Source organism: Cupressus sempervirens, chromosome 6, assembly GCF_028749045.1.
Source record: "Cupressus sempervirens isolate cs-2001-9-10 chromosome 6, ASM2874904v1, whole genome shotgun sequence".
NCBI classification, from domain to species: domain Eukaryota; kingdom Viridiplantae; phylum Streptophyta; class Pinopsida; order Cupressales; family Cupressaceae; genus Cupressus; species Cupressus sempervirens.
The window spans coordinates 36,057,300-36,129,388 of NC_143123.1; the positions used below are offsets into that span (position 1 = coordinate 36,057,300).

General features: G+C 32.5%; 1 protein-coding gene and 1 long non-coding RNA gene across 3 annotated transcripts; one reads left to right on the plus strand and one right to left on the minus strand.

The window, feature by feature from the left end:
* Positions 1-16,460: 16,460 nt before the first annotated feature.
* LOC149550965 (uncharacterized) lies at positions 16,461-17,249 on the minus strand. Its single transcript, XR_016353272.1, has 2 exons — positions 16,824-17,249; positions 16,461-16,707 (listed from the first exon to the last, which is right to left on the minus strand). It is a non-coding gene; the product is annotated as an uncharacterized LOC149550965 (long non-coding RNA).
* Positions 17,250-20,238: 2,989 nt separating this feature from the next.
* Positions 20,239-50,015, plus strand: LOC149550966 (ethylene-responsive transcription factor 6-like). 2 transcript variants are annotated; one of them, XM_089786522.1, is made up of 3 exons: positions 20,239-20,559; positions 20,674-20,765; positions 49,672-50,015. In XM_089786522.1, the coding sequence occupies exons 1-3, from the start codon at positions 20,350-20,352 to the stop codon at positions 49,718-49,720; spliced, it is 351 nt and encodes a 116-aa protein (XP_089642648.1). In that variant the 5' UTR covers positions 20,239-20,349; the 3' UTR covers positions 49,721-50,015. The 2 variants fall into 2 exon arrangements, with proteins under 2 accessions (XP_089642648.1, XP_089642647.1); XM_089786521.1 differs by having other exon boundaries at positions 20,239-20,558; positions 20,661-20,765; positions 49,672-50,014.
* Positions 50,016-72,089: the final 22,074 nt, after the last annotated feature.

A 72,089-nucleotide genomic window follows, 5' to 3' on the forward strand; every position in this document is an offset into this window, starting at 1 on the left:
TATCTGATGGCTTCACCTGGTTGTTATCTCAATATCCTTGACATTCAACTCATAGTTGGCATTCATCATTTAACTCAAAGTATCCAATTGCATGTTAGAAATCTTAGTTAGCTCTGATGATTTCTCTTCTAGTCTATTGATCAAAACTCTTTTGTCATCTTCAATCATGGCTTTATCTTCCATAGCTTTCTTTTTCTATTCAGTCACCACACATAGTAGTATGGCTTGTGATTCTTGCTTTAACTTGAGATTTCTAATTTCTTCATCTTGGGCTCTATTCTTTTCCATTAGATATACAATACCTACATTAAATTCATTGGAGTCTCCATTAGCAAATAGCTTAGTAGTGTCTATCTCTCTCTATTGTGTGTCATTCTCCTCAATAGAAATTTCTTTCCTTCTCTTTAGATATTTCTTTAAAACTTTACTTGCTTCATTTAGTTGATATAGGATGAGTTCTACTTCAATTCCCTGATTCTCAATAATCATTCCCAACTTGTCGACTTCCATTTTCAAGATCTTTCCTTAAAGCTACAAAGCTTCTCTTTCAAAGAACTTGGCTCTAATACCAATTGTTGGAATTACAATAGGAAAGGTAAAATTTTGAGAGGGGGGTGGGGGGGTGAATCAGTAGTTTAAACTTTGACCCATAAAACATTCACCACACATCCATCTCATAAATTTAATAACTAAACTGAAATATCATGTAAATCATGTAAACAAGTAAACATTGACACATATATGACACTAGATATGATTATCCAAAAACCCTCCAATGAGAAGGTGAAATTGGGGTGGGGATGACACCCATAAATCTTCACTACTATAGTAATAAAGTGTATGCAATGAAAGTTGCAATGTTTGATCATGAAACATGATCTGCCCTGTGATAGGTCTACCCTATTAAAGGCTTACATAGATTGTTTGGTCTTACCCTATTAAAGGATTTCAATACCTTGTTAGATGTGTGCCTTGTTAAAGGACTTTAACTTACAATTAAGTAAGCACCCTATTAAAGAATTTCAATAAAGCCTATTAGGACTACTCTGTTAAGAGATTTAATTGATTCACCTAGTAGAATGACTCAGTATTGATCCTATGGTTAGCATTTTTTTCTTAGTGATAGATCACCTCTAAACTGATGTACTCTTGATCATTCATGATTAGATGTCTCTCTGTTATATATTATTCTCTTCCTCTATTCTTTGTCCAGTCAATCTGCATAGTGTCACCACTTACTAACACTTCCGATGACTCTATCATCATCTAACTAATAGTCATAGCTATTTCACTACTTATTTTATCCTTCTCAACTACCATAAATAGAAATGGCCTCACCTTGCTTCTCAAGTAGGTGCTAGATTGTTCAATAATCTCTTGACTTCTTCCTCATCATCTATCTTGCATATTGTCCTTATCATAGACTTCTAAATTTTTATATCCTCTTCTTGAGCCGGTGCTTTCTTCTCTATAAGTCTATCATAGACTCTCTGATTTACTGTGCCTTCAATATCCTTAAGTTTTATATTATTAGCAATCATATATCTCATAGTAGAGATAACAATCTGATCTTTCTCAATATCATTATATAAATCATAGACTTTGTTCATCTAAAAAAAGTTCCCTTCATTTGCAATGGATGGTTTGATATTTTCAATCTTCAGCTTCCAAGGTTTTCTTTCTTTACCTGTTGACTATTTTGAATTAGTTACTTTTTCTCCCAATTTTGCTTCTTGTTCTTGCTCTTCTTCTTTAGTGGATTCCACAATTGTCAACAATGACTTTTGTCTCTTTCCTTGTCTAGTAGCCTATCACTTGACTCTTTTAGTCTTGGTAGCCACAAATTCTACTAATCTCTCAGATTTTCTCTTCAACTCACTTGGTTGTTCAGTTGATACTATAGCATATGGAATGCTCTGTTCTGAAGATTTTTTTGCAATAGATATACCAAATGGTTGCACATTCATTATTCCTTGTTTCATTGTCTTCCTAACTGCCTTTGATTCACTTTTTGTCATATTGGCCTCAATTAGAGCTTTCTTCATTATTGTCTCAATCCTTTTGTGAGATTCTTTCTCTAAGGATGCTTGATGAGCTAACAAGGTAATCTCTTCATATGTACCAAATCTATACTTAGCTTGGTCCTTCTTAGAGTTCAACAATAGACTAATATATCCAATCTCTACATCATCACCTAACTCATAACCTAAGGGATCCAGGAATGTTTCCTAAGGTTCTACTACTTGAATATGAGTTAAATTTGTAGCAACCATACTATATATATATATATATATATATATATATATATATATATATATATATATATCTTGGTCCTTCTTAGAGTTCAACAATAGACTAATATATCCAATTGCTATATCATCATTTAACTCATAACCTAAGGGATTGAGGAATGTTTTCTAAGGTTCTACTGCTTGAATATGAGTTAAATTTGTATCAACCATACTACACACACACACACACACACACACACATATGTATATGTATCTATAAATATATATGTATATATCTATATACATACATATATATATATGTATATATATATATGTATATATATATATATGTATGTATATATATATATGTATAGATATATATATATATATATATGTATAGATATATATATATATATGTATATATACATACATGCATATATATATACATACATATATATTTATAGATACATATATATATATATATACATACATACATATATATATACATACATATATATACACATATATATACATACATACATATATATACATGTATATATATACATATATATATACATATATATATATATATACATACATATATATATATATACATACATATATATATACATATATATACATACATATATATATAGATATACATATATATATATATATACATATATATACATACATATATATATATATACATATATACATACATATATATATACATATATACATATATATACATATATATACATATATACATATATATACATATCATTTTTAAATATTTCTACAATTGTAGGTGCAATTTTAAATCTTTGTTTCATTCCATTCTGAAATGTTTTCATGATCAAATTTTTGCTATCCAAGATTTTGTCTGCTGGATGTCTACTACATACATCTGTAATCTTTTCCATAGTACACCTCTCACTACTCATAATCTCTATAACTGATAAGTATGGAAATATTTTAAGTACATGAAAGAACATATAATTGATCAATGATTGAAATCTAAACAGACCATTCTTGGCCCTCTTGATCTTCTCTAAGTTTTCAAGGAGTTGTACTCTTATAATCTGCATAGATGAATCCTACTGATAATTCATCAATCATAGAACTTTCACAAATAGAATAGGCAATGATTCTACTTATGAATCTTACATCACCTTGTTTAATTGTTCTAATCATCATGGCCTTCCCATTATAAACCACCTTAGTGTAGATCTCAACCTTGTTCTTAAATAGTTTCTCACCTATAGGTACACTACCTTGTTTGCTAAGACCAGTTACCTCATGAATAAGGTTGGTTGAAATGTCAACTACACTATTCTCCATCCACAATTTTTCATCATGAATGCTACTTAGTAGAATCTGTGTCCATTCTTCAGTATTAAGTTCATGGTAGAAATGATATTTGGAAAGATCTAGTTCTCTCAATGTTCAAATCTAGTCTTTACTGACATATCATAGTTAAAAACAATTTCCATATCTTTTTTCATATACTTTCTCCCAATAGTTTCAAACTTCCTATTAAGATAACTTCCTATGTCTTCCAAATACACTACATTGTTCAAAGTAATGGATAATGCTAAATTGGGGTTTCCTTCTACAGGTTTCATGGAAACAACCTTCAATTTTGGTCTCTCCTCACTCTCAATATTATGAACTACTAACATATCCATGATTTTATCAAATATAAACTTTATTAAAGAAATACTACGGAGAAATGACAAAATACATCTTTCTGAAATGGGGTTTAGTTTGAAATCACCTTGACAAGTCACTTCTGAGTGCTCTATGCTTTTGATGTGACTACAATAAAGTGGTAATCAAGTTTGTACTCCATTTTATTCATTCAATTTGAACTTGCATCAATTGCATACTTTGCAAACATGAAAAAATTGTCAATTAAATTTTGAAATCAAATATTTGCTCAAAATTTTTGTTCGATCTTCAAATGCTACTCAATGTTTACCATAGCTTCCTTCCATCATGACAATGCTCCACGAAATTCTCTGTAACACCATATATTCATCTTCTACTATAGAATTAACTTTCTTTGTTATAACATTAACTCTTACCCCCTTCATAACAAATTTCAATAAGCTCCAAATTGCAAGCGATCTTAGCTATGATCTAAACTTATCTTGATGCACCTTTTCCCAACTTCACTACCCATAGTTGGATCTCTAAATGAAGTTTCAAATTTTGGTGCTATGAACAAGCTTAATTCAACCTAGTTGAATCAAACTCAATTGTTGACTTATGTTTTCCCATCTCTACATCATCTAACTTATCTTCAAAAATATTAAATCCTTTCACAAATACCTAATTAAGTTCTTCTTGAAGTTCACTGACTACAATCATTTGTTCCTCATTGTCTTTCTTAGTTCTGGAGTTCCTTTCATGATTCCTTCTTTCATTTTTGACATTTCTTCCATTGTTCCTTTTTTTTCTAAAGTTTCTTCCATTGTTCCTTCTACCTCCAAAGTTTCTATCCATTCTACAATAGTTTTTTATATGTTTGAAGTTGTTTTATAACTAACATACTGGGGTTCTACTTCTAGGATTCTATTGATCAATAGGTGCATGATAACTTTGGGTTATGTGTCAAAAGTTGTTACACTTATAACACATGATCTGCCTTCTTTCTTCATAGGGTCTTCCTTCTCTCAATTTCCTCTCATTATATGTTCTTCTATCTATAGGGTTAGTATTTCTAGACATTCTACTATTCCTTCTATCATTATCATATTTAGGTTTCCTACAATCAATTGCTCTATGACCGATACCATGATAATTATGACAATAAAAATCTGTAATATGATTAAATGACTTATTTGTATAATCTCTTTCCATATGACCTATTTCATTAGATGAAAAAAACTTACCTCTAAATCCATACCTGGTTTCCTTAGGAGATTCCACTTGCTTAGGTTCATCCAATTTCATGATTTCCTTGTCTTTTCCAACTTCTTTAGGTTAATCAAAAGATTGCTTGGATTCAATCTTATCATTAGATTTATATTTCTCTTTTGGATCTGATCTATTTTTAGATTTATTTGAAGACATGTTAAATAGATAACTAGGACCAATCTTATCATAGGTAGGTCTCTATATTGATATTGAGTCATCAAGCTTTTCTCTACTAGAATAAAGCTTTTCAAGTTGTTTTTTGCACTAAGTTAGTTCACCTTTCACAATAGTGTTGTATTTATGAAGTTCATGGTCTTCTTTCAGTGTTTCAAATTTAGATGTCTTCTTTGCTAGACTTACTCTAAGATTTGAATTTTCAATCTTCAAATCAGATTCAACTTTTCTAGGATCACTCTTAAAACTTAACTTTAGATTGGTAATCTTCAATCCATGATTCAAGGTCTTGTACTCTATATTCAATTTTGAATAATCATCATCACTAGTTTCAAATTCAATAGATTCAGGCTTGGATTTGAGATGTTCAACCTTGTCCTTCAGTTGTCCAATATATATACTTTGCAGTCTTGATATTTATCTTTTAGCTTAGCTCTTTCTTTAGTAAGGAAATCAATTTATTCAAGTGCCTCTTCAAGGTTCTTCATCAACTATTCCATATCCATAGACATTTCTTCCATCATTCTTTTTGTTTCTAAAGTTTCTTCCATTTTTCCTTCTATCTCCAAAGTTTCTATCCATTCTGCAATAGTTTTTTATATGTTTGAAGTTGTTTCATATCTAACATATTGGGGTTCTACTTCTAGGATTCTATTGATCAATAGGTGCATGACAATTTTGGGTTATGTGTCAAAAGTTGTTACACTTATAACACACGATTTTCCTTTTTTCTTCACAAGGTCTTCCTTCTCTCGATGTCCTCTCATTAGATCTTCTTCTATCTATAGGGTTAGTATTTCCAAACATTCTACTATTCCTTCTATCATTATCATATTTAGGTTTCTTACAATCAATCGCTCTATGACCCATACCATGATAATTATGACAATAAAAATCTGTAACATGATTAAATGACTTATTTGTACAATCTCTTTCCATATGAACTATTTCATTACATTAAAAACACTTACCTCCAAATCTATACCTAGTTTCCTTAGGAGATTCCACTTGCTTAGGTTCATCCAATTTCACAGTTTCCTTGTCTTGTCCAACTTCTTTAGGTTTATCAAAAGATTTACTAGATTCAATCTTATAATGAGATTTTCCTTTTTCTTTTGGATTTGATCTATTTTCAAATTTCTTTGTAGACATATTAAATAGATAACTAAGACCAGTCTTATCACAAGTAGGTCTTTGTATTAATATTAAATCATCAAGATTTCCTCTGCTAGAATAGAGATTTTCAAGTTGTTTCTTGCACTAGGTTAGTTCATCTTTCACAACAGTGTTGTATTTATGAAATTCTTCATTGTCTTCTTTCAATGTTTCAAATTCAAATGTCTTCTTTGCTAGACTTGCTCTAAGATTTGAATTTTCAATCTTCAAATTAGATTCAACTTTTTTAGGATCACTCTTGAAACTCAACTTTAGATTGGTAATCTTCAATCCATGTTTCAAGGTCTTGTACTCTATCTTCAGTTTTGAATAATCATCATCACTAGTTTCAGACTCAATAGATTCAAGCTTGGATTTGAGATGTTCAATCTTTTCCTTCAGTTGTCGAATATATATACTTTGGAGTCTTTGTATCTATCTTTTACCTTATCTCTTTCTTTGGTAAGGAGGTCAATTTGTTCAAGTTCCTCTTCAAGGTTCTTCATCAATTTTTCCATATTCATAGGGATCTTACTCAAGATGTTAAGCCTCTTCTGAGTAACTATGCTCTGATACGAATTGTTAGAAATAGGAATTACTAAGTAGGGGTGGGGAGGGGGGTTGAATCAGTAATTTACAAACTTTATTTGCCAACTGAATATTATTATTTATTACTTTGAACCATGCATTAAAAAGTAAACAAGTAATGTTGAATAGAAATAATAACCATGCATAAAGAGAACTCATAACACCATATTTTCTTAACTGGGGAAACCCTAGCCAAGGGAAAACCCTAGTGAGGATGATAATATTCTAATATATGTGTTCCTTGTTAGAGGATGGATCCTATTAGGAGTCAATGAGAAAATTTAGTATAGAGAGTCCCTATCAGGAGATTAATCCTGTTAGGAGTTGCAATATAGTAGATGCAATATGAGCTCACTGCCCAAACATGCACTTCCAATTACAAGAAGAGCTCACTTCCAAAACATGTAATTGGACTTCAGGTATATAGGCATTGTAACTTCTTTCTTGACTAATTCCTAATCTCAACTCAATCTCAGATCACAGAATTATGTTCTCAAGAACTTCACATATATCACTTCATAGAAATTTCACAGATCACTTATTATAATACAATTGCACTCTTCTTTTCGCAAGATGTCCTATGCATAAATACCATGACTTTTCACAATTTTTTGTTGGATAGGCTAAGACTATAATATACTTTTCCAACTTAGAGTAAACATCTAAGATGTTGGCCCTAATTGGTCAAGAAATTATTTGTAAACAAAATAATTCCTTTACCTTTAATTTCATTGTTTTATTTCACTTGTGAAATGTGAATATCTCTTTTTTGCACTATTCATACTTGTGTCTGAGGTTATATACATCATTATCAACATGTATACTATCTCTATCTAAGTTCATTGATCATAATATGAAGTCATACTTAACAAGTTACATACAAAACAATGCACTGTTGTAAACCAATTTCATACTTAGAAAATTTTATGGGTACCAAAAGCTAAGTATCTTTATTTTTGAGGTTTTATACAAGCATGTACATCATGTGCTGCCATAAATGATAACAATTACATATCTTCTTTAGCCAATTGTCAATAATACCAATATTTGTGTAACATCAACGATAGCATACAATTGAAGAATTGTTTCCAACACATTTCATCCATGAATTGCTACTTTTTTAATTGTCAAGGTTTCTCTTTTCAATTAAATTCTATTATGTTCCAAAACATGTCTTATTCCAATATGGGTTTCATATATAGTATTTAGACAAAAATAAAATATTAGAGAGAAGATCTATTGATCATTAAGGATAAGACACAATGATCTAAGATTCAATCTTCATAACAGTTCATATTTATAGCTTTAGCTAAAAAATATACTTTATTGGGCTTTCAATCATGAAAAATTATAATGAGTGACGCCACAATAATGGTTCACACTTTTCATCATAAATAAATTAGATGGGAAGAGAAGATGATATTTTTAAGAGGATTTGAATGAAGGTCCCTAGGGGCTTCAAATGAAGCCTCATGCTTCATTGGAAGCCCCTATACTAAGGGCTTCAAATGAAGCCCTAAGCTTCATTCAAAGCCCAAAACCCAAAAGTTGTTGAAAAGTTCCTTGGGGGTTTCATTTGAAGCCTCCTTGTTGCCAAACATTCTACCATTAGGGGCTTAGAATTAAGAGGGTTTCATTTGAAGCCTCTTTCAAAAACCCGAAAATACAAATTTTTGACAAATTTTAGCCTAATGAGGGCTCAAACAAGGGATAGCCAGGTCTTTTTTTAAAAACTAAATATATCAGATTATTCTACTCTGAATATTATTTTCAATGACTATACTTTTAATATACACTATGTTTATTGTCATTTTTTACTTGTGATTTTACTAAATATAGGTTGTTTGGCCATTTGACATTTCTCTTTTTGAAGCTTCTAGAAAAATAGAAAATAAGAGAAAATAAGTTTTGAAAAATATGTGGTACAAAGGTGTGTGTGTTACATTTCTACAGAAAAACAAGAAAAAATCCATTTTGATTTATACAAAAGAGATTATATTGACCAAATTCAACCTATGTCTAATATATCATTAACGACACTTTACCATTGAATAAAATCTTCAATTTTTAATGAAGTTAAATGAAACTAATTAAAGTTGCAAGGTATTGATTGTAGCATTCTAGCCTTGAAAGAAATTTTTCATTATCATTTAAAAAAAAGTTATGTTAGAAAAAAAACCATCACTCTTTAAAACTATTGATTTTTCATATATACCACTTCTCGAAGGCAAAAACAAAAATGGACTTCAATCACTTCAAAAAAAAAACTGAAAAGTAGTTTCAGAAACTAGAAAGAAAATGCTACTAATTACTAGTTTAGATCATCTTCAAATTATTTGCATTTTTTAGTAATACACATTTGGAAGTGAAGATTTTTTTTTAAATGTCTATTTTAGTGTCAAAGTTGGCCAAAAACTTGGATAAATACAATCAGGAAATATTTCTCTAAAGTAGGTATCTGTAGAAAATAAAAAATTAAATAAAAATAACAAGAATTAAAACCTTGAAACTTAGGTAGAATAAATAAAAATGAGGGAACAAAAATAATGATATAAGAATGATATTCTCTAAGTGTTATATGAAAATATAAATTACAAGTTCAAACTAAATAGAGGAAAAGTGTTGGATATCTTCAAAAACTTAAAAAGGAATTAGGATTGATTCATAAGGTAGTGATCTAAAAGTTTATTCATTGATATTTGTCAATATTTTATATAATTTAATAATGATCTTGGCCAAGCATCAAAAATTTTGTAGGACATACTGAATAAGTGAGTATAGAAAGCACAACACTTCAATAGCACAAAATTCATAGCAAAGATGGAAGTCAAAAATTAATTAACCAAGAAGGTTTTCATTAAGCAACTGTTAGAGTAAAGGATTTATTTTATTTTATTTTATGAAATTACCTCTACTTCCTTCTTTAGATTTCCCTTGATGGACGTCCATTCCCATTTAATAATTAAATATTAATTATTAAATGTCATTTAACTCTTAGGGTTTCCCTTTTAAGCTTTATGATCTCCTTCTATAAGGATTCATCTATTGTAAATTTTAATTAATTCTTTTAGTTTGATAATATATTCCTCCATATGTTTAGAGCCAAACCCTTCGCTCTTCTTTTTCTTTTCTTCTTTTTGGTAGGTTCTTGCATGTAGGTGTTCTTTAGGTTTTTTGGATTTGTATTTCTCAAATCCATCATGGTATCAAAGTCTAGTCTATTGTAGCTTGTTCTTATTTGGAGAAAAATGGTAACAAGGGTTTCATAGAATAGATCTAAGTTGATTTTCACATTTTTTTTTGAAAATAGGGTGTCTATAAATTTCAGAGCACTTTGAGGCAAAACAAACCTCATAGTTGGATTCAGAGGATATTAAAACTAATATTTTCATATAAAATTTGGCAATTTAGGACAATGTTTACTACAGAGATTTTTTTTTTTTGCATACCAAGCTTGTACAACCCTAGCATGCATTTGAATGCGATATTTTGTAAAAAATATAGTTTTCTTTTTAAAATGTGTTATTAAAATTCATGTGGTGTAAAAAATATTGCACCACCCTCCCACCACTGTGCCGCCGCTCAATGATCCACCCATGCTCCATCATTGCTGCCACCTGTGTGTCACCTATGAGCCATCGCCATTGAGTTTTCCACCCCTACTCCACTCATGGGCATCCACAGCCCCTCCTTTGATCATGTGGGGGGTGAGAGACTTTGGTTTAGCCCCATTCCAATTTTATTTGGAAAAAAAAAAAAAAAAATTCTTTCTAGAGGCCTTGTCAATCTCTTCGCTCTAACTTGAGCATATGGTATCATTTTTTGGAAAACAAAATATCATTGGAAATCTGATTTTGAGATGGACATAATGGTCAAGGTATTTTTTGGATTTTGTTTCAGTTTGGTACCTATTTGTTTGCTCAAAGTAGATGATTTTTTAATCTTCTAGGGGGCATAAGTTGGTCATTTTAGCTTCATTTTCTAATCCATAAAAAGTGTTGAAAAGCTCTTCTCAAGAAATTTATAGATTGTTTTTTATTTCACCAGTATAGTTTTCTAGGTATTTTTGATACTCAACTGAATCTTGTTTTCTCTTTTCTTGTATACAAATTACTTTGAGCATTTGGGTTTCAATTATTTGTATTGTGGTGGGTGCTTTGTATTATTATTTATGTTATTTACATCAGTAAACTATAATATTTAAAAAAAACAATCACACACCTTCTAAAATAATGGATGGTACCTCTTCTTAAGTAGAACTTCTAACCCCTCGTAACTATCACACATGGAAGTCCTTGATGACACTACTTCTCTGGTCAAAAGGGATGTGATCTTGTTTAAATGCAGTGCAACAACTTTTACAGAGCCCTTTTGAGGTCATGCAACACCAAAACAAGATGGATGAAGCAATGGGGTTTTTTTTTTATAGGTATCTAATAGTCTATAATTTCATTTTGATGGGTGAAATACCCCTTTAGCTATGTGGATCAAGCTTTATGGCTTGTTCAGTATAGTGAATGAGTTTTAGGCACTTCAAATTGAGGCAAAGCTTACCTCTCTTGTACCAGATTATTTTCCTTCCATTGAGGACTTCTTGATGAGTTTCAAGAAATAGAGATCTTTATTGTAGAATAATGGGAAAGCCAAGACTAACACTGAGTGTATTTACTTGATTCTTTTCTAAGCTTTGTAGAAACTTTCAAAATTTTGCTTCTACCTTCCATTCAACCATGGATAGTTTGGGTACTAAATTTTCCATGTCATGCTTTGAGTTTTTTGTGATCATTTGACTCGAGAGAAAGCTAAGCTCTCTGAGTTTGATTCACTCATGGGCTCATAGGCTTATGCATTTGTAACTCAGACATCTTCTAGAAAGAAGGAGAAGAAACATAAGACACATCCTACAGAGTCTCAGATTGATTCTAGCCCTCACATCCCATCAGGTCCACCTCCTCCTAAGGGGGTCAAATCAAAGCCAGATAGATCAAAGAGTACTTATTGTAATATGCCCAATTATGAGGAATCACATTTCTATGAGAAGAAGTTAGATGGCTATGCCAAACAAGTTTTAGATTTGATTGCTCTCCTTCAGAAGAGAAACATTGATATTCCTTCTAATTCTCATATATCTTCATCATCATCATCATTTTAGTCAGATGGTAAAGGCATAGGAAAGGGTCATGCACTATGTGCAACTACTACTTCATATTCTTCTAGATGGTTATTGGATTTAGGTGCTTCTCCCACTCCACATAGTTTGATGGGGAACAACAACATTATGACTGTATGTGGGAAATCTTATATTAACATTGATGATGGTACATTTCATGATGTACTATGTGTTCCATCTTTTTCCTTGAAATTTCTCTGTATTTGTCATATTACACATAGTAGGATAGGGAAGTTATTTTAGTTTGCAAAAGATTCAATACACATCGAAGATAATGAGACAGGCAATATTGTTATTATAGGCATTGTTGGTCATTCTTCCCTCCTATACTCTCTCTCTCTCTCTCATTTTTGTCCTCCATCTCCACTATTGAAGACTCACTCTCCTTCTTCACGAGAGACTACTGAGGTGATGTCAGGTCACTTGAAATTATGTGTTGTTCCTAATACCAGTGTTGTGACTTCTACATGTCCACCTCCTATTTAGATCCCATCTATTCCACAAGATTATTCTTTAGTTTTGCCTAACATTGTAGCTCCATTCATCGAGCCACCTAGTGTCATTGTTGAGGATATATCAAAGGACATACATCTCCTCTCAAATGGAAGATTCATCACATATGTTATCCCACCTCCATTGGAGATTTCATTAGAGGATTCTTATGCATTTTCCTTTGAGCATCAGCTTGGACTTCCGACTTCACCTTACATTTAGGGGTTTCATCCTCCTCTAGCACCTTTGTTTCTTTTAGATTGGAGCTACATTGGCACATGCATTCTCATTTAATAATTAAATATTAATTATCAAATGTCATTTACCTCTTAGGGTTTCCCTTTTAGGTTTTACAATCTCCTTATGTAAGGATTGATCTACTGTAAATTTTAATTCAATCTTTTAATATATTCTTCCATATTTTGAGAGTCAAACCCTTGCCTCTTCTTTATCTTTACTTCTCTATTACAAGTTCTTGCATGGAGGTGTTCTTCAAGTTTTGTGGATTTGTATTTCTCAAATCCTTCAGCAACAATAAGTGCAACCTCTAAAAGGAAATGAATCCTTCAAAACTGAAGATTTTTCCATATTAAGGACTTATTGTAAATCTTGTTGTTATTTAGTAAATTATTAGGGCCTTGGCCTTTTACCAATCAAAAAAAAAAATTGTTTTTGAATCATCTAAATTATATTTCTTATGACATTAAACACACCATCGAAAATCAAATCTCATGACATACAAATGTTATTTTCTTGGGAGAATTCAACATATTCTAACATTTATTTTGTTAAGTGGGGAAAATAGATGTAACATTTATCATTTTTAATCACTACATAAGAATAGTCTAAAGAATAAGAAAATAATAATAATCAGTAGTAAGATTTGTTTCATGCTTAATAAGGAGGTTTCTTATTACGTGGTAGCTAGATTTTAAATGAGGATATTATGTTATTGTAACTATTGCATCAACTAAACATAAGTTCTCAATTATTTACTTAGTATACAAGTATGTGATTTCTATTATTAATAAATTATCCCTTCTAAATACTTCATTTTAATAAGTTGTGACAATATTGACAACTTTTCCTTTCATTTCCATTAACATCATGATAATTCACAAAATGAAAAATATCTTGAATAAAATTCACACCAATGTTTAGTGCTTAATAACTTTATTTTGCAACTAGATTCATTTTCCATGTCTGACTTAAGTCTCTTGAATGTATCAACGCTTGCCTTTTTATGATTAAAAATAATTCTAAACCTTTTGTGAATAATATTTAATAAAAATAATAAAATATACTCATTTGTCTAAAAACTATTTCCATAGTCATAAATGTTTAAAAGAATCAACTAAAGAGAGTAACCAGTCCTATGTGCCACATCTTAGAAATTTATTAAGCACATCCTTCATAAACATCATTGTTTTAATAAATCTTTGGAAAATTGTAAACTAATTGTTGGATGTATGCATCTTCAAAATATAAATATTGAAGTATACACAATTAGGACACTATAACCAAAAAAAAATTCACATTCCATATTGACAAGATCATTGTAATATTTTAAATTATTCATTAGGAAAACTCATATGTTTGACATATACACTATAATATCTCAATTTTTTCAGTTTTAATTTTAAACTTTTTATTAAACGTAACACTACAATGCATTCAACAATTAACAATAATAATAATAATACTTTAGAGAGTACTTTCTATCTTTAATATTATTTTGTATATTCTTTAGGATTTACTATCAATAATATTGATTTTCTATTTAATTTTGTAATCTATTTTTAAAAGAGATCATTATTTCTTGAGAAATGATTTCTAACAACATGAATGTCAATATTAAATCTCTTTTGAACCACTTTGATCTTTGTTACAAGCGAACAATAATTTTTTTGTTACTACTAAAACTATTTTGAATATATAGTCCCTTTCAAAGTGGCCATGCTTATTTTTTATTAAACTAAAATTAATTTTAAGGGGACTAGAAACTTTCTTACAAAAAAAATATACAAATAAAGAAAGAAAACTCTAAACATCTTCTAGACAAAAACTAATTAAGAACCAAACAAATAAGGGGAAAAACCCTAAATTTCTTAGAATTTTTTTAGAAATCTATAATTTATATGCATAATTTCCTCATTAATACTATGTTCCTTACTCAAAAAAAATTTGACGTGAGAATCTCTTTATCCTATCTTCAAAGTCTAGTTTTTTATACTAAAAAGTAGCCAAAATTAGGGCTAACCTAGAGATAAACAAAAAAGCCCAAAATCACTCGAAACTCCAATATTTTTTTGACAAAAAAGAAAGTTCTAAAATAAAATACCAAAACAAAAATATATAGGCCAAGAACTAAATCTCCTTCTTTTGATTGTTTGGGTTCTCGAATTAGAGCTGTAGCCCATCATCCACCAGGAAGCCATAGAGTGGGAGACTAGTCCCCATATCTATGGCGTCATTGATCTCCTCCTTCCCAACTTGTAGAAGGGAAGTAGTCATGAATGTATGGCATGAATAAAAAAATCAGCCACCCTATCAAATGCATCCTCTAGGTCCTCATTCTTCTTGATGAGTTTAGTGATGGTTTCCTCTAGTTTGGATAAATCCTCCTTAACAGGGGATGTTTATCAATAGTTTCTTGGGCCTAGGATTATCCCCTTTGAATTATCACCCAAAACATGATTCTCAACCCAAGTCTCCATATTTTTCTCAATCCCGAAGCCTTCAATTTCCATGTTCACATTCCTAATTAAATTATCACCCAAAACATGATTCTCAACCCAAGTCTCCATATTTTTCTCAATCCCCAGGCCTTCAGTTTCCGTGTTCACATTCCTAATTAGGGAGGTGATCATCTTGTGATCACCAGTTTCACCCGTCCTCCACCCCCCACACTTTAGACTCAAGGGTATTGATCTCAGTTTTAAATATCTGACAAATGGGATGGCATAGGACTATCCTGACCCCTGACCATGGTATTGTCTTCCCTACTTGTAAACTCCTTTACCTACTCTCCACAGTTTCTCCTTGTGGCCTTCCTTTTAGGTCTTGGACAACCTTTTTTCTTGATGTTCTCAATAGATTCTGAACTAATCAATTTCTCTTGGCCCGAAAGGTAGTAGGCTTCTTGTCTCTCAATGTCTTGCTAGACTCAGAGTTCCCTTCTTGGCCAAAGCTCTAGTAATTTCCACATCAAGGAACTCTATCTTTTCCATTTTAATCTTCTTCTTGCAAGGTTGAGGATAGACCATTTTCTTTTCTTGTAGAATGACACCTTTTTCATCTATGAGAACTTTCTTGGTATATTTGACACTACTAGAGGGAGAGGTCAATGTTCATTTAGCATGATTATGTAGGGTTTTGATTTTTACACTGATAACATTGAATAATTCTTACCAACTCAACTTTGATCACTTCTTGGACTTTGATTTGGTATACCTCTCTCTGCTTGAGTAGTTCTAATTACTGTATTTTCCTTCCATTATTTTTCTTCTTAGTATTGATACTTTTAGTCTTTGTGATGTATGAATTTGCAAAAATTATTTCTCATCTCTTCTTTACAATATCATATTTCTTCATAACAAAAGAGATCTACCTTTTTTTTATCAAACTTTAGAATATTTATTTTTCTCAATAACTATTACAACATAATTCCACCTTGGTATTAGACCATATAACACATTTTCAACTACAACCTTTTTGTTCACAAATTCTTCAAGAATGGCCATTTAACTATATCCTTTACGTAGCACAATAATCTTTTACACTCATAACTTCTTACATCTACAAATTCTCTTTTTAATATATAACTTTAACAACTTTGACTTGATCATATCCTTAATGATCTTCTATATGCATCCATGTCTATGCTTATACTTACAATTTATGTCTATGCTTATACTTACAATTTATTGCGAAAAAAAACCTCATTTTGTAAATCCTCTTCTTAATCCAAACCTGTGAAAGAAATTCAGAAACCATCCGTCTTCTTTAAATCAATTTGAAAACCAATTGCAATAATAGAACAGATTAAAATTGTAACATATACTTGCTTAATAAGATAAATTACTCACAGTTAAATCAAATTTTCATACAGCAGCAACAAAATTTGCCAGTGAATGTAATAAAAAGCTATAAACAGCTCTTCAAGAGCTTTGATGGTTTTGATGTTTCTTCTCATTCAAAAACAACGATAAGGTATCTATTGTAAATATGTATATCCACAGACACACTTAACTCGGTATAATGAACTTGCCTGCAAAATGACACTCCATGAAACTTAGAACAAAAGGAAAAAGAAAAAGAAAACATACAAAAAATGCATTGAAATGAAGCAACGCCGAGAATGTGCCCTAGCACTTTATTTAAAGAAAAAAAATTCGCAGGATCAACGGCCCGGCGAAAGAAAGACGCCATCATCTGACGGTGGCAATTCTTTTAAGTTTTCAATACCATACGGTGGCCAATATAGGTACGTGGATATAAATTCCATAGAAAGTACGCCGCCTTCAAACACCACGTGAATAATAGGCGGGTCAACATACATCAGTGATCAATTCCTACTCGTCTTTATCCGCCGTCACTCTCGGCGAAGCGAAGTCACAATCATTCTGAATTCTGAGGTGAGGAATATATTATTTAGCATTTCTTATTAACGAACATTTGTAGTGTATATCATTCATTAATAATGATCTGATATTTCATTTGCTAAATTAGATGTTATTTATAATAAACATCTGGTTTCTAATAAAGCTCAAAAGGAAAATAAATTTAAGGTATTTATTTGCATTGCCAATTTAGTAATTTATTTTGATTATATAAGATTATTGAATATAAAAATAATGAAATCTTATATTATATATATCAAAATTATTTTATATTTAAATATGTATGAAACAAAAAAATATTTATTTTTGTTGTTTTTTTCAATGAAATTGTTTATATACTTGAATTTAAACTTATAATTTGATTTGAAACATTTATTAATTTTATTGTGAAATTATACCACTATGCTCATGTTACAATGTGGCTTTAAGTGCCATTTATGCATAAATTTAAGCAACTAGAATTATTGTTTAGCAACTGCTTATTTAAAAAGGTTAGCAGTGTCTTCATAAAAATGAGTTATCCTGTTTTTTATTGGCCTAACATTTTTTGTATCTATATTTTATTTACAACAAATAATATTAGTTTTTTATTCAAAAAATATATTTAAGGAACAAATTTTATGGCCATCAGCTCAAGCCTAGGAACATGCTCTAACATAGTTTTAGCTACTACCATATCTAATAAAAAATGACTATTCCTATCTTCAAATGAATTTATTTTCAAGATTATTATTATTTTCTGCTCTAAATTACCTTATGACACTAACTTATTCAAATATTAGATCTCTTGAAGTAACCATTCTTCTTCATATTAGATTCCAAAATTTGTATATAGTTTTCTTTTCCAAATAACCAATCAAAATGCTCCTTGACTTTTTATTTAATACTTATTAAAATTTTAAGTAAACTACAATGGAGAAATGTATGGATAGAGGGGCTTTTGACAATCTTATCACATGCATTAAAGAAGAATGTAATGCATCTTGGAATATAAGCCATATTATAAGGGAAGCTAAAGATATTATGCAAACATTGAAAAAATCTTAACTAACACATTCATATAGGGAAACCAATAATGTGGTGGATGGTTTCCCTAATATTGGGGTTAACATTAATAAAGTAATCATATGAGGAGGAGAGGTAAACGAAGATATTAAATATCTTCTTTTATTTTATCAGAAATTCTTAAATGGGAAAAATCAGCTATCTTGGATAGGCCACATTACCTCCTTGGGTTTTGTCATAATGATGTGATTCATCCACTCTGATACTGAGCTCTAAAGAATAACAATGCATCATATGCTTTGTGGGTGTCATCAAAAGTTTTGCTCTTGGTTAGTTTTAGTTTTTGCATTACTAAGAACCTATATTTACATCAATTTAGCTCTAGGAGCATGGGTGGAGATTTGAAGAGAATTTAATGTACCTCTTTCTATCACTTGAAGAAAGGGCCAAAGGTCTTGTAGAAATTGAAGAAAGGAGGGGTTATGAGCTAATTCAAAAAGTTGCATATTTCGGCCACCAATAATTTCATTGAGGGTAAGGAAAATGGTACCATGACTCTAGTTGGTAGAGAGACTATCATTAATGAAGATTTTGCTACTGCATTTAATGGTCTTTCAACAAAGGGGATGAAGTTCTACAAGAACAAAAGGACTTCAAACAATGTGATTAACAAGTCCCTCAAGATGGATGAGGAGACAAAATTTCTAGAGAAAGGTAAAATAGTTCTTTTTATAAACATGAGCTTTAATTAAGAAAATGTAAAGGAAGATTATTAAACTTATAATAGAATATTTTACTTTAGATAGCATATATAAGAGGACTTATGGGTATCATTTTGTTACAATGAAACATTTACATTGTAAGGCATTCATTTCTTTTGCTTTTTACCTCATGTTGGCTGTAAATTCTAGTGTTCAAGTTCATAAAGTAAATCCTAACATGAATAATTTATATCAAGATATCATCCTATTAATTTTTTTGGACATTCATGTGACCACTCCCTATTCTTGCAGTACTTACATAAATAAATAATCACTACTTACATAAATAAATGAATAAAAATAAAAATAATCAGTACTTACATAAATAAATAAAATTTAAATTAAATGATATTCTTAGATATAAGGTATATGACTCCAACCCTTACCCATCTACGCCAGAGTCCATATCGAAAACTTTCCAAAAGATTCTAAAAGAGGCCTTCCACTAAACATAGCTGCGTCACAAACAGAGGAACGAGGGAGCCACATCGAAATTATTGAAGAATGGCCCTCCGATTGTGCCCGGAATAACGCTCACCTTGCTTTCATTTCAACCAAACACAATTCTTAGTCAATCATAGCCACCACTTTCCTCTGTGATTGAAAAGTCTGTCATTGTCCAAGTAGAACTTTTAGCCCTCCTTCGAAACCCTTCTTAACCAATACCATTCAAACAATACCATTAGCCGCCGCCACCGCCTCGAGTGATCATAACCAAGTTTTCTACAATGACATCTGAGGAATATAATGCAGCTCTGCAATAGATCTCACTCTATTTGTTGGGCGATTCATCTCCACCCACTTCACCCTCTGCTCAAATTAACCCAGATTTCAAAGAAACCCTAACCTCATCAGTTTTTGGAGAACATATGACTCATGAGATTGTAGGAAAAGGCGGCATAAGAGAGACTGCAAATGGGAAGCATTACATAGGAGGGCGGCGCCGCGCATGGGGGAAATATGTGGCGGAGATAAAGGATTCCTCAAAGCATGGGGTTTGGCACTTTTTGTTGGCGGATATTAACTTCTCCACCAACCCGCCGAAAGCTGCCTTCCAAGCACCGTCCAACACACCAGCTGCACCGTCCAGCATTATAGCAACTCTATGCATAGTCAACAAGATAACATTTAATATGTATTCCTCTATAAATTAATAGACTGGGCCTGTGATCAGTAGAGTCCATTTTGGGTTTCTCCATGGTTTTTCATCTTCTTTGGTTTCTCTCATGTGTTGTGTTGTGATTATCATCACTTTTAAGACTGCGGAGGCGGCTGCAATTGCATATGACTCTGCCGCTTTCAGAATGAGAGGATCCAGAGCTCTACTCAACTTCCCACTCAATGTTTCATCCTACGCTCACTCGGACTCAGAAAAGAGAGGTCTACAGGGAAAAGAAGTGGATGTAGAACGCCAGCCGGGGACAAAGATCAAGAGGTACGCAAAGTAGCATACTTTTGCTGAAATTTCGAGAACTTTTTAGGCACTTTGATTCACTGTTCTAATGTGAAGTTATTATCAAACCCTAAAAATTTGTAGAAGTTTTTTAGGCTCAGCCTGTCATCACATGGACTCCAAAAAGAGAGCTCTACAAGGAAAAGAAGTGGATGACGTAGAACGGCAGCCGGGAACAAAAATCAAGAGGTACGTAAAACAGCATAATTTTGCTGAATATTTGAAAAGAATCATGCGCACTTTGATTAGAACTTTGATTCAATTTTTAAAGGTGAATAATTATCAAACCCTAAAAAAATTGTGACCTTCAAGATTTTGACTGAGTTTTCTCTTTTGTTGTTCATATGTTCTGAATGAAAGTTTAATGGTATGGATATCTGTATTCTATCAGAATTTTTTTCATCCTGTTTAAAGATTCTCCCTCTTTCTATGAACAGATTTAATTAGAATTTTGAATTTTGATTCAGTGTTCTGATGCGAGTATTAAACCCTAAAAATTCGTAGATCTTAACATTTATCATATATTTCCATTATACTTATCTGCATTTTATTAGACATTCTTTGCATCCTATTTCACTGCACAGATTTGATTGGAATTTAGATTCAGTCTTTTAAGTTGAGTTTATTAAACCCTAAAAAATTTATAAACCTTAAAATTTGCCAGATATTTAAACCGATGGGTCTATTTCTATGAGGATTGTAATCGGATTGTTATGACTTTCCGATATTATCGGAAGCCGTGAAATGCCTAAGATGGCGCAAAACTAAATGACGTCGGTAAAGTCAGTTTGCTAAATGGAAACTTTGAACACGTGCCCTTTTTTTTTCATTCAAGATAACTTACACAAACTATTGCGCTAGATACCAAAAATGGTGTCTGTAATACAATTTTTCTTTTTGCCATTAGCCCTAATAAGCCAGATTTCACAGTTCTCCTATCCATTCCGACTGCTCTCCTATCTTTAATAAGATTTTATACCATCAGAGAATCTGCTAAAGATCTGAAGCCGGAAGGGATGCTAATCCTCTCCCCCATCACCCATTTTAATTTTTTTGGCCAAATCAAAATAGTTTCTTCAGAAGGGTTTTATACAATGCAACATTTTCAGAGAAGGTATGTCGATGTTTCATGAAATCATATTGAGGTTGTTGCACTGTGAGCCATCCTTAATATGGGTAATTTCCAGAAACTCGTTTGGTAGTAGGATTTCAACATCCGAGGTAACTCAAAGATTTTAACACTGTTTGAGATGGCTTCTCGGCCTTTGTGGAGATGAGTTGGGAATGGTTTGATGGGTAGACAGTCATTTTCTCTACCCCGTTTCCAATATTGTGTTTTTCTCATTCACCTTTACTCTTCTATTATCCATAAAATTGGAGAATGCTTGAGAATGCCTGTAAATCGACACTATTTTGAGTGTTGTTCTAATGTAATCGTAGGAAGAGATCCCTTTTGTTGAAGTCTGGAGATATTCTCTAACCATTAGAGAAAAAAAAGTAAAATAATTAAACAAGAAATAAAAATAAACTTTAGTTGATTATCTAAATTAAATGTTCATGTATCATTTAATCATCATCAACACAAATCAATAAGAACCTTTTAAATTTCATATGATCCATTATGACAAGTTCTTAATTCATTGCAATAATCTATTAATAAATATGCACGAATGTGCAATGTTTTATCTTCAGCGAATACATAATACAATTCATCTAAAATCCAAATTAGTATGCGGAAGTTTGAATACAGATAAAAAGGAAATATGGAAAAGAAATTAGTCTACCGTATTTGCAGTATACAACAAGGGTTCCAAAAAAATTATTTTTAACAAGTTTTTTAAATTTTCATCTACTACGACAATCTGTACGTGTACGTGTATTGTGGTGTTTTCATTTTTTCCTAATGATGTTTTTACATAGTTCTTGCACTGGTAGTTATCAAGTGTTGAGTTATAGAAACTATTAAAGGTCGTATAAATTATGAAACTGACTTTATCAAATGATTAAGCATATTCAAGAATAAAATAAGGGAATATGGTGAATAACTTTTACTATTAAAAGTGAAGGCATTGCAAAAGTCCAGAAATTATGTACACATATAAGTAATAATAATGAAGAAAACTTGATAGTACTTTTGAAGGGAGTGAAAACTCTCTCCATGTACAAGGGTTAAAACATTAAGCAAGATAATAAAAATGTATTTGATTAGGAAAAGGAAAATAAAATTTGGTTTGTCTATTTTTGAATGTTCATAGAAGAAATGATAAAGAGAAAGTGTTGTCAACTCCAAAGCATAAGGAAAAATAATATTTTATAAAATATTGAAGAAAAATAGAGAGATCAATCTCAGAGATACCATACTCTAGAATATTCTCTTCTCTTAGTCTAAAGAATTACAAGACCATAATGTTAGATGCTTTAAATTTTAGTTAATAAATATTATTCTAGAATAATTTATATAAACATGTACATGATAGAATACATACCAATCATTTTACTGAAAAGATTTTTTTTAATTGAGTATATGACAAAGTTGACACTTAGTTCAATGGAAAGTATTCCCTTTAGCACTATATAATTTTGTATTGCGCTATTTATTATAATACTTGCAAATTGATAAAATTTGTGATAACCTATTACACAACATAAGTTAAATATAATATTAAAAATATCACCTAAATTCTATTGCTAATATAATAAATTGTAATATATAATCTTTAGTATTAATATTTTTTACTAAAATTTCATGAATATTATTTACAATAAATAATAATAAAATTGAATCTATAAATTAGTTTAACAAAGATTAATTGAAATATAAATTATTTAATATATTTATTTTTATTATTATTTATTATAATCTTAAAATATTAGAAATATCATATACCTACAAACTCCTTAAACATAATAGTTATATATTAACTTTGGAAAATAAAATTAGACTTATAAAATATATTTTAAAAATTATATAATAAGAACATGAGGACAAGATTTTTAATTTTTATAATATAACTCTCATACTTAAGTCAAATAATCTTTGAATAATCAAAGTTCTTATCATAATATACTTTATATTGATAATGACTAAAGTGAACACATCATGTTGCTTACTCATAAGTAAATGTTAGCATGGAGGTAATTGTCAAGGTTTCTTAAACGTAAGAAATAGATTTTGGAACAAAAGCATGTTCAAAATCTAATTGAAAAGCTCATGATTGTTGAAGATCGAAAAGGGAGATTTTTGTAAAAGAAATAATGTTTTCAACCATTGTTTTTTCATTGATGTCAAACCTACTATTTGTAGGAATGATATTTTCTTATAAGGTTCAAGCACTATCACTTAGTTGATTGATAAAGAGGATTTGATCAAAAAGATGTAACAAGAGCACCTAAAGGAAAGGTTGAGTTATGATGTTGTAATGAAGTGCAAGGATTAGCTAAGATAATGGTTAAGTAGTGTATTGATAACATACTCAAAGATACAGAGGATGGTCACACTTAGACATATTGGAGGAAGAAGTTGTAACAAGGTTCACTACAAAGCTTTAACCTTGATCATTAGAAGAAGCCAAAAAAATTCTTAATTAAAGTTGAGTAACAGACATTTTTAGTTGGTGCCGAGTGATCTTCAAGTGCTAAGTAAAGATCAAGTGTCGAGCATCAGGAAAATTTTCAGTTGGTGCCGAGTAATCTTCAGGTGCCGAGCATCAAGAAAAACATAGTTGATGCCGAGTAACATAGTATGTGTTGAGTACCAATATTTCAATAGTGCTGAGCTATTGCATTATTTCAAATAATGAAGATTTGCCAAATCCAAGCCAACTTAGTGGTTACATTGAATTTTGTGAACAAGATGGAGGATAAGGATGATGAGTTGTTGGCACATAATCCTATGTAAACTATTTTTGGGTGAATTTTAATGGATTATTCAAGAAGTTTCTAGAGGAAATAGAATATGGGTTAGATGAAATGAATCCTACCTAATCCATGCGAATTGAAATTGAAGAAAAGATGAATTGAGCAGGAAAAGGAACTCCAAGACTTCTATTTATGAAGTCATAAACCAAGAAGAAAAGAGAAAGCTGATACTGTTGCTGTTGAAGTGTCAAATCTATGAAGTGATTGAAAGGGTGTCAAAAAGGAGATATCTAGGAGAAGGAAAAGCACAGAAGCTCTACTTCTACAAGTGGTCATGAAAAGATGATTGCACTAGTACATTGAGTATGAAGACTCAAGGAGACAAAGCTTGAAAGATAAGGCAAGCAGTTAAGAGTTGTAGAGATAGAAGGCCAGGCAAGGGTATGAGTAGAGAAGTGATCTGGGATATGCAAGATAAGTTGTATGTTGTACTCAAGTCACGATTTACTAATACTCTCTAGAAATTGTATTAGACCTAAAAATCCTATGGACTTAGGTTGGCCTAGCAGCCATTTGTAAATCCTTTAACAGGGGGGCATTCCAAGTGAGTGTTCTAAAGTCCTTTAACTAGGCCCACTTCTAACAGGGTGATTAAATCTTCTAACGAGGTCACATTTAACAGTGTGCGTTGTAAGCTTTTAATAGGGTAGGCCTTTCACAAGGCATCACTTCAGAAGGGTGACAATTGAGTAGCATGTTACTAGTGGTTTTTCCCAAATTGGGTTTCAACATAAATCACTATGTCATGTGTTGATTTCTTGTGTCTTATACTTGCATGTTGATTTAAAGTAACTTGCTAATTAGATAAGTTCAAGCTTGAATGAATGAATGATTGAATGGATTCACCACACTTAGTGAAAAGTTTAAAAGGGACATTTGGACCTTGAATAACTGATTCACCCCCACCCCCACCCCCCTCTTAGTTATTCTAAAGAAATTCTAGCAATTGGTATCAAAGCCTTTTGTTGATTTAGTTTTAAGGTACTAGAAGCAAGAAGATCAAAATGTCCAAGAGAAAAGTTCCCAAGCTTAACAAAGACAACTTTTTTGCATGGTAGAGTTTGATGAAATTGCACCTTGGATCAATAGGTGACTATGCACAAACTTCAATTAGAATAGAACATGTAACTCCAGTAGGACCTCTTACTATAGATGATTTGAACAAAAAGAAGGAGCACAATCAAGCAATGATGGAGATTGCCTCTATACTCAGCTATGTCGAATATGATGATGTCAAAGACTGTGACACTACATTGAAGATGTGGAAAACCCTGTCTAGAGAGCAAAGAAAGAAAGCCTAAGAGGGAAGTTTGATGACATGAAGATGGAGGAAGGTGAAAATGCTGCTCAATATGCTACAAAAATAAAAGAAGTGGTGAGTGCAATAAGAAGTCTAGGTGGTCAACTACAAGAAGAAACATCCATCAGCAAATACTTGAGAACTCTACTACCTATCTATGCTATAAGAGTTTTAGCCATTCAAGAGCTGAGGTGTGTACAAGGGAACACACTAACTTTTGAAGGAATAGTTGGAACACTGACTGCATTTGAGCTATCCAATTTTGACAATTATAGAACTAAGAACCTTGAATCTATTTTCAAGGCCAAAATGACAATAAAAGATACTAAGGACACACCAAGCAAGAAAAGAAGAAAAGGAAAACATGCATCCAGTGATAGTAGCACAGATGAAGAAGATGTGGAATAGTTAGAACCACTATTGGCCAGGAGATTCCATAGAGGTAAAAGAAAATTGAAAGGTAAGCTTCCTATCATATTTTTCAATTGTAATAAAGTAGGTCATATAGCTGCAAGATGCCCACAAAAGAAAAACTTTAAAGAAGGAAGCCAGTTCAAGAACAAAAGAGAAGATGATAGCAAAGATTACACGGAGAAAGGAAAGAGATGCTACAATGTTGAAGAAGACTATGATGAAAATGATCAGGAAGTAGTCTATGTAGCCATGAAGGATGAACTAGACAAAGATGAAGATGAAGCAACAACATTGGTTACCTATGTGAACAAGAATGACAAGTGGATCATAGATAGTGGATGCTCACATCACATGATAGGAGATAAAAGTAAGTTCATTACCTTTACTCAATATGATGGAAATATCATTAGATTTGGTAATGATGTCCCATGCCAGATCAAAGGAAAAGGCTCTATCAAACTTATTGAGAAATTTTATGTGATAATGCATACTATGTTGAAGGATTGAACTACAACTTGTTGAGTGTATCTCAGTTAGGCAATGTAGGTTGCAAAGTGGTATTTGGAAATAAAACTGCCAAGATCTATGATATTGATGGAAATTTGATAAGAAAAGGTGAACAAACTAGGAGTAATCTGTTTTACCCAGATATGGAAGAAGCAACATGTCTTATTGTTAGACTTGATGATGTGTGGTTGTGCCATAAAAGGCTGTGTCATGTTAATTTTGATAATCTAATCAGCATTAGCAGGAAGAACAAAGTCAAAAGATTGCCCAAATTGGAGAAACCTAAAAACACAATGTGTAAACAATGTCAACTAGGGAAGATGACTAAATCTAGTTTCAAAAGAAAAGCATGTACTTCCAATGAAGTTCTAGAGTTAGTTCATACAAATTTATATGGCCCAATAGAAGTACAAAGCTATCTAGGAGACAAATACATAATGTTATTTGTAGATGATTATTTCAGGATGATGACTGCTATGTTCTTAAAGCAGAAATCTGATACATTTCAAATGTTCAAGTGGTATTTGGCTAGAGTTGAGAAGGAAACAAGAAAGAACTTGAAAAGCCTAAGGTTAGACAGAGGAGGTGAATTCACATCAAGAGAATTTGAAGTATTTTGCAATGATAGAGGTATCAAAAGGAAAATGTCAGCACCAAGAACTTCACCACAGAATGGTATTGCTAAAAGAAGAAATATGTTAGTGATTGACTATGCTGGAACCTTGATGATAGAGAAAAATGTTGCACTTAAATACTGGAGAGAAGCAGTAAGTATTTCTGTCTACACACTAAATAATTTTCAAGGCAAAAAGGGTACAAATGCAACACCCTTTGAATTATGGTATGGTCATTCACCTAATGTTAAAAGTTTCAAAATGTTTGGTTTTAAATGCTATATTCTAAAAGATACTAGAAATGGTAAGTTTGATGCAAAAAGTGATGAAGGAATATTTCTTGGGTACTCCACTAAAAGCAAGGCATATAAGTGTTTGAATACTAACACTAATAGAGTTGTGGAGAGTGCAAATGTAAATTTTGATGAGCATGCAGAAGTTCAGGATGATGAGTCAAAGAAAATAGAGGATTATAGATCCTTCATATACTTCTACAAAGGAATGAAAGTTGAAAACAATGCTGCAAATCAAGTTGGGAATCAGCAAAAAACTTCAGTATCTGCCAAGTCTCAGCCTGTGAATGCCGAGTTACATTCATAAGCCAAGTTGTAGAATGTAAAAAATGAACAAACTAGTTCTAAAAATAATATACATGAAAGGAATGATGAATTACCTGATGAAGAAGAATGAAATGACTCTAAAGCTGAAGGATCAAACATGGAAAGAAGGACTGAACCCAGATTAGTTAAGTATGTAAGAAGTCATCACCCTACAGATTAAATCATTGGTGATAAGGATGCTAGACCAATGACAAGGAATAGACTCAAAAATGAATCATGTCTACTAAGCAAGGTTGAACCCAAAACAGTCAAAGATGCACTGCAAGATGATGATTGGTATGAGGCCATGAAATAAGAGATAGATTAGATTGAGAAGAACAAAACTTGGTCTCTAGTTCCCAGACCAACTGATAAGAATGTGATTGATACCAAGTGGGTGTTCAAAAATAACCTTTATGAGAATGGTGAAATAATAAGAAACAAACCCAAATTAGTTTGCAAAGGTTATACGCAAGAAGAAGGACTGGATTATGGAGAGACATTTTCTCCTGTTGCAAGAATGGAAGGAGTAAGAACATTACTTGCATATGCTGCATATAAAGGTTACAAAGTCTACTAGATGGACATAAAGTTAGCTTTTCTGAATGCTATACTAGAAGAGGAAGTCTACATAGAACAACTAGAGGGGTTTGTTGATGAGAAGAACAAGGACATGGTCTGAAAACTACACAAAGCACTTTATGGACTGAAGCAAGTGCCAAGAGCATGGTATGAAAGGTTGCACAAATATCTTGTAAAGATAAGATTTGAAAGAAAAAAATGACAATAGTAATTTGTACATCAAATCTAAGGAAAGTAAAGACATTTTGATTTCAGAAATCTTTGTTGATGACATAATATTTGGAGGAAAAGATGTTTTATGCAAACATTTTGCAAATCAAATGAAGCATAAATTTGAGATGTCAATGTTTGGAGAAATCAAATTCTTTGTTGGATTACAAGTACATCAGTTGAAGCATGGCATATTTGTGACTCAATCCAAATACATCAAGGAAGTACTCAAAACATTTGGGCTAGAAGACTCAAAACTAGTCAGCACACCAATCTCAATTGGACATAAGCCATCCAAGAATGATGAGTCTACTAAAGTAAATTAGACATTGTATAGGTCGATGATTGGAAAGCTGCAATATGTTGTACATAGTAGACCAAACATTGCATTAGCTATTGGAATAGTGGCTAGATTTTGTGCCAATCCAAGAGAAAATTACTTGATGGTAGTAAAGAGAATATTGAGATACCTAAAAGGAACTAATGAGTTTGGTTTATACTACAAAAGGAATGAAAAATTTGAATTGAGAGCTTACATTGATGCAGATTGGGGAGGTAACATTGATGATAGAAAAAGCACCAGTGGAGGAGCACCTTTCTTAGGAAAGAGGTTGATTACATGGACAAGGAAAAAATAAAGCTACACCTCACAGTCTACTACTGAAGCTGAATATGTGGCAGCTACTATAAATTGCACTAATATTGTGTGAATCAAACATTTGTTGCAAGTTATGAAGGAAGAGGTAATTGAGCCTGTGACACTTTATTATGATAATACAAGTGCTATCAATATATCAAAGAATCCAATAATGCATGCTAAAACCAAGTATATTGCAATTAAGTATCACTATGTAAGAGAGCTAGTGGAAGATAAACAAGTGAAGATGGAATATATTAGCTCAAAGGAACAGATTGTTGATATCATCACAAAAGCACTACCTAAAGATGCTTTTGAGTATCTTAGAGGTAAATTAGGGGTGATACCCCTAGCTAAGGCTACTTAAAGCAAAAGAAAGAATGCCCTGCATCAAATAAACTGAATGTTGAAGATTCTACACATTGATGCAGAGGATGTTTACTTTTGGGATCCATGCCCAAAGTAATAGAAGTGCTAAAAAATTTCAAATTAGTCACAAGCAAGGTGATAGAGGGAGAAATTGACTAAATTTGTAAGAGCTACATCTGCATATTAAAGATGCTAATATGTCCTTGGCATTGTTGTCAAAGAGGCAAAAGTGAACAACTGATCAACAACTGTTAAAGATAAAGGATTAAAGAAGTAGAGGGAGAAGTGAACAACCAATCAACAACTGTTGAAGATAAAAGATTTAGACAAAGGTTGAATATAGACAACTGAACAAATAAAGATAGATGGAGATTTCAGAGGTTGATTAGAATAGTAGAAGATGAACAATACATCAGGAGAAAGACAAAGAAAAAGGTTGTTGGATACAATTTTTCAATTGTGTGTTGTCTTTGATGTCACACAAATGTCATATCAATCATCAGATAGAGTCTACCCAACTCAAAAGGTCAGCAAGGCAAAGGACAGTGTCTACCGAGCTCAAAAGGTTAGCAAGGCAAAATGACAGAATCTACCGAGCCCAAGAGGTTAGTAAAGAAAACTTGAAGTATCTACCAAGTAAACAATTCTTACCGAGCTAACTCGGTCATCAAAGGAAATCTGGCAAAAACAGTTCTTACCAAGCTCACTCAGTCATCAAAAGAAATGTGGCAAAAATAGTTCTTACCGAGCTCACTTGGTCATCAAAGGAAATGTGGCAGAAGTAGTTCTTATTAAGTAAACTCAATAGCCAAAGGATTTTATAGATATTGCAATGTTAACCAAGTCAAGAGGGTAAAAGCACAAACCTGTGTCACCTTTTATAAAGAAACGTGATATCAGAATGTGACAGTTTAACATTAGTGACAAAAAAAATGGTATTTGTGTTTAAAATATGAAGATGATGTAAACTGATGAAATGTGTAGAATTGGATGAATTTTATGCTGATAATTTTTATAATTTTTTTGATTAAGAATTTATTCATTTTATTTTATTTGAAGTCCCTTTTTTAACTGTAAAAAATATAGGGTGTAGTTCCCGTCAAACAAGTATATGCAAATCATCTTTTTTTGTTCATATTTGAAAATATCTTATAGATGACATGTATATCTAGTGCACAAAAAAAGAAATAATTATTTTTGATGGATATTTTCTTTGTTATAAGTACTCAAGTTCAACCTTATCAGAATCCAACAGTTTTATCCTCCCGTCAAAACTTTCCTATCAAATCTATACATTATTGAAAAAATATTACATATTCATGAAGAGGATTCTATAAATATAATTTTTAAATTTTTTTGATATGATTTACTATTTTTTTTCTTTTTTTGAGGGAGCATCTTCTAAAATGTTGAAATATCGACTTATAATACTTTGAGATTATAACATATTATAACTAATCAAAACACTCAAAAATTTATATAATGATGATATTGAATCTGAGATCTATAAAAGGGTATTTTTAGTTTTTGAAAAAAATTGAGTTTTGATAGAGAAATGAGATTTGACCAAAATAGGTTTTGGTATCACAAACGGTGACACAGATCTGTGCTTTTACCCAAGAAGGTTAACTTAGGAAATTTTTGGAAGCAGTATTTACCAAGTAGAGTCGGCCAATAAAGGATTTCAATGTTTTATGAAATGATGTTTATTTGTTTAGAGTAATGTTTGTAGGCAACTAATGTATGGTTTATTAGTAAATGTAACATGTAAATGGGCCGACTTGACAATCTGAATGGTATAATTAAGAGGTCAAGTTGCGAATTCTAAGTGAAAAAATAAAATAAAAAAATTGAAGTGTGTGTGGAATTAATATGATATGAAGACTGATTATTGTGGAAGTTAATTTGAAGGATGATCAAAGATCATTGAGGAGCAGCAAAGCTATATTTGATCAAAAAGGATCTAATGATGCTGAACAGAGACATGTAGTCAACAAATTTAGTTGCATCTTGTTCACATCAATTCATTGTTGCTTTCTAACCATTGTAGCAGTGATTTCAAATCTCTTAATAAAGTTGGTTTAATAGCCATTTTGTAAATCCTCTAACAAGGTGACAATTTTGTTGAATTGTTCTAAAGACCTCTAGCAAGGCCACTCCTAACAAGGTGATTAAATCCTCTAACAGGGTCACACCTAACAATGTGTATTGTAACCTTTAAGAGAGTTGGCTCCTAATTGGGCTCACTTCAAAAGAGTGAAAAATTGGTGACTAGTTACTTGGTGGTTTCTTCCATATTGAGTTTTCACGTTAAATCGGGTGTCTCTTGTGTTCATTTTGTTTTCAATTGCATGCATGTTTTCTTGAAGATAAGTAACAGTTTAATTTACCGAGTTACAAAATTTTTGTTATGTTTATTGAGTATCAGTAGTATCTAGATCTTAAAGACATCTAAGGGATCTGTGGATAAATTTTTGTAAGTAACTGATTCACCCCCCTTCTCAGTTACTCTACCTTTAATTCCAACAATTGGTATCAGAGCTTTTGGTGCTTACAGGAAAAGATTTCAAAGATCTAAGTTAAAGATCAGGATGTCTTACAAAAGGAAAATTCTAAGACTTAACAAGAACAACTTCTCAGCATGGCAAGGATTGATGAGGCTTCATCTGGCTTCTATTGGTGATACAAGGCTAAGGTACCTTGATGAAAAATATGAAGAACCTTCTAGTACATTATCTATCAATGATATTGCTGAAAAGAAGACTCACAATAACATGATGATAGATATAGCATCTACTCTGAGTTATGAAGAATTTGATGACATCAAGGATTGCAAAACTGCCTTTGAAATGTGGAACAAGCTAAAAGAGATCTATGGAGGAGATGATAATGTGAGAAGAGCCAAAGCAGAAAGTTTGAGAGGACAATTTGATCAAATGAGGATGAGAGAAGGTGAAAATATTACAAAGTATGTTGAAAGAGTTAAAGCATGTGTTAGTGCAATCAAAGCATTTCGAGGAGATATCAATGATGAGACAGTTATAAGTAAAGTTCTTAGAACTCTACTTCCCATTTATGCAATCAGAGTCTCTAGAATTCAAGAAACAAGATGTGAGACAAATCATAAAATAAATTTAGAAGCCATAGTTGGAAGATTGACTGCATTTGAGCTAGACAACTATGACAATTATGTTCTAGCTATCAAGAACATTGAATCAACATTTGAAGCCAAGCTTTCACTCAAAGAAAAAGGAAAAAACATGAAGGATCCACAATCAGATAGTGATGAAGAATCAGAACAAAGTTCAGATAGTGATCTTGAGGTGGTTGAAGCTCTACTAGCAAGAAAATATTCAAGAGGCAAAGTGAAATACAAAGGTAAGGTTCCTCTAATCTACTTTTCTTGTGAAGAAATTGGACATATTGCAGCTAGGTGACCAAATAAGTAGAACAAAGATGAGAAGAAAGGTCACAAGTACAATGGCAAGAAACACTTCAAATCATTCAAGGATAAAGGTAAGAAAACATATTTTATGGCTAAAGATTCTTATGCTTCTAATGATGACGAAGAAGATAAAATTGTCTACATTGATGTGAAAGATGAATCTAATAATGATGAAGAAATGGCACTCATTTCTCATATGAGAAGAAATGATACATGGATCATAGATAGTGGTCGTTTTCATCACATGACTAGTGATAAAACTAAGTTTGAATACTTTGAAGACTATGATGGTGGCAGTGTAAGATTTGGTAACAATGAACCTTGTTGTATAAGAGGAAAAGGAAGAATCTCACTAAGGAACTTGTATGTGATAATGCATATTGGACAGAAGGACTAAAGAATAATTTGTTGAGTGTGGCACAACTACTCAATAATGGAATCAAAGTAAAAATTATGCATGGAAAAGCAAGATTGTTGGATGGCCAAGGAAAGCTGATTGGATCAGGCACTCAAACAAAAGGTAACTTATTTTATCTTGAACTTGGTGAATGTTCATGTTTCATTGCTCAAATTGAAGAAAGTTGGTTATGGCATAAGAGGTTATGTCATATAAACTTTGACAACTTGATAAAGATCAGTAAATTCAGGAAAGTAAGAGGTATTCTTACCATAAAGAAACCCGAGGTTGGTCTATGCAAGAATTGTCAAATTAGTAAAATGGGAAAGACTAGTTTTAAAAGTAAGAACTATCAGACTAAAGAAGTTTTAGATATTGTGCGTACTAATTTGTGTGGACCTATTAGCATTGAAAGTTATACTGATGAAAAATTCTTCATTCTATTTGTTGATGATTATTCAAGAATGATGACTGTCATGTACCTAAGAGAGAAATTAGAAGCATTTGAAAAAAATCAAATGGTATTTGGTCAGAGTAGAAAAAGAAGTAGGAAAAAGAATGAAATACTTAAGGTCTAACAAAGGTGGTGAATTAATTTCACATGAGTTCAATAACTTTTGCATTGAAAGGGGAATCAAAAGACAGGTTTTAGCACCTAGAACTCCTGAACAAAATGGAATAGCAGAAAGAAGGAAAAGATCTATCATGGATTGTGCAAGAACTTTAATGATTGACAAAGGCATTGCTATCAAATACTGGAAGGAAGCTATCAGCACTATAGTTCATACCTTGAACTGAGTACAGCTGAAAAAGGACTCATTCAAAACATCCTATGAGTTGTGGTATGGCTACAAACCCAATGTAAGTTATCTAAAAGTATTTGGAAGAAATTGTTACATTTTGAAAGAACCTAGAAGAGGTAAATTTGATGTAAAAAGTGATGAATGAATATTTTTGGGATACTCTTGCAAAAGTAAAGTACATAGATGTTTGAATTTATCTACTCACAAAGTCATAGAAAGTGCACATGTGAAAGTTGATGAGTTTGTAGAAAGAATAGAAGAAGAAAGCAAAAAGGAACCTGAAGACTACAGAAGATTTTTTTACATGGAACCTAATACAATGCCAAGTATACCTAGTAATCAGGAATCCTCAACTCTAGAGTCTTCATTAACCAAGTCACCAGAAGTTCAAACCATGTTAGTACCTATCGAGCTACAAGAATTTGAGTTGCAAACAGAAGCTACTGAGTTAGCATCTACTGAGCCCAAGCAACCAGAATCAGAACCAGAAGTTGAGACATAGAAGGATAACAATGCAAGTCATTCAAAAGGCGAGGAGCCTATGTTAGCCAAGTATGTTAGAAAACATCATGCACTAGATCAGATCATTGGAGATAAATCAGAAGAAACAATGACAAGAAGTAAGTTGAATGGCACTTGTTTACTTGCTGATTTTGAACCTAGAAATATCAAATATGCACTAGACAATGAAAGTTGGATTGAAGCTATGAATGAAGAGATAGAAAAGATAGAGAAAAAAAAAATGGACTCTTGTACCTAGACCCAAAGACAAAAATGTGATTGGAACAAAGTGGGTATTCAGAAACAAACTAAATGAAGATGATAAGGTATCAAAGAACAAAGCTAGACTAGTATGCAAAGGATACTCTCAAGAAGAAGGTGTGGACTATGGAGAAAATTTTGCTCCTGTTGCAAGATTGGAAGGTTTTAGAATCTTACTTGCATATGTTGCATTCAAAGGATTCAAAGTTTATCAAATGGATGTCAAGTCAACATTTCTCAATGGCATATTGGATGAAGAGGTTTACATTGAATAGCCTGAAGGTTTTGTTGATCCAAACAAGAAGGACATGATCTACAAATTGCATAAAGCATTATATGGTCTGAAACAAACCCCTAGAGCATGCTATAAAATATTGCATAACTATCTTATTCAAATTGGTTTTCAAAGAACTAATGACAATGGTAGTTTGTACATAAACGAAGTATCAGATAATAAGATTGTTTTGGCAAAAATATTTGTAGATGATACTTTGTTCACTGGAAATGATGATCTTTGCAAAGAATTTTTAGAACAAATGAACAAGGAATTTGAAATGTCAATGTTTGGTGAAATCAAATTCTTTGTTGGTCTTCAAATTCAACAGAATAATAATGGCATCTACATCACTCAATCTAAATACATCAAAGAGATACTAAAAAAGTTTGGTATGGAAGATTGAAAACTAGTTGGGACTCCTTTGTGTACTAGATTAAAACTTACCAAGGATGATGAATCAAAGGAACTAGACCAGACATTGTATAGATCTATGATTTGAAAGTTGCTATATGTAGTGCACACAAGACCAAAAATTGCCCTTGCAGTAGGAATTGTAGCAAGATTCTTGGCAAAACCAAAAGAAAATCACATGATGGCAATAAAAAGGTTCATGAGATACTTAAAAGGAACTGAAGAATATGGATTATGGTATAAACTTGGAGGAAATCTAGATTTAAAGGTGTTCATTGATGCAGATTGGGTAGGAAACATTGATGACAGAAAGGGCACAAGTGGAGGAGCTTTCTTTCTTGGAAAAATGTTGGTTTCTTGGACAAGTAAAAAGCAAAATTGTACATCTCAATCCATAACAGAGGTTGAATATGTTGGAGCAGTAGTAAATTGCTCAAACATTGTATGGTTCAAACAATTATTGGAAGGTATGAAGAAGGAAATCAAAGAACCTATTGTTATGTTTTGTGATAACAAAAGTGCAATTAACATCTCCAAGAATCCAGTGATGCATTAAAAAACCAAGCATATTGCCATAAAGTATCACTTTGTTAGAGAATTGGTGTAATAAAAGAAAATAAGATTGGAATATGTCTATACAAAGAAACAAATTGCTAACATATTCACAAAGAATTTATCTAAGGATGCATTCTTGTATCTAAGAGGTAAGTTAGGGGTCATTCCCCTATCTGAATCTTACTAAAATATAGTTCTTGTGATGCATCAATAGAAACAAAATTGAAGATCTATCAGTTGATGTAGAAAACCAATGAAGACATTGCATATGAATCAGTACATCAGGTACAATGCTATTCAGTTGTTTTGAGTTGTCTTTGGCATGTGTTGTCAAAGAGGGAGAATATACTATCATATCTTTCTAAAATTTGCAAAATAATAAGAGTTTGTACAAGAGGGAGAGATTATTATGAAAGACGGAGAGATTATTATGAAAGAAGGAGTTTGATGTATTTGAAGAAGAAAGTGAAGTATTCTGTCAGTAAAAGACTTGTTTTCAAATTTCATTCTGCTATGACATGTTGTGTTGCCATCAATGCCAAAGAGAGATTGTTGGATGCAATTGTTCAATTGTGTGTTGTCTTTGATGTCACACAAATGTCATATCATTCATCAGATAGAGTCTACCAAGCTCAAAAGGTTAGCAAGGCAAAGGACAATGTCTACCGAGCTTAGAAGTTCAGCAAGGCAAAAGGACAGAATCTATCGAGCCTAGGAGGTTAGTAAAGAAAACTTACAATATCTACCGAGTAATCAGTTCTTACTGAGTTAACTCGATCATCAAAGGAAATGTGGCAGAAACAGTTCTTAACGAGCTTACTCAGTCATCAACGAAAATATGGTAGAAATAGTTCTTACCAAGCTCACTTGCTTATCAAAAGAAATGTGGTAGAAGCAGTTCTTACCAAGCTCTCATGAAGGAATTCAGTTCTTATCGAGTAAACTCGGCAGCCAAAGGATTTTATGAATATTGCAATGTTAACCGAGTCAGGAAGGTTAACTTAGAAAATTTTTGGAAGTGGTATTTACTGAGCAAGGTCTGATAGTAAAGGATTTCATTGTTTTATGAAATGATGTTTATTTGTTTAGATTAATGTTTTTAGGCAACTGATGTATGGTTTATTGGTAAATCTAACATGTAAATGGGCCGACTTGACAATCTGAATGGTATAATTAAGAGGTCAAGTTGCGAATTCTAAGTGAAAATAAAAGAAAAAAAATGGAAGTGTGTGTGAAATTAATGTGATATAAAGACTGATTATTGTCGAAGTGAATTTGAAGGATGGTCAGAGATCATTGAGGAGCAGCAAAGGTATATTTGATCAAAGAGGAACTAATGATGCTGAACAGAGACTTGTAGTCAGCAAATTCAGTTGCATCTTGTTCAGGTCAATTCATTGGTTCTTTCTAACCATTGTAGCAGTAATTTCAAATCTCTTAACAGAGTTGGTTTAACAGCCATTTTGTAAATCCTCTAACAAGGTGACAGTTATGTTGAATTGTTCTAAAGACCTCTAGCAAGGGCACTCCTAACAAGGTGATTAAATCCTCTAACAGGGTCACACTTGACAGTGTGTATTGTAACCTTTAATAGGGTTGGCTCCTAATAGGGCTTATTTTAGAAGAGTGAAAAATTGGTGACTAGTTACTTGGTGGATTTTCCCATATTGGATTTGCACGTTAAATCAGTTGTCTCTTGTGTTCATTTTATTTTCAATTGCATGCATGTTTGCTTGAAGATAAGTAACAGTTTAATTTACCAAGTTACAACATTTTTGTTATGTTTACCAAGTATCAGTAGTAACTTGATCTTTAAGACATCTAAGGGATCTATGGATGAATTTTTGTAAGTAACTAATTTACCCCCCCTCTTAGTTACTCTACCTTTAATTCCAACAAAGGCTACATCAACAAAGAGGGAGAAGCTAAAATGAAGCAATCAAAATAGTAGAAGGAGATGTAATGTTACAATTTACTTTTGGCATTTGACTTAATATTCTAACCTATTTAGTTTGTGGTTGAATATTTTAGTCTGATGGTTGATCAACTTGGTATTCCATCAATGCCAAAGAGGGAGATTGTTAGAAATCTAATTGAAAAGCTCATCACTGTTGAAGATCAAACAGGGATATTTTTGTAAAAGAAATAATGTTTTCAACCACTACTTTTCCATTGATGTCAAACCTACTATTTGTAGGAATGATATTTTCTTATAAGGTTCAAGCACTATCACTTAGTTGATTGATAAAGAAGATTTTATCAAAAAGATGTAACAAGAGCACCTAAAGGAAAGGTTGAGTTATGATGTTGTAATGAAGTGCAAAGATTAGCTAAGATAATGCATAAGTAGTGTATTGATACCATACTCAAAGATACAGAGGATGGTCACACTTAGACATATTGGAGGAAGAAGTTGTAACAAGGTTCACTGCAAAGCTTTAACCATGGTCATCAAAAGATGCCAAGCAAATCAGTTGAAGCTAAGAAAATTCTTAACAAAAATTGTGTAACAGACATAGTTGATGCTGAGTAACACAGTATTTTTCGAGCACCAGTATTTCAATAGTGTCGAGCTATTGCATTATATCAAATAATGAAGATTCACCAAATCCAAGCCAACTTAGTGGTTACATTGAATTTTGTGAACAAGATGGAGGATAAGGATGATGAGTTGTTAGCATAGAATCCTATGTAAATCATTTTTGGGTGAATTCTAATGGATTATTCAAGAAGTTTCTAGAAGAAATAGAATATGGGTTAGATGCAATGAATCCTACCTAATCCATGAAAATTGAAATTGAAGGAAAGATGAATTGAGTGGGAAAAGCAACTCCAAGACTTTTATTTAAGAAGTCATAAACCAAGAAGAAAAGAGCAAGATGATACTATTGCTACAAAAGTGTCAAATCTACAAAGTGATTGAAAGGGTGTCAAGAAGGAGACATCTAGGAAAAGGAAGAGCACAAAGGCTCTACTTCTACAAGTGGTCATGAAGAGATGATTGCACTAGTACATTGAGTATGGAGACTTAAGGAAACAAATCTTGAAAGATAAGGCAAGTAGTTAAGAGTTGTAGAGATAGAAGTCCAGGCAAGGGTATGAGCAGAGAAGTGATCTAAGATTTGCAAGATAAGTTGTACATTGTATTTAGGTGAAGATTTTATAATACTCTCTAGCAATTGTATTAGATCTGAAAATCCTATGGACTTAGGTTGGCCTAATAGCCATTTGTAAATCCTTTAACAGGGTGGCATTCCAAGCGAGTGTTCTAAAGTCCTTTAACGAGGCCCACTTCTAACAGGGTGGTTAAATCCTCTAATGAGATCACATTTAACAGTGTGTTTTGTAAGCCTTTAATAGGGCAAGCCTTTCACAGGGCTTCACATCAAAAGGGTGAGAATTGAGTAGCATGTTACTGGTGGTTTCTCCTAAATTGGGTTTCCACGTAAATCACTATGTCATGTGTTGATTTCTTATGTGTTATACTTGCATGTTGATTTACAATAACTTGCTAATTAGAGAAGTTAAAGCTTGAATTAATGAATGATTGAATGGATTCACCAAACTTAGTGAAAAGTTTAAAAGGGACATCTGGACCTTGAATAACTAATTCACCACCCACCCACCCCCCCCTCTCAGTTATTCTAAAGCAATTCTAACAAAGTATAGTTGCACCATGATCTTAAGATCACATGTGAAAGTGGTTGGAAGAGGGAGGTTAAGGGAACAACAACTAACACTTGTAGAATAGAGAGACAACAACTAAAAACTATCTGCGTCTAGAGTAAAATCTATAGATGACATTTGTACTCAAGTGACTTTTACTTTTCACAAGTACTCCAAAATGAAAAATTACCCAAATATTGCAATATAAAAACTAAAGGAATCTCACCAAAATCAAATTGCACTCAAAACAAAATTGTACTTATTAGGCATGTAGAAAATAATAAAGATAAAAATTATCTAATTAAATGTTCTAGCAAAGATCATTTAATAGATATAACCCTATCAACGTAACCCTTGCACCCTTCAAAGGTGCAAGTGCTAAGATTTATTTCCTTGTTCAGTATCTAAATCTAGGTTTTATAGTATGACCATCTTTATTCTATTAGATATTCTTTGGCATGTAGAAAATGATAAAGATAAAATTATCTAATTAAATGTTCTAGCCAAGATCATTTAATATATATAGCCCTATCAACGTAATCCTTGCGCCCTTCAAAGGTGCAAGTGCTAGTTTTATTTCCTTGTCTAGTTTCTAAATGTAGGTTTTATAGTATGACCATCTTTATTCTATTAGATAGTCTTTGCATCATGTCAATAAAACACTTAAAGATTCAATAAGACTTTCTATCTTTCTATGCATAGTTATTTTAAGAGATATTCTTTGCATCCTATCAATAATTAAAATATTTAAACATTCTCTAAGATTTTCTATCTTTTCCTACATTAATTTAATTAGAAATTTGATTCAGTGTTTTAAGATGAGTTTATTAAAGCTTATGAATTTTGTATAGTCGTGATTTGGGCATGAAGTCACCATTTGTAGTGTGAGGTGTTATTTTCATAACACCTTAAGGTTGAACTCAAACCAAGGATAAATACTCAATAGTGCCAAATCCCTCATATCAAATAGGATCCTCCATAACAACTTCAAGTTTTTAAATGGTTGAATATGTTCACCCTTTTAAACTTAATTTTGATGGAAATTATTTGATTTTGGGCGGGAAAGACTAATAGTTTGTTCAAACATTCCCCCTTCATTTCTACTATAATCTACTTTATTATCCCAATTTTTAATATTTGATATTTACTTTTTCTCTTTTCTAATGTCTACCAATTGATATCTCATATAAGAAAATTCATGTTTCTTTCATTTATTTTCTACTAGTTATTTGATGAAAAAACTTAATGAATTCCTTTAGGTTATAACAAATAAGTATTATTACTCAATTCCTCAATCCTATTAGAGAAGAACAAATAGTTAGAATCCCTACCTAGCGATATTAGAATGGAGAGCTAGCCAGATAGCAATCTAGCCACAAATTTAATAAAAAATAACCATAGCCATTTTCAAAGAGAACCTTTCAATACCACTACTTACATTAATATTGCCATAGGTAATCATTAAAAAATGTCTTAAGGAGTTTTTTTTTCTCAAAATACTTCCACCAATAATCATTTTTATCTTCTTATAGCCCCAATGGTTCAACAAAAATAACTATGTTGTGACAACCCAAAATTGATTATGTGTTTATAACTACCATATAGAAAGTAGAGTAACAATAAGGAAAGCCTTAAAGAAAATTAGTCATTAAACATAGAAATTTTATCCCAATCAGTATAAACTTTGTTAAGAAACCTATGAAAAGAGAGCTAGTCACTACTACTACTCAGACTAATATTGCCATAGGTAATCATCAAAAAAGATATTAAAGAGTTAACATTTCTCAAAATACTACTACCACTAATAGTTTCTATCCTCTTAGAGTCCCAATAGTTTAACAAAAAATAACTATGTTGTGACAAAGCAAAACTAACCATAAGTTTATAAATATCATAAGAAAAGTAGAGTAACAATAAGGAAAGCCTAAAAATAAAACAAGCTAGGAATTAGATGTATGCTAAGGAACCTATGACAGTCTTCATTGTCCACTTCATGTTGGTCATCTTCATTTTATTGTTTGTCTTTCCTTCTCTTATCCACTCTCTTGATCCTATTTTTCTATTAAATCTCCAAACAAGACCTCCTTCATAATCCCATCAAACACCCTTCAGAGAAATGAAATGGAATAATTGTTGAGTTGAATTTTGTCATTCATCAACATAGTAGAAGAGTTGTATAGGGAAGAAATTCTCTTTTGAAGGTCTCATATCTTACTTTTGAGGTATGAGTTAATTTTTTCATGCATAATAAGGGAAACTATTATGTTATCTTAAGGATAATTATTAAAATGGGTTTAGGAGTTACACACCATATTTACCATATTCTCCAACTCACTCAACTTTAGAATTATCTTCATTGTTTTTTACTTCTCTTCTTCCTCAATATCTCTATCCTCCTTGACATAATCATCATCATCTATGTTCTCAATGTACTCATCCTCCTCATCTAGATTCTACCCCAATCCTTGTTTGGGGAAATTTCCTCCAAAATCTACTTATCATTTTTTTTTGAGGAGATGAGAAAACCTTCTTTCCCCCAAACTACGAGCATGGTTAAGCTTCTCAATGTGTTTAGTTTCCTCATCCCTATCCTTGTGATTTTCAATGTCAATATAAGGGGTCATCCTTTTATCCTTTAAGTGATGGTACTTTTTTTTCTCTTAAAGGAATGGGCTTAGCTGTCGGGGATTTCTTTTTCTTGTGGGGGTTGTCAAAAAGGGTCTATTCATGGGAGATTCCCTCCTTATTGGTTTTGACTTCTTTTTCATCTTTATCCCAAAAGGATTGGGATTTTTTCTAAAAGAATTAGATATTTTAGGAAGATCCCTACCCTTAATTGCATAAATTTGGAGGGATCTATCAATCAATTTTTCTTTTTCATTTTTCTCCAACTAGGGGTAAGAGAGAAGGTGATTTTCAAATGGAGATTTTTCAAATTCATCTTGGTAAAGGAAAAAGGGAATATATTAGGCCTTAGTGAAGAAAAAGTGAGGCACCCTTATTTATGATACTTGTTAACGATGAATAGAGGAAAAAAGAAAAAGAAAATCCTATTGCCATTTCAGAGGTGATTAAAGATATAAAAATAATACTCGTGGAAGGTGGTATATTGACCTTCTAGGGTGAAGTACTTCATAAAAAAGAGAAAAATAAGATTACACAAATGAGGTAAATAAATGCCATCATTCCAAATTTTATTAGAGACAACAACCAGAATTTCCCTTTTCTAAGTGAACTTCACGCAAATCTTACACTATCTAGAGATCTTGTTCTCAATTATGGCATGCTCTTATTTTAAGCGTGTAGCTTCAGCTAGAAACTTAGGTTCACATGGAATATTATGCTCCCAATGGTAATGTTATTGCTGTACCAAGGGTCATATTACTTTATAAATAATGTAGTATTATAAGCCCTCGTTTCATAGTATTTAAAGGTGAAATGGAGGCTAATGAATTTTAAAATATAAACAATGTTAGATAAGTACTTTAACTAATTGCTTTCACACTAACATTAAAAGTACAAGAGGAGGGGCTTCCAAATATAGCTGAAGATGGATTAGAAAAACCTAAGGGGCTAAAGGGATGCCAATTCTAAACCCAAATTACATCAAGGAAGTACACAAGAAATTCCTCTTTCATGAAATGCTAAGTTTGATTAAATATGTGTAAATGTAGGTCTAAAATTAAACTATTTAATTGAATGAGAAGTGTAAGATAGATCTAAGTGCTAAACATATGGAATCAGCTTGATTAAGATATTGAAATAGGCATTGACTAAAGTGTGAAATGAGTGATGAAATACTTACCTAAAATGTGCAAGGAAATATGCCTCTTTTTAATGAAAAGTCCCTTTTTATCAATTAAAAATACAAATTCATGTATTAAAAAAAGGAGGCCAAGGGACATAGGTTCATCCCACAAGAGTCACTTAGCTCTAGGGTTGGAAAACCTTAACTATCAACTATTCATTAAAAATAATAGTTTTGAAAAACCTCAGAGTACAAGAGATGTGTTAGTTGAGGGAGGAGGATCATGCTTATAATCATTATATGCCTTTTGCAAATTAGAAATGAAAATAAATTGAATACATGATCAAGCACACAATAAGGTATTTGAGCATAGAGAATTATTAATCTAACAATAAAATCACTTACCATTTCTTTAACATTTTTCTTACAATACATTAAATTATTCAAAGAGATTTGAGGACAAATATTTTCTTGAATTTTTTGAATAACAACATTGGCAAGCATTTGAAAGGAATAAATGGAATAACTAGGTAAAGAGAAATACTCTTTCAAATCTTTTCCCCTAAGAGTATGCCTAAACAATATAGCCATGAGCCTACAATTGTGATAAAAATTGCTGCATATAGTTTGGAAAGTCCTAACATGAATCATAGGATCAGCCTTACCATTATATGTCTCAAGATGAGGTATCTCAATATTTTGTGGGATGAAACCATGAAGGATGTCTAAGAAAAGAGGATTAGAAATATCACTTGTAGGGATAATGCAATTACATTGAGTGAATCAAGCCACTTGTTGATGCAAAGTGGTGATGGTTTGAACCAAGTACTAATGGTAGGATTAGAAGATGTAATAATAGACATGCACATATTGGATGTGTTAATAAAGCTTTAAAGTGTAAGGTAATATGAAAATATGTTGGTGTAGGATTGGAATATGTGAAAGAAATGACATTGTATGAAGGTAACAGAGAATTTATGTATTTATGAGGAATTTTGTAGGGAAGTGAAATATTAGGAAGACCAAAACTTAAAGGACTAGAGACTCATATTGAATTTTTCATGAGAAGTGTCACATAAGTAGTAATACTAGGAAGAGTAGTGGAAATAGGAATGGAAGGTTCAATGGTTGTGGAAGGAGGAGTGCATCCTAGCTCTTGAGAATACTCTATCAAATGCTAAGAATGAGTGTTAATAAGGTGATACCACATGAAATTGAGATGTTATTATCATCATAACTAAGAACCTTCTCAATAGCCTCAATTAAGGACACAATATTAGGATTTTGGTTTGCTTGCACAAGCCAATTTTCTAACTTATCAAATAAACGAGAGATCTTATGCAATGCCCTACTCGACAATCCAAGAGAAATTAATCTACTATGTTACAATATTTTACTGAAATTTTTTTTTAATTTTTTGTACAACATAAGATAACATGTGGAAGCAATATACACATACACATCTACACATAAAAAATAAAAAATGTAGTTTCCATTTCCTAGAGGATTCCCTTAGATTGAGTCACATTAAGAAGGTTTTATTTATTGATTTTAATCTTAAGCACAATGTCCACAATCATAAATGAATAATAGATACATAAGCTCACAAGAAGATACATAAGAAAAATTGATATAATCAAGAATGTACAAATAACAACATCCACTACACATATTGTATGGTATGTAATAATAAATATAAATACATAAAAATAAAATACATCATCTCCTAGGATCTTAAAATATAAGATAAATGATACATCAATACAACATCTAAATAGAAATTTCCAAGATAAGAATAAGAAAGATAAAGGTACAACTGCATCAACAAATATCTAACATTGGTGTCAATTTGAGGGGGGGGGCAAATAGTAAGAATTCACTACCTCTTTATTGTGTAGTGACCTAATCAGGATACCACTCCCACCATGTAGGGGAGATAATTTACAATCCACATACTGATAATCAAAACACATAATAAAAAACACAAAACCTAGGCAAGGATCCTAAAAGATCTCTACAACAAGTAATACTACTCGTACGAAAATAAAATCCTAGAGGTAACCCAAAAAAAAGAAAAAAGAAAAGAGAAATAAATATAAATAGGAAACCTAAGATGCATGTGGGGAAGTGTCAACATAGGAGTCAGCTCTAAGGTTACATTGCCAACCTATCTAGACCTCGACCCCCTAGTGACTCTATGTGCCATTAGTAATCATTTTATATAGATAAGGAAACTAATGATCCAAGATCACAATCAAGCATCTTCTCCCGCTCTCATCCTAACCTATACTAGCACTCAAGTCATGTGCGAGGAAAACTTAATCTTTTTTTAATTTATTTTAAAAACCCCCATTCAATGTGTGGTATTATCACTTAATTAGATGACTTATAATGAGTTACCTTAGTAGCCACTTAGGGCCCCGAGCCCCATTGCAAGTCACTTTCCCACTATACACTTAGATAACCTACCCTAATGCCCCATTCAAATAAACCCAAGCAATACTAAAAATATTCTCATAAACCATAAGAATGAAAATGAATGGACCATAGGAAAGAATGTCACATCCACACAAGGATTCATTTTCTACCTCAATATAACATCTCATAGAATTATGCATCCCATAATGGCTATCTCATAATCACAATAGCAATCAAAAGGTCTCAGAATCATGATAAATAAAAATAAAACAATATCAACATCATCCATCTCCATCATAGTGTACACCACACATAAAGATAGGCATAGAATAAATCATGAAGTAATATAATACACAACAGAACCATCTAGAACATACATCAATGTAAATGGTAATGTAAGGTGACTCGTTAAATAAGACTTAACAAAATAATGGTCATCACCCTTTTTGGGTAAAAGACATAATGATTGGATCAAGAAGAATTACTTACACTTACACTCCAACCTATACTAGGACTAATCAAGACATAAAAACTGATTCTATCATTTCACATAGAAAATACAATCTCATAGGCTCTGATGTTGAATACTAATTTTCCAACAACATAACCCACAAAAATCCATAAAAGTGAAAAAAAAGAAAAATAACAAAACCATATATTAAATTTTTTTACAATAATAATGCAAGTCCAGTGTCAAAAATTTATATTCTAAAGTTCAATTCGGTTATAAGAGTTTATGTTAAAAGACATTCATGAATACCTATGATATAAGTATAATTAAGTTCTTCATATATATTAAATCACCATGATTAATCAAGTCTATAATGATATTATTTCCTATAATTTCTTGAATAATTTGACAATCAACTAAACAATTAGCTCTTAATTAAATATTAACTACATTAATATTTTATTATTTCTAATTATAACATGTTATCATGTTATTCATTTAAATGATTCTAAATCACGATTGACTTAACTAATAGAACAAAGCATTAGATTAAACAATAATATTAATATCATTCCTAGACTATTACTTTAACTTCCATATTAATAAAATATTAATATTTAATTTGACATTGAACTCATAGTTCAATAATAAAATTTGGATGGAGTTTCAAAGCTCCACATTTCGCGAGCATTTTAGAGGCCCGATCTTTTTCAAACCGAACCAGAATCAATGGCAAGATAGAGATACTATCAATAGGATCTACCATACACCGCACTTACAGTTTTCAATCTTCTATTCAAGAGCTATTGTACCACCACATTGATGTAGTGGGAGTCATAATCATCTAAATTCAAAAGTGCAATCTAGGGTTTCAGAGAGTAAGAGCAATTTTAAAGGGAAGGCAATTGTTCAGTGAGCTAATCCGTGGAGGAAAAAAGACAGATAATTTGACAATCCTTTCAAAGAAGTGGAGGTTTCTACTAAAAGTAAAATCATTCATAAATCAACTTCTAATCTTTATAAGGATTAATAGAGTATATTAGAGGTCTTGAAGGAAAACAACATTAAGGGAAGTAATGGGATAAATATCTTGATTCTATGAATCCAACTAGGCTGTTTACCATTTCCAATCCCCCAAATTGTTCTCAAATATGGAGCTTCATCATGCTTTCCCATCATCTCATTACAAATTATAGTTCATGGGAAGTTCACAGTGGGGAAGATGTCTTGTTTTGGTTGGATTCTTAAACTGGTCATGTTCCTCTAATCCATGGGGCTCATTTCCTTGATGTTCATGAGAGGGTATTTGAAATTTGGGATCCTCATTTAATTGATTATGTGGAACTTAATTCAGGAAGGGTTCATTGGAAGGATATTGGATCTCTTCCTTTGGATGGAGACATTAAACTATTGCTGCAAAATATTCTGGATGAAAGACATGCTTTTCTTTCTTCTTAATCAGATAATATAATCTACTTTCCCTCTTCATCTGGAGAAATATTCTATTAAGGCTAGTTACTAGGCCCTTCAAGAATGTAAAATTTAATCTAGTTTGTAGTGGACATATAAGTGTGTTTTGACAAGTGATAGACTAGGTAAATTTAAAAAATTAGATCCTTTCAAATGTTTATTATGTGGGAATTCATTTGAAGATTTGGATCATCTTTTCCTTATATACCCTTTTTCTTGTGAATGTTGGATCTTTGTGCTAGCCAAGATGAACTTTATGTCTCCTCTTCTAGCCAAGCTTTGGGACCTTTTGCAAGCATGGCCAACTATATTTTTCTAATTGTTTGTTCACAATCATTTGGATCATCATTATCGCTATTTTTATTTGGTCTATTTGGTGGGAGATGAAGAAGCAATTTTTTTGAAGTACTCCCTCATGCTTAGAATATGTTATAGCTTGAATTCAGTCATCAATAATTGAATCGGTAAATGCATTTTTGGTAAATAAAGCTTCAACTAATAGCAACTTCTCCTCATGTGATAGTGAAATGATTAAAGCTTGGTCTAGAATTAGAATCCCAATTCCTAGCTCTATTATTCCCAACCTAAAAGTAAATAGAAAGGATATTAGGTGGCATTATCCCTCACCTCCTTTGGTTAAGATGAACTTTAATGGTGCCTCACGAGGCAATCTAGGTCTGTGAGGGGTGGATTTGTTCTTTAAATATTGTAAAGGGAAATTAATAATGGCTAATGCAATCCCTCTTAATCAAGGTACCAAAAATCAAGTGAAGAAGTTTTGTCTTTTTCATGGTCTTCAATGTGCTATCTTGTTAGGTATCTCTATGATTCATATTGAGGGGGATTCTTAATTAATCATTTAGGTTGGGTAAAAGCACAAACATGTGTTACCTTTTATAAAGAAAAAGGATCCCAGAATGCAAAGTGTTCAACTTAAACAAAATATAAATAGTATTTGTGCTTATAATTTAAAGATGATGTAGACATGAGTAAACTCATGAAATGTGTGAAATTGGATGAATTTTTCACCTATAAATTATTTTTTATAAATTTAGTAAGAATTGATTCAATTTTTTAAAATTTTAAGTCATTTTGTCAACTATGAAAGATATAGGGTGTAGTTCCCATCAAATAAATATATGCAAATCATCATTTTTTTTCTCTAATTTGAAAATATGTTATAGATGACATGTATTAGTTTTTGATGTATATTTTTTTTTCTATAAGTACTCGTGATGCAGGAGCATCCAAAGGTATAAGGGCAATCCTGTGTCACCAAAAAAATGTACTTAGAATTAGTTTCTGTTTCATGTCTTTACATTTTTGGATACCCATTTGGCTCAAATAAAGGTTCCAACTCTCATAGTTCAACTATCAGTGCATTTGAAAATCTCGAAAAAATAGGAGCATGTATTTGGGCCATCATTTCGGTAAACTAGAAGGTGTGAATTGGCTAGATGAATTTAATCATGATTTAGAGCATTCCAAAAAAAGAATTAGGTCAATAGGCCCCACGGTTTGAAAGTTATTGCAGTTTTTCAGGTTTTGGAGACCTCCTAAGAATGCTTCAAAGTCAGGTTTGGGGCATTAAATGACCTCGAAAAGGACCAAAAAATGGGGGACAAGCAAAGCTAGTCCATAGAGCTATAGAGCGCTTTGAGACCTTTCCGAAAATGTAAATAGTTCGTCAATCGAAGCTACGGTTCAAAAGTTATGCCTCCCGGAAGTTCGGCTACCGTTTCTGGATTCTTCTAGATTTGCACCGACTTCTAACGCAGCTTTCGAAACCTTCTATTCTGTCGGTGGATGCCTACTAGCACTTTCTAGAATGTACTCCTAGTCCTTAATCCTCCGGGGTCTATTTAAGGAGATTTCTGGCATTGTAAAAGGCAGTTCGGATTGGAGCTTGAGAGGAGGTGCTAAAAGGAGAAATATTCTCCAGATTTATGCTATTGTAAGCCCATAGGGCATCATTTGAAGTTTATTTTCTCTGCACTGTTTGTACTAGCCTCTTTTCTCAGTTAATATAATTTCCATTTTTTATTGTGTCCATTCTGTTGTTGGTTTGTGTCCCCATCAACTCGAGTTTGACCTTATCAAAATCCAATTATTTTTACCTCTCATCAAAACTTCTCTATCAAATATATACCTTTTTGAAAAAGAATTACATATTCTTCATTGCTCTAGAGATAAATATAAATTTTAACTTGTTTTGATATCATTTACTATTTTTTTTATTTTTTTGAGTGACCATCTTCTCAAATGTTAAAATACCCATTTATAATATTTTAAATTTATAACATATTATAATAATCAAAACACCATAACATTTCTATAAAAGGTATTTTTAGTTTTTGAAAAGAAAAAAGATTTTTGATGGAGAAATGAGATTTGATCAAAATGGGTTTAAAGATCCTAAAAGGTGATACAGATCTATGCTTTTACCCGACTAAAAAACAAAGGTCATGTCAGAACTGTAAATTACACTACATCCTTCAACAGTGTAGCAGTATAATTGACAATTTTTTGACTTTTCAGATACATCACTCATATTGAGAGGGTAAATAACTTGTCATCATTTGGAAATTGAAAAAGGCTCATTGGTAATCACATTTAATTTTTAGCGTAAGGACCCCTTTTCTAATGTCTTTCAACTCGTGGATAATGAGGCCTTAGCTAATGTTTAGTTCAAATAATTTTAGCCTGGTAAATGTGCAGAGACGATAAAGTTCTTTTGGGTGTGAGGCTTCACACGTGGCTCTATTGGTTTTGGCATCCTATATAATTCATCTTCTTAAGAAATTTAATCACAATACATTCCTTTGTTATTATTTATTTCAGTATCATCAGCTTTTCTACCTCTAGTCGATATTACCTAACTTGGCATCCATGGTGGCTCTCAATTCATTGTTACGCTGGAAAATATTGAATTATTTGAATTTCTGTCATGACATCAAATCACATTAATTTACGGCATATCAATGATCACTCTAATTCAAATCTAGCAATTTGGATTTTAAAATATTTTGTGGCTATGGACACATTGGGGGTCATGATGATTTCCTCCCTAATTTCCGTCATACAAGGCCATTCTTTCAGGATACAGATGATGACATTTATTTCCAAAAGATTTTATTGATTGCATCATTCTTCCCTAACAAGACACTTAACTCACATCCGGTAGATCTTTTTATATATTTCCTAGGTTTTGAAGTAACTTGTTTTTCGCTTGCACGCAAAAGTTTTTCCCTTATTTTTAGTAACTGTCATTTGGCCTCTCAAAGGTACATTCACATTGCTGATTTATTCACCCATGCTTCAAGATGGACATTTCACAGATTTTGTGGCAGTCATCACTTTCTCTTCAGTTAATAACTTGGTTTTCGTCAGAAACCACAGATGAGTTCATCAAATTCATCTGTTGAGACTAAGCATGTGAAAGAAAGGGGTTTCATGCAACTGTTTGAAGGTTGTTGTCTTTGCATTTTCCATGAGATGGAACATCGGTCATTTAATCTGTGGATTCCATTTCCAATTTACAAAATAATGATCCAGTCATTAAGAATGTTTTAGACGAGGAACTTGGAAATTATTTTAATGTTTCTTCTTAATATACAAAGATGTGGCCCTGATATGGAAGTGGGCTTGGGAGAGAGTGTAGGGCATTAATCAAATAACTGAGAGAATTGATAATTCTAAGATAAGCTAGAGGATTCAAACTAAATGGAAGCCACCCCTCCCCCACTAGTTGAGGTTGAGTGTTAATGGATCTAAGAGGGAGGAGGGAGAAACTTCGAGAGGAATAATCTAAAATTCTCAAAGTGTTGGTATTAGGGGATACTCTAGGAAATGTAGAAGTGTCTCAAGCAATGAGGTTGACGCATTTAGGCTTTTGTAGGGGGCCGAGTTGGCTAAGAGCATGAGAATTCAAAATTTGATTAAGTAGGGAGACTCTATGATAGTCGTTAAAGCTAGTAAGGGAGAGAAGAAGATGAGTAGGAATAGCACTTTGATCATCAGATTTGCCTAGTGTATCCTAAATAGTCTTACTGACATCGGGACAAAACACGTATACAAGGAAGGAAACTAGGTGGCAGACAGCCTGGTGTGTTATAGACATGGAATTATTAATGATCAAGTTTGGAGGGATGAAAAAAGATCTCCCAGCAGCAATCAAATCGCTCGTTCATAAAGAGTCATTTACTTAATGATGTACAATATGGTGTATGACAAAGGTTATCCTTCCATGATGGTTTTAGTTAAGATTAACTATCCTACTATTTTAGTTAGATGTAATATGATGGCAATGATTTTAGAAGAGGATTTTATTTATGGTGATACTTCTATCGAAGAGATGGTAAACATTATGCATAATTGGAAGAGGAAAGTTGATGCTCCAAACAAAATTTGGGCAGAGTTTTCATGTCACCCAAGATGGGATTCCAAATCTTGAGATAGTGTAATGAGTTGTCATAGGGATTCAGTGATATGGCCATGTAAGATTAACTTAATCAGTATGATTCACAAAAAGTCTTTATTCATTTGGGGGTTTATTAGCTGTAAAAATATATTTCATGATTTCAAAGGGTTGGTCTCTAGTTTTTGCCAAAAATTTGATTAGTCATATTGAGAAAATGATAGTCCAGTTTAATGACAGAGATGAGGAGTTAGATGTCGATCTGGATGATGACGAAGAAATTGAAGGGATGAATTTGAGACTTGAACCATCGAGAATTGAAAAGATTATTAGGGATGACAAAAAGTGGAATGGTCCTATCTGAAAGAGGGAAGATTTATTCAATTTTTGAAAAGTATTGAGGGTCATGATGAGATGGTTACCTAGCAATTTCTTGATTCCTAGAAGAAGCACTAGGTCGCGATTGACAGTGCCACTTTTGAGCCCATAGAAGAATTGATAGATAATACCACTGGCCTCTCATTGGAAGGAATGTCATTGAGGAAGTAGCCTAGAGTTAAAGACGATGCGAGCCTCAGAGGTTTCTTCCACTTTGATGAAGTCTTTATTTTCTTTTGAGATGGGTTTTCTCATGAGAAGGTTCGAGAACCATGGAATATGGTCTTCTATGTTATCATGTGCTATGTTGCCCTAGAGGAGGGAGTTTTCATTTTCTATTACTACCATTTCCATATTTTGAACTACTTTCGAAATAGAGAATGCATTTATTTTCCTTTTCTACTATTACACTCTATGGAGGATTTTGTTTGGAATATAAGGAAAAAATGTGAGGAGGTAAAAAAATTATACAGTCTACCATCAAGCTTTGATGTTCCATGTTTTTTAATTTTATAAAAGCCTCCACCCTCAAATTCTAAGTATATTCTCTTCTCCTCTAAAAATAATTGCTTAAATCTTGTCACCCCCTACTAAACCTATCTCAAAGTGTACCCCATAGCCATGGCTAGGAAAATTATGGAAGAAAAAATTGAAGTCCTCAATGTTGAAAAAACTTGAACCATAAGTAAGGCCACAAATTGGTTGAGAAAGAGGTTGATTGAGAAAATACCCTCAACCAACACTACCATACCTAAATTGGATACCTTCGGGATAAATTCGAGGGCTTGTCCCAAATATAAGGTCACTAGAAGAAACTATGAGGGATAGGAAGAAGAAGAAATAGAAAGTGAATATAAAACTTGAGATATGGAAGAAGCAAACCCTTTTCTATCCAAGGTTTTAGACATGTTTAAAACTATTACTCTAGATTTTGGAAAGTCTAATAATGTTGAGCATGACATGGTCACCTCGTCAATTAGGATGGGAACTCTAGGTATCTAGGCCCAAGTGGAAAGCATCAAGTGAGAATAGATGGTTAAGGATGTAATGCAAGGGGGAGACCACACTCATCAAAAATAAACTATGGCTAAAAATGAGAAAATAGAGTAGGGAAACATGGTGGTGAAGAAACTAGAAAAGTCCATTGCAGGGTTAGTTAAACAAAATGAAGACTTGGAGGATAAGTTCGAAAGGGTTGCTAATTTCTCCTTGTACATCATGCACTTGATGGCCACTATGCTCTACCTAATGCAAACCAACAAAGATGAGGGGACTGATGATAAGGAGGTGAACTCAAATCACACCCTCTATGGCTTCCTGGCTGATGAATGGGTTTTCTTGCTTAGTTATACTCTAAGCCTCCAGGCCCCTTTAGGTTTTTATCTTTGGACTGATAGTAGTGCCAATATTTAGTTGATGGCCATGTTTTGGTATATTGTTAAGACTCTTGATTCTTATGGTAGTATTTACTTTATTGTAATGGTCATGGCTGGTGTTTTGAAATTTCAAAAGGTGGTAGGGTAATCTTGTGGTAGTAAATATCAACTGATCTTCAAATAGTTGTTCCTTTCTATTATGGGTCAGCCCCAATTTTGGCTACTTCTTAACTTTAAAAATGACATTGATTTACATATATTCTTTTATAAAACATAACTCTTTTCACAATAAATAAATTATATTTTTTTAATAAAATATATAGGTATATTTTGACATATAATTTTTCAAAATTTTAATTTTTTTTCTAGCTCTTAGATTTAACTTCTAATTTACATAATAATGTCAAATTTACCTTTGACTTCCAATTTTTTTTAATTTTATAAATTATTTACAATGACATTTAATCAAGCTCCAAATTAGATGAATATTCATATTTTATAATTATTTTTCTTGTACATTTTCTCAAGAAGAACCTAGGGTTTTGACAGATTTCCTTCAACATGGTTTAACTAATATTAAAACAAGGGTTTTTAGATTTTAGTTTTATCATAAATTTCTTTTCTCTAATTCATCAAAAATACTATAACCCACAAATAATTTCTATTTAAATTTTCATTAAAAAAATAATTTATAAATTTTAACAATCGTTACAACACAATCTAACAGACACGAAGAAAACAATATTTTTAAAAGAAATTTTGTAAGATTTTCAAACCCTACCTCAAATCTATGGTAGCAGAATTTCCAAGATAACACAAGCCCAAAATAAGTGATCCCAAATACTCCTACGTTTTAAGAAAATTCTTTAACTTTTCTCCCCACAATTACTTTCCTTAAACTTGTTTAACTCTAAAATGACCAAAATGCCTCTAATAAAGAGCCTTAACACTAACTAGGATTCCCTAAATTTTAATTGAATAAAAAGTCACTTTTAATTTAATAAAAAGTTTAATAGAACATGCCTCTATAAACTCTATCTCAAAATAGACATTACCAAAACTTACATAACTTCTTCCAGACTTATCATTTCTTCTTTTGACATTAATTGCATATACTAGATACTTAGATGTATCTCTCATAACCTCAAATAGTTAGAATACTCAACTAGCTATCCATACCAAATTTATCTTTCCATTACTCTTCTGTCAGATACCACAAAAAATTGCTATGTTGACATCAATGACAAAATCAGTCATGAATGTAACATATCATCATAGTAACATATCTGCAATACTCCCACATAGGAATATCATCAGCATTCATGCTTCCAACAATATCCCCCTTTGGCATTGATGGCAACATAGATGAAAAACATCTAGTTCCAAGAATACCAACAAAAGAATGTTCATTTTTCTTTTCAAATCATCTTCATTAATCATTCTCCCCATTGGTATACCTCAATTTGCTTTCCATCACACTAACATTTCATGTTGTACTTCTCAATATATTTTTCATGCTAAACTTCTCCCCTATTGACATCAATGTCAAAGGTTTCAACAACCAACTTCACTGCATCAAACTCTACAACAATTGATTCTTACTAACCCAAGTGTCCAAAGATACTATTCATAAACAAAACCCAACAAGAGTCCTAGATGACTCTATTCATCACAGATACTCCCCCATACAAGAAGCATCAACATTCAATCTAGACAAACAATGGTGCTCTCTTATACTGGACTGATGCACTCTTGCATCTTCTACTCTGATGTAGGAAGGGGCATAACTCCTAGCATACCTCGCAAATACTCAAAAGTCTCTTTGGGAAGAGGCTTAGTGAATATATCTACAATCTTCTCTTTAGTGGTCACATACTCCAATGTAATTTCCTTTTCTACAACTTCCTCTTTCAACATGTGATACTTAATAGAAACGTGCTTAGTCCTCGAATGCAACACTAGATTCTTAGACATATTTTACCATGCTTGTGTTGTCACAATTTATGACAATAGGTTCACTAATTTCTATGCTTATATCCTTGAACATTTACTTCATCCAAACATCTTGATTGCAATTGTTTGTTGTTGTAACATATTCTACTTTCACTATACATTGTGATGTAAAATCTTGCTTCTTGCCTAGCCATGAAACCAATCTTCCTTGAAGAAAGAAGGCTCCACCACTAGTGCTCATTCTATCATCCATATTGCTCACCTAATCAACACTAGTATAAGCACTTAGAGTAAAATCATTAGATCTGTCATACCACAATCCGAACTCAGATGCTCCTTTCATATATATAAATATCCTTTTGACTACTGTATAATGTGCTTCTCTTAGACCAACTTGGAATCTTGCAACAATTCCAACTACATTTTCTATATTCAACCTTATGTGAGTCAGATATTGTAAACCTCTGATCATAGATCTGTACTTCTTCTACTCAATAGTAGGTGTCTCATCCTTTGTAGATAACTTGTGTCTAGTTACCATAGGTGTTTCAACAGTTTTACATGTTTCCAAACCAAAATGTTTTATTAAATCCTTCAAGTACTTAGTTAGAGAAATAAAGATTCCTTCTTTATTCTGTACAATCTACAATCCTAGAAAAAATTTCATTTCTCCTATCACACTCATCTCAAATTCTTTCTTTATCTCTTTTGCAAACTTCTCACTTTCCTCATCATTTCCTCCAAATATGATATCATCAAAAAATATTACTAAAATCATCAAACCATCATCAATTTCTTTCCAATATAGATTACTGTCTATCATACCTTTGCTATATCCAAGCTTTGTCAAATGCTTGTCCAACCTCGCATACCAGGTTCTTGGTGCTTGCTTTAATCCATACAATCCTATCTTCAATTTGCATACTATGTCCTTGTCATTTGTCAAAGGACAACCTTCAGGTTGTTCAATGTATACCTCTTCTTCAAGTCCTCCATTCAGAAATGCTGACTTGAAATCCATCTGATATACTTTGAATTTCTTTTGTGCTATCTAGGGTAAGAAGAATCTTACTGCTTCTATTCTAGCCACTAGAGCATAGGTCTCATCATAGTCTATTCCTTCTCGATGTGAGTAACCTTTACATACTAATCTTGCCTTGTTCCTTACAAATTTACCTTGTTCATTCATCTTGTTCCTAAATACCTATTTATTTCCTATCACATTCTTGTCTACTAGTCTAGGAAGCAATTCCCATTTCTCATTCTTTACTATTTGATCCAATTCCACTTTCATAGCTTGTTTCCAATAATCATCTTTACATGCTTCATGTGCATTCTTAGGTTAAACTTGAGATATCAAACATAGTTCTTCATTGACTCTGCTTCTTTTCATCACACCTTTATCTTTTCTTTTGATGATCTACTCAAATGGGTGATTCTTTATCGTATTCTTTCCTAAAGTAGGAGTTACTATCTCAACTCTTAGCTCTACTGAAGGTTCTAAGCTTTGTTCCCACCTTGGCTCTCCTTCATTTTGCAAATCATTGTTAGTCTCAAGAAATACTTCATCATTCCTTGGCTTAGTAACAACACCATCATTTGAATTGTAATAAGCTATTCTCTCTTGCATCCTGAATTTCTCATCAATTTTCACATTTACACTTTCCATAATAGTTACCAAAGATGTCTCTTCCATTACTTCCTTTTTATTAATCAATCTAGGCTCATTATCACAAACATTCAAGAATCTTTCCATACTTTCTTTAAATTCTTCAACTTGATCAAAAAGTGAACTCTTTGTAGTTTTCCTTAATCTCTTAGGACACCTAGATTAAAAATGACCAAATTCTTTACATGTCCAACAAACAAAAAATTTCATACCTTCTCGTTCTCTCTTTGTAAGTAGATCAATATCTTTCTCTATATTTATGTCTTCTTTCGATCTAGATCTATCTTTTCTTGGGTTTCTATTTCCTTATATACAATAGAAGGATTCTAGATCTGAAAACTTAATATTTTTCTTTTTTCACAAATCTAATAGCTCACCAAGAATTTCTATCATTTGGGTATCAAAATTTCTTCTGATAGATGTAGGACTATCTTTCCTGAACGTGCTCGCCATGGATCTCCTAAAGTTGTTAAACTTTATCTTCAAGGACTTGATGCTCTAATACCAATTGTTAGAAAAAATATTAGTCTGCCAAGATAACTGGGGGGGGAGTGAATCAGTTATCCAACAATTATTACATTTATCTTCTTTAAACACACTTAACCATTCAACCAAAGCAAATAGAAACCATAATAAGATGCACATAGACAATTACACCAGATATGTTAACAAGGGAAACCATAATAAGATGCACATAGACAATGTATGCAAGAAGAGCCCACTACCCAAACATGCAATTCAAACTACAAGAAGAGCTCATTTCTCAAACATGCAATTTACTAGTATGTTCTTTTTTCATTTTTTATGTCAACCAAACTAAACATTGTTAGACCTTGTAGACTAGGTCACAAACCTTGGATCCAAATATCAAAGCTTACATCACTCAACAAAACCTCGGCAATGAAGTTCGCTTCACTTCCTCTCTACTTTGCTCAACTTCACATTTCACTCTCTCTCTACTACTTACAAAAATCATCCACATATATATCATGATAAAGGAAAATGTCCCTCCTTTATACCAAGTCTATAAAACAATTCTTTGAGTTGGCTGATAGACCTTCTCAATTACTCATTATAGGACCACATTAAGAACATCTTCCACTTAGCAATAACATTAATCTTCCACCTTGCAACTTGAATAAATTTCTGTACACACAATATTATGATGAGGAAACTTAGCTACATCATCACCAACATGTCTTCTATACATCCTCAAATTTGATTCTTAGAATAAAAATTCTACTAAGAGATATAAAAATTTTATCGAAACATGCCTCTGTAAACTCTATCTTAGAATACACATCACCAAAACTTACATAACATCTTTCAAAATTATCATTTATTTTTCCAACATTAACTACATATACTAGATACTTAGACATATCTCTCATAACCTTAGATAGTTAGAATACTCAACTAGTTGTCCATACCAATTTGATGTTTCCGCTATTTTTCTATCAGATACTGCATAAAACTGCTATGTTAACATCAATGACAATCTCAATCATGAATGTAACATATCATCATAGTAACATAACTAAAATACTCCCCCATAGAAATATCATTAGCATTCATGCTTCCAACATTTCAAAAGTGTAGGTAGTTAGATATATGTCCTCCTTTTTAGAACAAGTAATTAGTCTTTGGATGGGATTGGACCTAAATATTATCTCCTCATTCTTAGCATTGTGTTATTAAAAAGGGGTATGCTTATCCTAAAAATTTAGGGAAGTTGATGTTAGGTACCTTCAAAATGCATAAAAGATGAGCATGTACATGTGCATATATACTAAGCTAAACAAACAATGGCAGTGAGTGGTACATTATGTAGATTTTGACCTACAAGTGACTACAACTCCCTTCCTCAACCACACCAAACACATCAAACAAAAATATTAAATAGACACACATACACCATACACATGGAATTATGGAGTAAGTATAATCGATAATTACAAATATAAGTAGCAATATATTTTAATATAAACAACTTATCATCATTTGAAGACATATCATATGACAAATCATTGTGGAAGAAATTACATTTACTAACTAAGAGTAATTAAAGCATCATCATTATGAATGTAGTCTTAATCATTAAATAGACACATAAAATTATCATCATTGTAAGTTAGTAGCCAGATTTAATGCCCCACTTGGGAATCTAAGAGAAATTAAGCTACTATGTTACATTATTTTAGTGAATTCTTTTTTTACGGTCTGTACAACATAAGGTAACAATGTGAAAGCAATATACACATACACATCTACACATGAGAAATTAAAAATATAGTTTGAGTTTCATCCTGATCATTCCTTCACATTCAGTCACATTTAAAAAGATTTTATTTATTAGTTTTAATGTTAAGCAGAATGTCCACAATCACAAATGGATAATAAATGCATAATCTCATAAGAAGGTACATAAGAAAAATTGATACAATTAAGTACATAAAAATAACAACATCCATTGCATATATCATAGGGTATGTAATAATAAATACAAATACATCATCTCGTAGGATTTCATAATACAAGATACATGATATATAAATACAACATCTCCATAGAAATATCCAAGATAAGAATAAGAAAGGTAAAGCTACAACCATATCAATGAACATCCAAAATTGGTGTCAATCTAAGGTGGACCGAACGATAGGAAGTTACTACCTCTAGATCACATTGTAAGAATTTTCCTTAGGGAAAAATTATGCCAAGATGAAGAAGCTCAAGAAAAAGCACAACATGGACCAAATGATGTATGATCATAATAACAATATGAGAATGAATTATGTACAAGTACACTAGAAGTGCTTGAATATAAAAGCCTCTAGACTGACTAGGAGTTATCAAAATGATAAGCCTCACAACTAAGCACATGTCCACCAAGAGTGGATTATCCTCCATTGAGCATAGAAGTTAGTGTGATGATGACATGATAAGCTAACATGGTTGTGTCACATTAAATGATGTTGTAGACATCATGTGCTTAATTTAGAGTAAAAATAACTATGTTGTCTACATGAAAACTTAGTTGATTATGTAAACTCCAGTGTTGTAGACACCATGTGCTAAATTCTAGACTTGCTTACTCTTGTGTTTTCAATAAGACAACTCATATGAGTATGCATACTCCAAGGTGTATAACTAATAAATACTATAATAATGCAATTAACCTAAGTAAACTTAAGTAAAGTGTAATAAATAATTATTTACGCTAACACCCCCTTAAGTGCAACTTAGGGGAATGCACTTAAGCTCACAAAAGATATGATGAAAATGCATAATGGATCCTTGCAACGAGAACATGTTAGGTACCCAAGCACAAATGCAATGCTGCACATACAATGCAATGCAAGAAAATACAAAGAAATGCAATGAAATCTCTTTGAAAATAGAGAAGGAGGGAAAACCTCATGGGAAACCCTCCCCCAAAAAGAGAGATATGTACAATATAGAAGAGAAGACTCATGTGACCCCCCCTAGTGAAAAATCCCTCACCCCCAAGAGATCTCACAAATGAAGATACTTGACCTCCATGAAGGGCTTGGTGAAGATGTTAGCAATTTGCTACTCTGTAGGATAATGCTACAATGTAATGACCTGCTCATGAATTAGCTCTCTAATGTAATGCATATGAACCTCAATATGTTTAATGGTGAATTGATGTTACATTGGATGTTTTGACATTTTAATAGCACTCTAATTATCACAATCAATGACTGTGAGTCTATGTAGATCAAAACCAAACTCCTTTATATTTTTTTGTAACCAAATAGCTTCAATCATTGCATTGAAAACTCCTCGATACTCAGCCTTAGTTGATGAAAGAGAAATGGTGTTCTATTTTTTACTCTGGCAAAAAATGAGGTCAAAACCAAGATGAAACATATATCCTAAAGTAGACTTGCAAGAATCAAGATCTCCTACATAGTCTGAGTCTGTATAACCTACTAACTGTAGTCCAATACTAGCCACATAACATATCCAATGTGTATGTGTACCCTGGATATCGTGCAAGATGTGTTTGTCTGCCTGCCAGTGAAGTTCATGTGGCTCTTACATGAAATGAGAAACCATGCTAGCTACAAAGGATATGTGAGGGCATATATGTGTCAAGTAGATGAGACTTCCAACAAACTATTTATACAAAGTTGCATCAACAAGTGGAATGGAACACTTTGCTTCTAACTTAACACCTAAATGGAATGGAGTAGATGTAGCCTTTTAGTCACTCATGCAAAATCCAATAAGTAGATTAAGAGCATAATTCGGTTGTGATAATGTGATCCTTGATGAAGACTAATGTATCTTGATACCAAGGAAATAATGAAGTAGACCCCACAAGTCTATCATCGAAAACCTATCCTAAAAAGTAGCCTTATCACTATCAATGATGGATGTTGTGCTCCCTATAATGATCAAGTCATCAACATAAAGCACAAGTAGCAAATGAGAATGATCCCTCTAAAGAATGTAGATGTTCAGATTAGAATGGCATTTGGTGAACCCTGCTGAGAGAAGTAAATAATCCATCTTGGCATACCAAGCTCTTGGAGCTTGTTTTAGTCCATAGATAGACCTTTTGTAACTTGCAAACCAAGGTAGAATCTTGGATGAATCCCTGTAGCTACTCCATATAATTCTCCTAATAAAGATCACCATTCAAGAATGCACTTTTCACATCCATCTAATGAAAAACCCATCTCTAAGTTGCTACTATAGTTAGTGTCAAAAAAATGCAATTCATTTTTGCAATTGCTGTAAAGGTCTTAGTGTAATCAATGCTAGGTACCTAAGAGAAACCTTTTGCAATAAGTCTAGCCTTATGTTTATCAACACTTCCATCTGCTCCAAACTTGGTTCGATAGATCCACTTAAATTCAACCAATTTTCTTCCCTTAGGAAGAGAGACTAAGTTCCATGTATAATTTTTGAAAAGATAATTATATTCTTCCTCCATTACTTAATCCCACTTTTGAACACCTAAAAGCTCCTTTCAATGATTGTGGATTAGAAACAACTCCAATATAAGCATGTGGGAGTAAATTATGTTGTGATCTTGTTCTCCTAGTATCTAAAGGATTCCCTACCAATGGTCCTACTACATCTAATGTTTGGTTAGCTCATCTAGGTCTAGCGGAAGATGTAGAAGGTATATCCTCAAACTCAATTGGCTGATGTCTCTATTTGGGTCATAGACAAACATCTTCCAAGTCATTGTTATCACTATCACTCTCTTCAATGAAGGAGGAAGAAGGAGTAGTTTTAGAATTAAAGATGGGATAACTTTCTTCAAAGTATACACTCCTCTCATAGAATATGTCATGTGTCTTTGGATCCATCAACTTGTAGGCTTTATGAGAGTTTGAATATCCAACAAAGATGCAAGGTTTGCTTTGAGGTTCCAATGCCTTGCATTTCTGTGAAGGTATTTTTGCCCATGCTGGACAACCAAAGACTCTAAAGTGCTTTACCAAAGGTTTCCTTCCAATCCATGCTTTAAAAGGAGTTATTTCATCCAAAGCTTTATGAAAACTCCTATTATGGATGTAGTTAGCACAATTCATTGCTTCAACCCAAAAGACTTGATCAAGAGACTTGTTTACTAGCATGCAAGTGGTCATCTCCTTGAGGGTTTAGTTTTTCCTTTTAGTGACATAATTTTTCTATGGCATGTATGGTACTCAATGCTAATGGTCAATTCCCTCTTGAGTACAAAAGTCTATTAGTCTTGAGTTCACATACTCCCCCCACGATCTATTCCAAGAACTTTGATGGATTTTTTTGATTTCTTTTCCACTTGAGCCTTGAAGCTGAGAAATTTGTCAAACACTTCATCTTATAAGATATGAAGAAGACCCAAGTAAAGTGAGAGTAGTCATCTATGAAGGTGAGTACATAGCAAGACTTTCCAAGTGATGGCACCAGAAATGAGTCTGCCACATCACTATGAACCAATTAAGAACACATTGTGCTCTCCAAGACTTCCCCTTGTCAAACATTTTTTTCTAGATGTTTCCCAAGTGAGCAACCTAAACAAACACCTTCTAAAAATTGGACTTGAGGTAGACCATGAACCATGTTCTTCTTGCTAAGCTGATGAACATATCTATAGTTGAGATGTCCAAATCTCTCATGCCACAATTTTCTTTCTATATTTGAACATAGTAATAAGGCTTGTGCATTAATTTAGGCACAAAGGAAGAGAAAGTGTAAAGCCTTGAATCATGATTGGCTTCACCTATTGCAATCATAGAGTCATCCTTGATGCTTTTGACTACCATTGAGTCTAGAAAAAATTCAACCTTATTTCCAGCTTCATAGTGAGTGATTTGGTAGACTAAAAGAAGGTTGGAGGTAAGATTAGGAAAATATAGAACATCCTTGAATGCTCCATTATCCATCTCAACTTCATCTTTTCCTTCAAATTCTACTTTAGTATCATCCCCTACAAAGATGTGGGGTACCTCTGAATGCATCATTTAAGAAAATTCTCTATTTAAAGCACTCATGTGATGTGTAGCACCTAAGTCAATGATCCAATCTCCTTGACTAACAGTGCTTGTGAGTGAAGCATGCCCTGTGCTCTTAGAATCTAAAGATGAAGATCCTTTCTCCTTATAAGCATTAGGAAATGAAACATTTTGTTTCTTCATCGTGTTCTTCTATTCATCAATTTTCTTTTGATAGCACTAATGTACATCATGACCCATCTTCCTACAATAGGCACACTTCTTCTTTTCCTGATCATTTCCCCCCTTTTTTTTGGTATTAGGAGAAGACTTTCCTTGTTGATTTCATATCTCTATTGACTTTTTTGTATCCCCTTGTTTGTTATCTTTCAGCTTCTTCTTTTTGCCCTTTCCTTTTTTTGAACTTTCACCAGCTGAATTTTTAGAATTCTCATTGTTAGCCACCAATGGCTTAGACTTTGAAGACTTGAGAATCCCAATTTTTATCAACTTAGCTTGTTCATCATCCAATAGTTGACCATAATCATCAAAAGTGAGTTTATGATAAGAAGACCCTAAAGCAGGCTTTGTAGTGTTGAAAGAAGAGACAAATGTGGAGTATTCAGATGAAAACTTATTCTGAATGAGATAAATCAACCTATTATCTTTAATAGGACTACCAAAATCATTAAGTTTTGTTCTCAACTCATTCACCTTAATGATAAATTCCTATATAGAATAAAATTTCTTAGGATCTAGGGAGATAAGCTCATTGAAAATTTTGTAGACATCCTCTTTAGTCACTTTACCATATAGGTTTTTGAGGGCATCCCAAGTTTCCTTAGATGTATTATACTTCATGATTTGATAGAGAATATAGTCTTCAACCCCTAACCTAGGAATACTTAGGGATTTCCTATGATTAATATCACTTTGAGATACTTGATCACATGTTGGTATAGGAAAAGAACCATCTACATATCAATTCACACCATATTTTATCTAACCATGTGGCATAGTTATGTGGCATTAAATTTGGAATCTTAAGATTTCTCATGATGCAACAAAAGAAAGATAACAACAAGAAAAGAGGAACACAACACCAAGAAATAGCAACCATTTTAATTCAATCAAGAACACCCCCCCACCAAATGAATAATTTTGGGACTTTATACTTAGTGCATTTACAATAGCCACTTGCCAATTTTGGCCTTACTAGACTTCTGATTTTGTAGTTTGCAACCCCCTCTTGGAGTTCAAATCTAGAACTAAGTAATGTAGCTCAGATATACAACAAATTTGAAGTTTGATCAAAGCATTACAATGCAAAAAATGACCTATTTTTGAAAGTGGTATTTCTGTCCACACAAGCCTATAATCTAATTGCAAATCTCAAAAGTAGATGAAAAATTATGCACTTAAAAAAAAAAATAGAACCTGAAAATGTGTCCAGATGAGCTTGTATGAAGCAATTGATGTTGGAAAATGTCGGATTAGATAGGTATAGTCACCAAAAACTAAAATTTCTGACAGATCCTAGCACCAAAACTAGAAAAAAATTCACCACTCAAAAATTCAAGAAATTCTAGCCAAAATTAAAAAAAATTGCACTGATTTGGAGTCTGGATGACTAAGATATGGCCTCCCAAAGTCAAACTATCAAATAAAAACTAAATATGGTGAGGGTTCTGATCAGCAAATAGTGAGCTTGAATTTGATGTCCAAACAATAGTCATGATAGTGCAATCTAGCCTACTAATGATGGTCAAGTAGCTACCAAATTTAATGTCATGAAATGCTTGTGTCAACAAAAGAATGCCCTCCCTCAATGACATGGCAAGTATGGATGCTAATTTCATCAAATGACATTAGTAGTATGAACATGCTAACTGGTCAGCTAACTGAGAAAATCTATCATAGCTAACATGTTTGATTACTGGGGGGGTATGCTAATGTGGAGGGTGATGATGAGTTTGCCTGTTGATGTGGCAATGCCACATGGGCACTAATTAGGACTGGAGTCACTAGAGAAAAAATTAGGTAGGAGTTGTCATTGGTGAATGTCGTCAGCTGCCGGGTTGGAAAAGTCATTATTGGTGCCAGTGGAAGACTCATATTGCTAATAGTGATGAGTTTTGGCAAGGTGGTGTGGGGTAATTATCCCACATTCATTGTGTTGCCAAAGTAAATGTGTATGAAAAGACAAGCCACTAGAGGTAAAATAAATAAGGCCATCGGGTTTGGTTGTGCTCCACTGTAAGTTGATGCTAGAATTCATTTAGTTAACCATGGAATTTGAAAATGCTAGAATATGTGGAAATAATATGCAGCCAAACTATAAATGGAATATTTTGCAGCTGTTGGAGCTGGGATTTGACCACCCGATTCCTACAAAAAAAAATTCTCTATAGGCCTAATAGGCCAAAAACAATTTTGAAAAAAATAATCCAAAATTGCAGACAAATAGAGATGGAAATAAAATAAATACAAATCAAAACATAAATTCAAAGATCTAATATGATCATACCAAATTTGCAAAAGGATTTTGCCTCAGTTTTACCTATGGCCTTAAGTAAGAAAATTTATATTCAAAATTCATTAAATCGACACTTTGGATGCAATGGTGAGGTCCACTTTGGCTATAGATGCTCACAATGACTGCAGATTTGCTGTATCTGAATCAGTGGCCCTCCAAGATATGAAGCAAAAGTGGTCTCCAATGGCTATGAAATGATGCTCCTATGGCTCTAATACCATGTAAGAGTTTTCCTTAGGGAAAAATGATGCCAAGATCAATAATCTCAAGAACAAGCACAATATGGACCAAATGATGTATGATAATAATAACAATATGAGAATGAATAATGTACAAGTACACTAGAAGTGCCTGAATATAAAGGCCTATAGACTAACTAGGAGTTATCAAAATGATAAGCCTCACAACTAAGCACATTTCCACCAAGAGTGGATTATCCTCCATTGAGCACAAAAGTTAGTGCGATGAAGAGAGGATAAGCTAACATGGGTGTGTCACGTAAAAAGATGTTGTAGACACCATGTGCTTAATTTAGAGTGTGAACAACTATGTTGTCTACATGAAAACTCAGTTGATTATAAAAACTCCTATGTTGTAGACACCATGTGCTAAATTAGAGTTTCTTACTCTTGTGTTGTCAACAAGACAACTCATATGAGTATGCATACTCCTAGGTCTCTAGCTAATAAATAATAAAATAATGCAATTAACATTAGTAAAATGTAATAAATAATTATTTACACTAACACACATGGTGACCTAATCAAGCTCACAATCCCATCGTGCAAGGGATATAATGAATGGTCCATATATAGATAATAAAACAAAACAAAAAATAAGACATATCCTAGGCAAGGATCCTAAAATCTCTCTACAACAAGTGGTACTACTCATATGAAAATATGATCCAAGAGGCAACCCAAAACAAACAAAAAACAAATATAAGTATAAATAGAGAACCTAAGATGCATATGGGGAAGTTTCATCACATGAGTTAACTCTAAGGTTATCCTAGTAGCCTCTTTGGATCCTAGCCTACTAGTGATTCTATGCGACATTAGTAATCCTTTTGTACAGACAAGGAAACTAACTATGAGAGATTACAATCAAGCATCTTCTCATCTTAGCCTATACTAGTGCTCATGGCATGGGCAAGGAACACTTTTTTTAAAAAAATTTATTTTAAAACTCTCCATTTAATATGTAGTATTATCACTTAATTAAGTTACAATGAGTTATCCTAGTAGCCACTTAGCACCCTGGTCCCCATTGCAAGCCATGTCTGCACTATACAGCTAGATAACCTACCCAAATTCTTCATTGAAAATAATCCAAATAATACTAAAAACATTCTCACAAACCATAATCATGAAAGTCATCCAAGTAAATTAATGGAGCATAGGAAAAAATATAACATCCACACAAGGATTCATTGTACATCTCAATATAATATCCTATAGAATTATCCATCCCATAATGGATATCTCATAATCATAGTAACAATAATAAAGTCTCATAATCACAAGAAACAATCATAAGTCAATATCAATAACATCCATCTCCATCATAGAGTACATCACACATAAAGATAACCATTGAATAAATCATAAAGTAACATATTATACAACACAAAAATCCAGAGCATACATCAACATAAATGATAATGTAAGGTGACTAGGTAAATTAGACTTAACAAAACAATGAACATCACCTTTATTTGGTAAAAATACATAATGATCGGATCAAGAAGGACTACTTAAACTTACAGTCAAAACCATATATCAAGTAATTGAGACATAAAAATGGTTATATCATTTCACATAGAAAATAAAAGCCCATAGCCTCTAATGTTCAATACTAATTGGCCAACTACATAACCCACAAAACATCAAAAAAAAATTAAAGAAAAAAAAAAACTATATCTTAAAAAATTCACAATAATAAAAGAAGTGCAGTTTTGCAAAAATAATTAATCTATATTTTAAAGTTCAATTTGGCTATAAGAGTTTATGTTCAAAGACATGCATGAATAGCTATGGTATAAGTTAAAAAAATTCTTCATATATATTAAATGATGATGATTAATCAATATTATAATGATATTATTTGCTATGATTTATTGAATAATTTAATATTCAACTTAGAAATTAGCGCTTAATTAAATATTCACTAAATTAATATTTTGTCAATTCTGACTATAACATATTATCATATTATTGACTTAAATGGTCGTAAATCATAAATAAATAAATTAATAACACAAAGAATTAGATTAACATCAATATTAATATCAATCTTAGAGTATTACTTTAACTTACATATAAACCAAAGATAGACAAACCTTTGTAATAGCCATGTTGTGCTATGAGGTAGGAAATTTTTAAAATTTGAAACTTCAAATGTGGGTGGGAATGATGGCCTTGTGGGTTTTGAAAGCTATCTTGTCATCATTCTAGCAGTAGGAGCCCTATTTGAAGGATTGGGGGACCCAGGAGAGGGACTTGGTGCTTCAAATCCTCCTATGTCTATTCCTATCTATTCTTCATAGTTGGAGAATGCTCCTATTCATATTCCTATGTCAGTGGGATATCTATCTTAGAAGGAGGCTTTTGATTATCTAATTCTTTTCTATAGAAAAAGGTGAAGTGTCCAAGGATCAATAAGAGGTGGCTCATAATCCAAAAAAGTCATCAAGGTTGTTTTGGGATCCCAAAGTTAAGAACCCTTTTCCTTAGAAAAATGGTCTGATTAGGGTGGCTTGTAAGGATGGAGAATATTTCATCTTTGTCCCTAAGCCCATCCTAGACCACTCAATAGCCATGATGTCATTGACTCTAATAGGGAAATTATTTGGTCCTCACTTGAATATTGAAGCTATTTATAGCTGTGTGAAAAGAAAATGGCATCTAAAAGACCATGTGGAGATAGAAGCCCTTCGAAGGGGTTTTATTTCCTTTGATTTTCCTAATAAAGTATATTATGACTATTTCCTCTATGTTGATTCATGGATGATTCCTTCCCCTCTTGAGTTCTAGTGTGGGTTAGGTTTCTAGGCCTTCCACTAGAGTTTCTATAGATCCAAGTACTTCTGTTAAATAAATACATCTCTATGCTAGGATTTGTGTGACCATTGGGAGACTAGAGAATCTTCTCTCAATTATAGAAACTAACTCAAAGCAAGGTATTTTAAAGTGAGAAGTAGAGTTTGAATCCCTCAATTTCTCTTGTTTTATTTGTAACAAAACAAGTCATTGGGCTAGAAACTACCCTAAGAAGAAGAAGAATGTGGCCTAGCAAGGGGACCCTTCTTCCTCAGACCCCCTTCCTCCATGTGTATTTCCAAACTAGTTTGGGCAAAAAAGTGACGAAAAAGAAAAAATAGGCTATCAACACTTGTTGATTTCCAAAAGTAGGGGGAAAGTCTTGTTTACTCCCAAGTTGTAGCTCGTCAACTAGCTTTTGGTTAACCCACTAAGGGTCATTCAAATGTAGACGCAAAACACTCAATTTCTCCTTAGGTCTCTAAGAGATTGGATTTTTTGGCTCATTCTCCTAGTGAGCCATACTTAGTAGTTTCTTTGATTAAGAAGACTTCCTTAGAGAGAGATTGGGCAATTGAAAATTTCAAGGGTTCAGGATGTTTTGATAGATGAACTTAAAGAAGGTGAAGTTAGTTTGATTGGCTTCAAGGATGGCTAGAATTCTATCTAGGTGGAGTTATTAGATCTAGTACTTTTAGTGTGGGTGATGTTTATTTGGTAGTACTAGAAATATCAAAGAGGTTTGAGCCTAAGTTCACTGCTTTCTAGGAGCCTTCAATGGTCTCTCTTTTTTTTTTTACTAGAAACTTAGTTTCGTTCATAATCAGATAAATACCTAAAGTTGGATAATTGATCCCAAAGTCAATGGGTAGAGGTCAAGAAGAGGAAGAAGAAACTTTTAGCTTCCAATCAATTATGTAACATGGTTTCAAGGAATAAGTCATAACTTGATGTGGGAGGGAAGAATCCTAGCTTGAGATGTAAGAACAATAAAAAAACTAGAGAGTTGGTAAGTAAAGCTGACATTGTGGATAGGAAACAATTGGCCATCCAAGAGAGTTGTACCAAAAGTTATGAATGAAGATTATGTCTTGCAACATATGAGATTTAAATTCTCCTCATTAGGAGAACATTTTGAGAAACATTGTTCGAGATCATAAATTAGATACCCTTTTGGTGCAAAAAACAAAGATATCTAAAGAAAAAGTGAAATTTCTCTCTATCTTTTGAATTGGTAAAGTGTTGGGCTTGTTGGAAATGATTGAAAAGATCATGAGGGAGATTGTTGGAAATGATCATATATAAAAAGTAATGGAAGTAATGGAACTGGTAAAGAATGTTCTCAATCATTGTTTTGTCATTGATGTCAAACTTGCTACTTGTAGGAATGACAATTGCTTTAGTGATCCAAACACTATCAAATGGTTGATTGAGAAGGAGGAGGCAATCAATAAGATGTAACCAGAACACCTAGAGAAAGGTTGAAGTTATGATGTTGTAATGAAGTACAAGGATCAACTAAGCCATTGATGAAAAAGTGTATTGATGACATACTCTAAGACACAGAAAATGGGCACATTGAAACATATCAAAGATGCAAGGTTTTAGCTAAGTCATTTGTAAAGCCTAACTAAGTTCATTAGAGAGAGAGAGCCAAGCAACCTAGTAAGTACTGAATAGATTCCTAGTTGAAGCCAAGCAAGTTCAACTTTAGTAAGTGTCGAGTGAACTTCAAATGTCAAGCAGATACAAGTGCTAAGCAAAAACAAGTACCGAGCAAAAACAAATACTGAGCAAATACAAGTGCCGAGCAGAAATAAGTACCAAGAAAAAACAAGTACCAAGTAGATACATGTGCCGAGCAGATACAAGTGCCAAGTAGATACAAGTGCCGAGAAAATACAAGTGCCAAGCAAATACAAGTGCCGAGTAACACAAAGATGCCGAGCATCAGTAAACCAATAGTGTTGAGTTGCTACATTATTTCAAAGATCAAAGATTCGTCAGATTTGAGTCGACAAGGTTGTTATCTTGAATTCTGTGAATTAAATAAAAGATAAGAGTGATGAGCTAGTGGCATAGAACACCATGTAGAATGTTTTTTGGAGAATACAACTAGACTCTAGACAAAG

What these genes read in the sequence shown, in the direction of transcription:
- LOC149550966 (XM_089786521.1), top strand. Translation starts at nt 20,350, where the DNA reads ATGTGTTGTGTTGTGATTATCATCACTTTTAAGACTGCGGAGGCGGCT. An exon ending in CCGGGGACAAAGATCAAGAG is followed by an intron (nt 20,559 to 20,660) that starts GTACGCAAAGTA and finishes AAAAATTTGTAG; the next exon opens with AAGTTTTTTAGGCTCAGCCT. An exon ending in CCGGGAACAAAAATCAAGAG is followed by an intron (nt 20,766 to 49,671) that starts GTACGTAAAACA and finishes GCAGTTTTTCAG; the next exon opens with GTTTTGGAGACCTCCTAAGA.